Raw genomic sequence first — 72,089 nt, 5'->3', positions numbered from 1 at the left:
AAATTCCTGTAATCTTTAGAGATAACACAGAGTAATATTCAAAACCCACTTGTTGTCTTCTAGCCTAGGGACAATAAGAATCTTTTGTGAAATAGGCTCATGTTTAAACATTATTATTTTCAATAAAAATGCATTTTCATATATCGGTTCGAGCAATTATTCTTTCTTCCTTTTCATTTCATACATAATCATACCATACAGAGGAATTATTCACTTCGTTTTCTTTTGGTATTCTCTTATACTCATAATAGGCCCCCGGATGTCAATGTCATGAGTAATGCTTATACGAGCCCGGAATCTCCTTTTGAGCAAGACATGCGCTTTGAGGGATTTCAAGATTTTAAAGAGGACGAAGATCGTGGTTTATCTCCCGATTTGTTAAGGATGGTGGAGCGAGAAGATGAACAGATCCTGCCACACAAAGAGACTACTGAGATTGTGGCCCTGGAAGAGGGGAAGGAAGTTAAAATTGGCACTTGCATTAACGAGAAAACAAGACAGAACCTCATTGAGCTGTTGCAAGAATTCAAGGACGTCTTTGCATGGTCATACCAGGATATGCCTGGTTTAAGTACAGATATCGCAGTGCACCGTGTCCCTACAAAAAAAGAGTATAAGCCAGTTCAGCAGAAGCTCCGAAGGATGAGACCCGATGTAGCAATGAAAATAAAGGAAGAAGTCAAGAATCAGTTTAACGCCAGATTCCTACAGGTGGTCAATTATTCAGAATAGGTAGCCAACGTCGTCCCTGTCCCTAAGAAAGATGGGAAAGTACGGATGTGTGTAGATTACAGAGATTTAAACAAGGTCAGCCCAAAGGATAACTTTCCATTGCCTCACATAGACACTCTAGTGGATAATACGGCAGGTTATTCACTGTTCTCCTTCATGGATGGGTTCTCCGGGTACAATCAGATCAAGATGCATCCTGAGGACATGGAAAAAACCACATTTATAACTTTATGGGGAACGTTTTGCTACAAGGTGATGCCCTTCGGGCTGAAAAATGCAGGAGCCACATACCAAAGAGCCATGGTAAACTTGTTCCATGACATGATGCACAAGGAAATTGAGGTCTACGTTGACGACATGATTGCAAAATCCCGAACTGAAGAGGAGCATGTGCGAGTGTTGAGGAAATTGTTCCTGAGGTTGAGAAAATTCCAATTAAAGCTCAATCCGTCAAAATGCACCTTCGGAGCTAGGTCTGGAAAGTTACTTGGCTTCGTAGTCAGTGAGAAGGGAATAGAAGTCGACCCTGATAAAGTCAAGGCTATACAGGGGCTGCCTCCGCCACGAACTCAGAAAGAAGTCCGAGGTCTTCTAGGGAGACTAAACTACATCGTACGGTTTATTTAGCAACTGACAGAGAAGTGCGACCCAATATTCCGTCTTCTTAAAAAGCACAATCCTGGGGTATGGGATGATGAATGCCAAAAAACCTTTGAAAAGGTTAAACAATATTTGTCTAGTCCCCCAGTGCTAACACCACCAAGCCCTGGTAGACCATTGATACTATACTTAACAGTATTTGATAATTCGATGGGGTGTGTGCTCGGCCAACACGATGAGACTGGGAGAAAAGAAAGAGCGATATATTACCTCAGTAAAAAATTTACTGAGTGTGAAATGAGGTATCCGCCAATTGAGAAGCTATGTTATGCTTTGGTGTGGACAACACGAAGGTTGAGGCAATACATGTTGTACCATACAACTTGGCTAATCTCAAAGCTAGACCCTCTCAAATACATGATGGAATCAACCGCTTTAAATGGAAGGATGGCCCGGTGGCAGATTCTGCTCTCCGAATTTGACATAGTCTATGTAAACCAAAAAGCTGTGAAGGGGAGTGCAATACCAGATTTTCTAGCCAGTAGAGCTTTGGAGGATTATGAACCTTTGAATTTCAATTTCCCAATGAAGATCTAATGTATGTAGCAATCGCTGAAGGGGACATGCCTGAAAATCATTCCTGGAAATTAAATTTTGACGGAGCATCTAATGTCGTTGGAAATGGAGTTGGGGCAGTACTAATATCCCCAAATGGAGATCATTATCTGTTCACTTGCAAGCTGGATTTTGACTGCACAAATAACATGACAGAATACAAGGCATGTATCATGGGAATTCGGGCAGCTATAGACCGCGAAATCAAAGTATTAGAAGTGTGCGGAGACTCTGCATTGGTAATTTATCAACTTAAAGGCGAGTGGGAAACGAGAGATCCCAAATTGATCAGTTACCGAAAGTTAATCCTGGAGTTAATTGAAAAGTTTGATGATATTACCTTTCATTACCTCCCGCGAAGCGAGAATCAGATGGCTGACGCCTTGGCTACACTGGCTTCCATGGTCAAAGTAAATGAACAGGAGGATATGAAGCAAATTCAGATGAGTATTTGTGAGGCCCCAGCTCACTGCTGTAATGTTGATGAAGAGGAAGAGAGAGATGATCATCCTTGGTATCATGATATCTTACAATATGTGAAGAGCCGTGCGTACCCAGATAAAGCAACCGAAAATGATAAAAGAACATTGAGGAGGTTAGCCAGTGACTATGTCCTAGACGGTGAGGTCCTATATAAGAAGAGAAAGGATCAGGTGTTGTTAAGATGTGTTGACGCAAAGAAAATTCTAGAGGAAGTCCATGATGGTGTCTGTGGGACACATGCCAATGGTTTCACAATGGCTCGACAAATCATGAGATTCGGATATTACTGGTCTACAATGGAAGGAGATTGCATCAATTACGCTAAGAAATGCCATAAGTGACAAATTTATGGAGACAAGATCCATGTGCCTCCTTCACCCCTCCATGTTATGACTTCCCCATTTCCATTCTCAATGTGGGGCATGGACGTCATTGGGCTAATTTCGCCAAAAGCTTCCAACGGACATCGATTTATTTTTGTGGTTATTGATTACTTTACCAAATGGGTAGATGCTGCTTCGTACGCCAATGTCACAAAGTCAGCGGTCAGCAAGTTCCTGAAGAAGGAGATCATATGTCGTTATGGTATGCCAGAAAGAATCGTATCCGATAACGCGTTGAATCTGAACAACAGCGCAATAGCAGAAGTCTGCAGTTGGTTCAACATTAAACATCACAACTCATCACCATACCGCCCGAAAATGAATGGGGCGGTTGAGGCAGCTAATAAGAATATCAAGAAGATTGTGGGGAAGATGGCGGAGACTTACAAAGATTGGCATGAAAAGCTCCCATTTGCCCTTTATGCTTATCAGACATCTGCCAGAGCTTCTACCGGGGCAACACCTTTCTCATTGGTTTATGGGATGGAGGTAGTTTTACCTATTGAGGTCGAAATCCCTTCTCTCCGAGTTTTATCAAAGTTGAAGTTAGACGAAGAAGAATGGATCCAATCTCGTTACGATCAACTAAACTTGATTGAAGAGAAGAGGCTAAAGGCTATTCGTCATGGCCAAATGTACCAGAGGAGAATGATGCGAGCCTACAACAAAAAAGTTCGCCCTAGGGTGTTCCATGAAGGAGACTTAGTGTTGAAAAAGATTCTCCCTATGCAAAAAGATTTCAGGGGGAAATGGATGCTAAATTGGGAAGGACCCTATGTGGTAAAAAAAAGCTTTCTCGAGAGGGGCATTGATACTAGCAGAGATGGATGGCAAGAGCTTGCCTAACCTGATAAATTCGGATTCTGTCAAAAGATATTTTGCTTGAAGCACTCAGGTGAAAACCCGTAAAGGGCGCCAAAAAAAAAAAGGAGAGGCCAAGGTGAAAACCCGTAAAAGGCGTCTTGAGACCAAAGGGGTTTTGAGTTGAAAACCCGCAAGGGCAATTCAAATTTCGATCCAAATTGGGGCAAGCGGCAATCTCACTACACTTGAATCGACAAAGAGGGGATAAGCTACATCTTGGGGCATCAACAAAATGCTATAGATCCTCTGAGCGCATGCCAAGTTTAAAAAGGTCCTCGAGGAGTTCGTACAGAGAAGCTCAAACTGCAAAATCTGGGGGACCTATTCTGTTCCTTTTCATCTGTTTTTGTATCTCAAGCAATGACTGCTTTCTTTGTTGATACATCTTTCGCAAATTCTGACTCGAATAAATTTCAGTTCTACCTATCATTATAATCTTTTTCGAGTATTTTTATTGAAATAATAATTAATGAACTAATGATGCTCTCAAAAGAAGGTTTTGCATATTACCCTGAAAGGTTTCAAAATAGTACGAGAACCTGAAACAGGACGATTATTTAGAACTCACCAAGCTTAAAAGGGCTAGAAATGTGTGAGAAATAAGGAATTAATTGCATCTCCAAGTCCTCTTCTACTGAGCTGAACAAAAAGGCATATGTCAGGGATGTTACCTTAATAAACGACGAGCGATGACAACCCAAAAATTAAAAATGGATCATTCTCATGACATTTTGCATTTTGTGCATTTAACATCCATAATACATGTAGTTAGGAACATTTGGTTCACATTAATCATGGCATAAGCATGTCACTCTGCTACAGATGGATTCCCCAGTGGACAATGTAGCAAGATTACAGATATCATCAGCCTTATCTTCACTAAGCAGGAGTGAAGCAGGTTAAATATAGCAGATCTTATCTTCGCTGAGCAGGAGCGGAGCAGATCAAATTTTGGTGAATCTTATCTCCACGTACCGGCGATGGAGCAGATTCCAATCATCAGCCTTATCTTCACTGAGCAGGAGTGAAGCAGGCTATAAACCAGATCTTATCTTCACTGAGCAGGAATGAAGCAGATCGAATTTTGATGAATCTTATCTCCACGTACCGACGATGGAACAGATTCCAATCATCAGCCTTGTCTTCACTGAGCAGGAGTGGAGCAGGCTAAATACCAGATCTTATCTTCACTGAGCAGAAGTGAAGCAGATCAAATTTTGATGAATCTTATCTCCACGTACCGGCGATTGAGCAGATTCCAATCACCAGCCTTATCTTCACTGAGCAGGAGTGGAGCAGGCTATATACTAGATCTTATCTTCACTGAGCAAGAGTGAAGCAGATCAAATTTTGGCGAGTCTTATCTCTATATATCGGCAATGGAGTAGATTTCAGCCACCAGCCTTATCTTCATTGAGCAGGAGTGAAGTAGGCTAAACATACAGATCTTATCTTTACTGAGCATGAGTAAAGCAGATCAAATTACAGCAGATCACATATCCGTGAAGCAGCAACGGAGCGTTTTGAAACAATAAGGAGCAGTGGGTTGCGGCAAGGAAGACAAGACTCAGCTGGCCCAGGCAAACTTGGCCCTTCTAAAATCTTTGCTCTGTTCTCGTTACACGACAATGAGCAAAGAGGGGCAGCTGTAGGACCAAATTCATGCCATGATCCAATACAAGAAAAATAGGCACAAAAATAGACCCAAACAAGGCCCAAACGAACAGAGACTCAAAGTTGTTGCATGAGTCCTCGCGCCGCACGCCTCTCACCAGCGTCCCACTCCGCCACGCCTCTCGATTCCGAGATTTTCGCAGCTATATCTTCAACAGAAAACAACAAGAAGCATAGTAACAGGAGGAGACTTGTTTTTCCCTTGTTTTATTTCTAGGCTATAAAAAGCCATTGAAAATACGGTATAAATGGGGTTTTTTTTTCGGGGGAATCAAGAGAAATACAGAGAAATACACCAGATTTCTGAGTAAACTTTTAATACTATCCAATAGAATCAAAGGTGATTATAGTTTTTTTTTTCAAGGTTTTTAGCCTTTGTTGTGCATCCACATTTTTTTTCCTTTCTTTTTTTTCCTTATTTTTGAAAATAATCAAACAAAGTTTTAAAAGAGAAAGGAGGGCTTACCTGGTCCTGATCCGTGAACCGGCGGTGGGGTGGAGGTGCGTGGCACCGATGATCCTCCAGGGTGGCGCAAGCTAGGTTGAATTCCTAGCAAAGAAAAATGGAAAGGGAGCAAGGAAGAAGAAGCATTCTGCTTCTTTTTGTTTGAAAAACAATGGGAATAAGAAATAAAATGGGTCCTGCAGAACCATTCAATAGCTTTTAAAGTGGCGGGGCCCACGTGTTTTGCCCTTAAGGGGTCAATTTGTGCATCAGGTCCCTGTACATTTTCTTGCTGCCCAAATCTGCTTCACTTTTGTTTTTGAATTTCACCCAGCAATTTTGTGCAACTTTTAATTTGGTCCATATTAAATGCTAGGTTCAGAAATTTGGGTAAATTACATTTTTAAACCCCCTTGTTCCACGCGCCCTTCAATGAGGTCCTCCTTTCCCCTTTTATTTGTGCTTTATCCTAGAACTTCCGTTTTGATCTCAATTAAGCCTTATTTTGCTTATTTTAAACACTTTTATCACAAAATTAAATTCTTTTGGTACTATTATTATTAATCTATTGCTATTTTATTTAACTATTTTAGGTTATTTTCCTATTATTTATTGTATTATTTTTTACACTATTATTTATTATACTTATTATATCATTTTCGTTATTTTTTTCTTCCATTTAATTTAGTCAATTTGAGTTATGTTTCACATTATTATATTATTTATTTATTTTTATATTTGTTATATGCTTTGTATACATTTTTCTTAAGTAAAACTAATTATTTTATGTATAACTTGTCATTATATGTATTACATTATTTGGCGTATCATTTTTTTCTTTTGCTAATAATCATTTTTTTCCTGTGTTATTTCTTTTTATATATATATTTTATAATAATTTTAAATATAGTTTATTATACTTATTATATTTTATTCATCATATTTTATTTTTTTTTCCTACCGTTTACTACTATTATTTTACTATCATTATTTATAATTTTTATATGTATATATTCTTCGTTAAAGTTTTTTTTATAATTTTTAATAAACCTACTTTATTATTTTATTATTTTTATATACCATAGTTTTTTTCATTGATTTTTTTTATATACTAAATTTTTTTTTCGCCTTCTTTGTTTGTTTTGAATATCAAAATATCCCTTTATCGGTTCACTCTCAAAATTTTTCAAAACATAGGCAATGTTCGATATTTAAAGAATTCAAAGGATCGTGCCCTAACATACTGGGTTTCGCTTTCTTGGTCTGCTTTGAATGTTCGAATACCCTCTTAAAGCTAAAAACGCACGTTTTAAAGGCAAGATCACATCTGAGGGTCAAAAATATTGTGTCCTAACGTACTGGATGTAATGTTTTACCTCAAGGTGAGATGGTCTTTAATACACATTTGACTTACCTAAATGTTTTAAAAGCCAATAAAAGGAGGACCGCGTTTTTAACTCTGTCCAAATCTTTAATTTTCGACATTGAGACACTAAATAATCAATCAAGTACCAATTTTGGGCGTGTCGAGGGTGCTAATCCTTCCTCGTACGTAACTGACTCCCGAACCAATTTTTTATTTTCGCAGACCAAAATCGTCGTTTTGAAAAATTTATTTATTTATTAAAAACGACCGTGTTTTGAGGTGAACCAATCACACCCTATTAAAAACGATTGGTGGCGACTCCCAACTTTTCATTTTCAAAGTCAATTTCCCGTTTTCAAAAAATGGTTTCAACATAATTCATTCAACTGTTTTGTCCAATAACCTCCTCAGGGGTGTGTTACATTCATATGATATCCTTAATTCCTTTGAGTTAAATTCGTTCACTCAATGCAGTCCTCTTTTATCTTATTGTCACCATTGTGTCTTCTTAATGATTAATATGATCATTGTCAACTAATGACTGTGATAAATTGCTCGATCAAGAACGAGCAACCCGTGGTCATGTTTCATACTTATCAATCCACACAATGCCAGTGAAAGGATATCGTTAAATCCTTAATCGAGCTATGAATCTCATTATTTCTAGTAAAACCATGTCATACACAAGTCATGTACCCAACATACCAGTTATCGGCTCGACCATCATTGGAGCATAAGCCTCCATTTATATCAAAGCACATGAGTTACATACGCATGGTCAGTGACTAACTCAGGATTTAGGCAAGTCACACCATAAACGTCACAAGTGAATTAATTCACAAACGAGGTCAGAATTAATTCAACTTGGGTTCGGTCCAATGTATCATCCTTCCAATGAATACATCTATGTATCTACCCATAGATTCAATTGATCCGATATCCAAGACTAGCCATCTCCCTAATTGGAATTGTAGACGACATAATAATCCTTTTAAGTATTCTTCTAAGTATTTAAATCAAATGCTCACTTTGATTTTTACGGGATTACGGACTCGTTTAGATCATCTACTGAAGTAAGTTATCTTTCTCGCAATGTAAATGTTCTTACAATGCCACTTATCATCAATTTTAACTTAGACAATCAATGAGGTAATATTTGTTTGTCACAATTTCGCTATACATACAAAATATGAAAGATAGAAATACAAATGACATAATAGTGAACTATGAAATTTATTTATTCATTGTTCAAATACATAGAAAACAATTACATGTTTACTACAATATGGGCACCTTTCCCGATATTAAGATATTATTATTCTACTTGAAAATAGTGAGAATTTATTTTCCAAGTATAAATTCTATTTTCCGGAAAAAATAATTCTAACGATTTCTATTGGAAAGAGATTTTTTTCACTGAAAGTAAAGTAAATAATTTATGGTTCTGTGTTTGATTCAACTTCGTTTGAGGCCACACTCAAAGTAGTTCGTGGTACAAGAATAACAGATAAGGTCATTCAGTTGAAAGCCAGAAATGACAAGGATCCATCTAGCTGAAAACATAGGTGCGATTTTGGTAAAAAGTTTATTACTATAAATATCACAAACTGACTCGATTTTTAAAATTTTAATTTTCTGTTGTGCAAGAAAATCGTTTTTGAATCTGATTTTTTCCAACATGAAAACCATGGGGTTAGTAAAAGCCCCAATTGTAACAGCCTAATTTCAGTAGTGTCGAAAATAGTGGTTTTGGGACCACAATTCTGACGAGTGAGTAAATGTTTTAATATTTATTTAATGTCTATAGGGTTAGTTTAAGGTAGTTTTAAATTTTTATTTAGAAATTTTGAAGTTTAAATGGTTAATTAGGTAAAAAGGATTAAATTGAAAAAGATTCAAAAGTTGAATTCTATTAGTTTAAAAGGACTAAATGGCTATGGAAAAGAAAGCTAATGGACTTAGATGGTATTTATACCATATGAAAAGTTAATGGACAATTATGATTTATTTTTGTCATTTTGTAAACTAATAAACTAAGGGTAAATTAGTAATTTAATAAATAGATCTTAAATTAAAATAAAACAAACTAGTATCATCTTCATTAGTCGTCTTCTCCACCAAAAATTGAATAGATAAAACACAATTTTTATATCTTTAAGGTTCGGCCAATTCAAGAGCTTGCATGGTAAGATTTTGTAACCTGTTTTTTGTGATTTTTATGTTTTTGAGCTTATTTTAGCTTAAACTACTTAGCCTAGGGGTTAATTTTTGAAAAATTGTTAAAGGTTGAGGGACTTTCCATGATTGTTTTTTAATGTGTTTTAATGTTCATTGATAGATTATTAAACTTGATTGCTAAACAAACTTGTTTTGTTAAGTGATTTTTGAATTTAAGGTTTAAGGATTAAATTGTTTAAATGGTAAATTCCTTGAATTTTGAGTGAAATGAGCAAAAATGTGGATTGATATAAGTATAGGAAAGAATAAAATAACATGTATAGGACCTTTTTATAATGAATGTCTTTGAGTATGATAATGATCATTTTGGGATGAATAAGACTTTGGAGTACATATTTTGGCAAGTTAGACCTATAATGCTTAGGCAAGTTTAAGTGTTTTGGTCATTTTTAAGTGCTTGTAATATATGGACCTTATGGTGTGTTATGGTAATATGTGAATGGTTGAAATTAGTGTCATTAGGTAGTTAAATGAAATAGGTTTTGTGTTTAAAAAATGGCAATATAGCCTTTTATGATTGAAGTGGTTTTAGTATAAATGTGGTGCCTTTGAATGGCATATTGGTTATATGAAATAAGTTATTTGAATTGGTATGTTAAATGTGTTTTGAAAGATGTTTAGGTCTATTAAATGTATGCACAAATGGTATGGATGATTGGATTTGTTTTGGTCTTGAAATGGCTTATTTTTAGGGTCAAATTATGGAGCATACAACTTGGGAAACGAGCTGTCACACGGTCGTGTGTCACAAGTCAGAGAATTACACTGTCTGGCACAAGGCCTGAGACATGGCCGTGTGACCTAACTCAGTGAGTTACACGGACTGGGACACGGTCGTGTATCCCTTTGTTCGATGTTACACGATCTGGGCTAGGTCATGTACCTAGCCACACAACCGTGTAACCCCTGTTTTCAAAATTTTCAACTTTTTTCCAAATTTTTGATTTGTTTCGATTTAGTCTCAGATTGATCTCGAACTATTTTTAGGGCCTCAAAGGCCTGATTTAAGGCTCAAATGTATAAATGTTTGCTAGGTTTGCGATAAATTTTTAAGTAATTATGTTTTGAAGTTAATTGTTCGAATTTGCATAGTAATGCTCTGTAACCCTAATCTGAAGACTAAGACGGGTTTGGGGTGTTACACCAAAAAAATATAAACCATACTGATCAATAGGTGGTGTATCCATCGGTATAAAATTTGAGGTTGGAGATTATGATGAACTTAATGCATGTACTCTCGATCGCAACCTCAAATGGGGTCTTGTTAGCCTTCTATGACAAATTTTTCTACTCCTTTCCTCTTCCGAAAATAGATATGACTTACCGTGAAGTTTAAACTGTGTCATGTAATCGAAGGTCGTCAAATTCGATTTTCATTGGTGTTTCCCCGCAAGTCAATCTTGTGAAGTTCATCGAGCTCTTGGGGTGAGGACAGTATATTTTTCACAAACCCAAATTGGTGCATCACTCTGTAAGATTCGTTCATCTCAACCATTGCAAAAACTATCAATGGCTATTCAACATGCCAAATATTGTGATTCGTCAAAAATTCGGTCAGGATGCATTCTAGAATTCTCAAATTAGAGCATGACATCCATTCAAACTACATTACAAAATTATAAATTTTATTACATACCTAATATTGAATTTCAAATCCTTATGTAATTATTATATAATTGAATATTTCAAAAACTAACCTTGACTTCTAGCCATTGATCTAACGATAACTGGATATCTTCAAACTCATTTGGTATACCCACATAACTTACTTCATTATTCCACCTATTCAAATAATATGTTATTCCAAAAATATAATAATGAAAATAAACAATATGATAATTATATTATTAAATGAATATTATCTTATTATGAGTGAGAATTAATAAAGGAAGTTTATTAGTAGATGTAAAAATGGTAAGCTTACCATCTCATGACTAAAAAATGAGTATACAACCACCGATTTTTATTTTCTATACTTCAGTTCCCTAACACATCACTTGATATAATGTAGCCAAGACAACTGATCCCCAACTAATTTGTTCGGCTTCTTTTAAGTCGATTAGTTATAAGAACCACCTTAAATGTATTAGATTTCGAGATTTATCTGGTATTAGAAGACCGCCGATCAACCTCAGTATGAATGCTCAAGCGAATTGTTGTATTTCAACTATACTAAAAGAGTTATCGAGATGTTAAAATTTATCTTCTAGCCATTGCATATCTATTCAGCTATCACTAAACTTGTTCGGCACCTTGCCTAATAGTTGGTGGAAAATTGCACTCCAATCACCAACATGCACTACCCTTATAACAATTGGCCCATCAATTGACAAACTGAGTTGTAATTCCACATCCTCGATTGTAATCGTACACTCACCACATGGAAGATGGAATGTGTATGTCTTAGGTCTCCATCTTTCCAGCAAAGTACTGATAAGTGCAGACTCCAAGTGTTTCCTGCCAAGCATACGAAACACATGTAAGAATCCAGCCTCTTCCAAGTGTTGTTCAATAACACGCGCTACTCTCGCACTTAAATTGTGTATATAAGCTTCAATAATCTGATCTTCGTCCTAGTTATATAAATATAAAAAATATAAAAAATAATATTATTAGCAACTTAATAATTATATTAATTAAAATAATATAATATAAAATAATATTTTCTTACCATTTGTAATTGGACGTCGAAAATGGGTTTGTGATCCAAATGAATTAGAGGTGTGAAAATAAAATAAAATAAAATAAAAAAAACACACAGATTTTACCTGGAAACCCTGTTCAGGAAAAAACCACGGGCAGAGGAGAAGAAAATTCACTATATCGAATTCGAATAATTACAAGAGGAATAGACTATGTCTATTTATAGGCTTGTAAAGCCATATTCTAATAGGAGTGTAGTAAGATTGGAACACCTTATTCTAATTAAAATAGATGGAGTTTAATAAGGTTTAAAAAACCTTATTCTAAAATAAAATAAAAGAAGTGTAGTTCTATATGGATTTACTTTTATTTTATTTTACCACTGTATTTTATTTAAATAAGGATTTGAGTCACTTAATTCTAACAATCTCCACCTTGACACGAATTCTCAATGAACAAGTTCTTCATTGCGAACTCTCAATGAACAAGTTCTCCACCTCTTCCATAAAACCCCTTAAGGGTTTAACTTCAACCAAGTCTAAGTAATGCTCAAACTTGGTTATAGGAAGTGACTTAGTCATCATATCTGCAGGATTTTCATGAGTACTAATTTTGCTCACAACAATATCACCACGAGCAATAATATCACGAACAAAATGATACCAAACATCAATGTGTTTTGTTCTCTCATGAAACATTTGATCTTTTGCAAGGAAGATTACACTCTGACTGTCACAAAATATTGTACTGATTTGAAAGTCTTCATTGAGTTCACTAAAGAGTCCCTTCAACCAAATAGCTTCTTTACAAGCCTGAGTAATCGCCATGTACCCAGCTTCAGTGGTAGACAAAGCGACTGTAGTTTGCAAAGTAACTTTCCAATTGATTGCACAACCTCCGATTGTAAAGACATAACCTTTGAGAGATCTTCTTTGATCAAGGTCTCCAGCAAAATCAGCATCAACATACCTAATGGCTCCATCTCTAATTCTTTCAAACTGTAAGCAAACATCAGTAGTACCTCGTAAGTATCTTAAAATCTACTGAACTGCTTTCCAATGTTCTTTATCGGGATTCACCATGTATCTGCTAACTACACTAACTACATATGATAAATCTAGATGTGAACAAACTATAGCATACATGAGAGATCCCAGTGCACTAGAGTATGGAACATGTGATATGTACTTAATCTCATCATCTGATTTTGGAGACAAAGCCGATGAAAGTCTGAAATGGGCTACTAAAGGAGTACTAACAGGCTTAGCACTTTGCATATTGAACCTGCAAAGAACTTTCTCAATGTACCCCTTCTGACTTAGGTACAATTTACTTGCTTTTCTATCTCTGAGAATCTCCATACCAAGTATCTTCCTTGTTGGTCTCAAATCTTTCATCTCAAATTCTTCACTTAGTTGGGCTTTGACCTTTCTTATCTCTTTTTTATCTTTTGTTTCTATCAACATATCATCAACATAAAAAAGTAGATACACAAAAGAACCATCACTATTTTTCTTAAAGTAAATACAACTGTCAAAACTATTTTTTTTTGAAATCATGAGAAGTCATAAAGGAATCAAACCTCTTGTATCACTGTCTTGGTGACTGTTTCAAATCGTAAAGGGACTTTTTCAGTAAGAAAACATAGTCCTCTTTATCTGAGACTGTAAAACCCTCTGGTTGTTGCATGTAAATATCCTCCTCAAGTTCTCCATGCAAAAATACAGTTTTTATATCTAACTGCTCAAGCTCCAAATCATGCATGGCCACAATACCAAGCAAAGCTCGAATTGAACTATGATTCACAACTGGGGAGAACACATCTGTGAAGTCCACTCCTAGAATTTGACTGTAACCCTTTGCAACAAGCCTTGCTTTATATCTAGGTTCTTCAACTCCTGAAGTCTCTTCTTTCTTTTTAAACACCCTTTTACAATGAATAACCTTTTTACCTTTAGGAAGCTTCACAAGATCCCATGTTCTATTTTTGTAGAGTGGTTCAATCTCCTCTTGCATAGCAAACATCCACTTTTCTATGTCTTCATAGCTAACCGCCTCAGAATAATTAGATGGCTCTTAGTTTGCATCTATATCTTTAGCCATATTTAAAGCATAAGCAACTAGATTAGCCTAGGCATACTTCTTCGAAGGTTTGATTTCTCTTCTAGTTCTATTTTTAGCGATAGAGTATTGTGGTGAGGAAGCAACTCTATTCTCAATTTTTGTACTGGTTTGAGGAGTCGACTTTATATTAATCTGATGCTCCACCTGCTTTTGATTTTCTTTATTGGAAGAGTCTTTAAGAGATAAGTTAGGTAGTGTAGCAGTTTCATCAAAAACAACATCTCTGCTAATATTAACTTTTTTATTTTCAGGACACCATAACTTATACCCTTTTACACTAGCTTTATAACCAAGAAAAACACATTTAATGGATCTCAGTTCCAATTTTCTATTATCAATATAAGCATACCCAGGACACCCAAAGATCTTTAAATTAGAATAATTAGCAGGATTACCAGACCATACCTCTTGTAGAGTCTTTTTCTCAATGTCAACGGATGGAGGTCGGTTGATCAAAAAATGCAGTAGAGGTTGCTTCTGCCCAAAACAACTTTAATAAGTTGGCATTTGACAACATAATCGAACTTTTTCTATAATCGTTCTATTCATTCGTCCTGCAACTCCGTTTTGCTGTGGAGTATGGTTAACTGTCAAGTGTCTCATGATCCCTTCTGACTTGCACAATCTATTAAACTTATCAGAACAAAACTCTATGCCATTGTCTGTACGAAGGTATTTTATTTGTTTTTCCGTTTAATTTTCAATCATAATTTTTCAAGACTTAAATACGAAAAACACATCGCTTTTCTGCTTTAGGAAGAACGCCCAGACTTTTCTGAAAAAATCATCAATAAAAGTTAGCATATAATTAGCTCCACCTCTCAAAGGCACTCTGGATGGCCCCCACAGATCAGAATGAATATACTCCAACGTTCCCTTCGTGTTATGGATTCCTCTGGTGAATCGAACTCTCTTTTGCTTCCCAAAAACACAGTGCTCACAAAACTTCAGTTTGCAAATTCCTTACCCATCAAGAAGTCCTCTTTTGCTCAATTCTACCATGTCATTCTCACTCATATGCCCTAGACGCATATGCCAAATTTTAGTAATATCATCATCTGACAAGGAAAAGGAAGCGACAGCTGCATCACCAGTAACAGTAGAACCCTGCAAAACATATAACTTGTCAGTCTTTCTCTGCCATTTTATCACAACAAGGGAACCTTTGGAAATCTTTAAAACCCCACTTTCAGCTGTGTATCTGTACCCTTTTGAATCAAGAGTACTCAACGAAATTAAATTTCTCTTCAATTCTGGAACATGTCGTACGTCACTAAGTGTTCTGACAATTCTATCAAATATCTTAACTTTAATTGTTCCAACACCTGTGATTTTACACGAAGCATTATTTCTCATCAAAACAACACCTTCAGACACTATTTCGTAAGTTGTAAACCAATCCCAATTGGGACTCATGTGGAAGGTGTAGCCTGAATCAAGTATCCACTACTCGCTCACTTTAGAATTGTTAACAGAAGCGACTAGAATTTCACCATCGCTATAGTCTTCTACAATATCATCTTTATCAGAATTTTTTGGTTGTTTTCCCTTTTGATTCACAGCCTCCCTTTTAATCTTGTTCTGTAGCTTATAGCACTCAGATTTAATTTGCCCTTTCTTCTTGCAAAAGTTACAAGTTTTACCTCTATTTGAAGACTTCGATCTACCCTTAGATTTACTGCAAGGATTTCGTTCCTATGTCCTTCCACGATCATCATCAGCATTCCCATCTTGTCTCCCACGAACAATGAGACCCTCTCCTTGAGAGTTGGGTTTAACCATAAAATGCTTTATCTTATCATACGAGGTCAAAATATCATAAACCTCATCAACTGTGAGAGACTCGCAGCTATATAAAATCGTGTCTCTAAAGGTTGAATAAGACGGGGGCAACGAACAAAGTAGAATCAACCCTAGATCTTCCTTATCATGCTGAACCTCCATGGCCTCCAAGTTTGAGAGAGTTTCTTTAAACACTATTAGGTGTTCGTGTACAGACGCACATTCCTCCAAACGATGAGCATAAAGACGTCGCTGCATATGCAACTTGTTTGTTAGAGTTTTCGACATACATATTTGTTCTAGCCTCTTCCATAATACAGCAGCGGCCTTCTCCTTCATCACATCCTGCAAAATTTCATTGGACAAATGCAGATGTAATTGTCTTAACGCCTTTCAATCCTTACATTTCTTCTCTTAATCTGTTAATGTCGAAGGAATCTTATCTATCCCTAGCAGGGCATCCTCCAGATCCATCTGCACAAGAACTGCTAGCATCTTAATATGCCACAACGCAAATCTAGTGTTGCAATCCAACAGCAGAATTTCATACTTCAAAGACGCCATTACTGTGACCGAGATGAACAACCCGGAAGCTCGGATACCAATTTGCAAAAATAAAATAAAATAAAAAATACACAGATTTTATGCGAAAACCCTTTCGGGAAAAAACCACGGGCAGAGGAGAAGAAAATGCACTATGTCGAATTCGAATAATTATAAGAGGAATAGACTATGTCTATTTATAGGATTGTAAAGTCATATTCTAATAGGAGTGTAGTAAGATTTAAACACTTTATTCTAATCAATATAAAATAGATGGAGTTTATTAAGATTTAAAAAACCTTATTCTAAAATAAAATAAAAGAAGTGTAGTTCTATATGGATTTTACTTTTATTTTATTTTACCACTGTATTTTATTTAAATAAGGATTCGAGTCACTTAATTCTAACAAGAGGCATTGACATTTTTAAAATGATTAAAATCGAATAAATGAGAAGAAAATTTTGAGAGATTAGGATAAAAATTAAGAACAAAAAAGTTGAGAGAATAGATCAATAGGATTGAATGAAAAAATTTGAAAATGAACGGGGTATATATAGGGAAAAAAGGCATCATTAGGTTGAAAAAATGTGGTCATTGGTCTCAACGGTTTATATATATTATTTTTATTTTAAAAACAATTTTGGCACGCAGTAGGGCCACGTGGTGAAAATGCGCCCTACTAGTGGCGCTATCCCGTCCCAAAATCAACCTATTTCCCTAATTTTCAACGAAAATGGTTTAAATTCCTAATTTTGTTTTTAAATTGGCATATTTGCCTAATTTTACCATTAAAATGAGTATTATTATCTTTTTTAAGGTTGTTAGGAAAAGGTTAAACATATATTTTGGTATTTAAATTTGGTTTCAAGGTTCAAATTGGCATTTGAGGTTTTTTTTTTTTGTCCTTAGGTACTTGAGCTTGGCTATAAAGTTCAACTTGGTACTTAAAGTTTATTTTGGTTCAATTAGGTACGTAAACTTAGTTTTTTAGTTCAAATTGGTATCTGAACTTGACTTTTTTTGTGTAAATTAGTACTTATGGTAAATGAATCATTTGAACCAATTTGAATTATGAAGCCAAGTTCAGATATTAATTTAAACAGTTTAGACACCTTGCTGGACCAAAAAAAGTTTAGGTACCAAATTGAACATCGAGGCCAAGTTTAGGAACCTAATTGGACAAAAAAAAGCTTTAAATACCAATTTGAACCTTGAAGCCAAATTCATGTACCAAAATATATATTTACCCTTAGGAAAATAAAGTTCGAAAAGCAACATACATACCACGTTTAAGGAAATGATGAGTTACAGGAAGCTAACATGATTGACATATTAGGCGGATACCATAATCATGAAGACAGCATAGGCGTGTCTTCAAGGGGTAGTTGCTTGAGGATTCTTAGTTGCATTTGCAGCCATAAACAAGAGCAACTTCTTAAATAATTATAATTATTTATCCAATGAATTGAATAAATATTATGGTATTAATAGGCGTATAATCAATTAAAGAAAACGTTAAATCAGTTAAATGAAGAAAAAGATTATCTAACTACCTCTCTATATTACATTCATGCATGGTCACATCGCAAGTTTTGCAAGTCCACACATATTTTTCTTCAACATGTATTCTTAAATTATAATTATAAAACATATAAAAGGAAGTTAAATATTTCAATAAGCAAACAGAATTCCTAGGCCAATTTCACTGAAAAAGCTGTTCACTTCTTAACAGGGTAACTAGTATCCATTGCAATACCACAGAGACCCCTTTTATCAGAGACTCCACGTTCCAACCTTACATAGCCAGCTTCACCCCATTCAGTACCCCATGAATTCTTCACTATCCAGTACTTTTTATTAAGAACTTCTCCATAGCCAACTATTGCAACTCCATGGTTGAGTTCATTTCCACAATCTCCATTGAACACACCTCCGAAATAGAATTGAAATTCGAGCCCTGCTGCATCGATGGCGACCGATACAGGTTGCTGAGAAACTGCTATTTGCAGAGCTGTCTCATTGTTGGTAGGTAATCTCTTATACCCACTAATTGTTACTGCATGGTTTTTAGCTTGTGTCCTCTTGCAGGTGTCATCTCTTCCCGTGTATGGGTAGTCTTTCTCAGTGGTGATTCCACCGTTGTTTATAACAAATTCGTACGCTTGGACCATGTGTCCACCGTTGCAGCCTTGGTCGAGAGAGTCGGTGTCGCAATCGATGAGCTCTTGTTCCGAAAGAGATGTCAAGTTCCCCGTTTTAATTTGATTGATCCCTTCTATGGCTGCCACTGCTGAGAATGCCCAACAACTCCCTGTATATCATTAAAAGGTAAGTGATGTTAAATTCATGCTTGATTAAAGAGAACAATTCATTAACTAAGCAAGTGAGGCATACCACATTGGCCTTGATTCTTGATTGGAGCAACGGCACCTTTCTTTCTCCAATCTATACTTTTTGGCAAATTGTGATATTTGTCATATGCGAAGCCTTTGCTGTTGCTCTCACATGGAGATCTTATGCTTTGGTAACCCAAGTACATAGCCCTGAACTCATCATTTGTCATGTCTGCGAATTCGTTATCGGTCAACTTGAATGATAGGTTCTGTGAATTGACACAATCAATGAACTGAGAATTGGATTTGTATATCCCGAACCGCAATGTCCATTCGTTCTTGCTCTTGTACTTTCGGCCGTGTCGGGCCACCCATCGTTGGTATCGTTCTTGCATAACATGGGGATCGTACTTTTCGGGGCAGTTGTATTTGCATTGTACCACTGAGGACATGCATAAGACACAGACAAGTAAAAGAGTGAAACTAGGATTCTCCATCATCACTGCAATTTGCCAACTTTGATCCCAAAGCTGGGTATTCAAGATAGAGAAGAGGAATTTCTTTTGTGCTTATAAATAAACAAAATTTATAATTGTTTTCGATACGCATTTGGGTTCATTTATTATGTGCTTATAATAATATATATGCTTTTGTTTCACGAATTTCAGTTATGTTTTTTTGCTGTTTATTCATGTTTTTTGCGCTTGTGGATTTCAATGGGGCAAGCAATTCCGGATGGATTGCATAGTAGTCCACTTAGTTATACAGATTTTTATGTTTGTTTCCATTATTGGGTTAACGTTTCTGTTAAGTTGCAACTTCTTTGGAAAGAATACAAATTTAAATTTTGGAGATAATATTACTACATCAACTAAAATACGAATATGAAAATACCAACATGAAAGATAAAAATTGATTTTAGATGTAATACAAATTCAACCGTACGGGAGAACCTTTTGCATCAGACACTATTCCATCATGTTTAGGATTAGTGATTACTCCTTTTTTATTTTTATTTATGAATTTCATGGCTTCCTTCCAACTCATTACACTACAAATAATTTGACAACCGTAATCACCATTTTCAAGATGTGCCAAAAAAAATTTTATTTTCTCACTTTAGTATAATTTTTTTTTGAATTTTTTTTAACACAAATCATTATGTGTGAGAAATAGATCTAATCATAAGTCAGATTATCCGTTCAGGTTCAAAAGTTCATCAAAAAAGTGAGAGAGTTCAGACAAAAATATAGACTCGAAACATGAACTTGAATAAAAAATAAGTCACGTTTTCTAAAGCGTTGGGCCTCAGGTAAGAATTTTTTAGCCTGAGCTCAGCCCGGCTCGAATTTGGCTAAAAAGTTTTTCCCTACTATTGTTTTGTTATTGTTTGTTGCTATTTTGTTATTATATTACTATTATTTTGTTGTTATTGTTTGGATATTATATAACTCTTATTTTATTGTTATTGTTTGTTGCTATTTTGTTATTATATTACTATTATTTTGTTGTTATTGTTTGGATATTATATAACTCTTATTTTATTGTTAATTTTACCACTATTTTAGAGAGATTTACTTGCTAAGTTGTAACTATCTTGATGTTATTTAGATATAAAGTTTTTTCAATGTATTTCAATTTGTTGGAAAACATTTATTTTAATATTTTTAGTGTATTTAATGTATTATATTTTTAAAATTTATTTTTATATAATAATAATATAAAAAATTAATACGAGCGGATTAGGCTAGACTCGAGTTTAGTATTTTTTTATCTGAGTTAGACTTGGACAAAATTTTGAATCATTTTTTAGATTAGACTAAACACAAACTTAAAAAACGGGTCTAAAATTTTGTATCAATCCGGCCCAAACTCAAACTCATCTGATAATGTCTAATGTGAAATATGTTGGATACGCTGTGGCGGCGGAAGCTGGTTGGATGCTCACTTGGTATATGTTGATCAAGTTTTGGGATATCTTGTAGCCCGCGACAGAATGTGTTTGAATGCTTACTTGGTATGGACTTTTTTTAAGTTAATGTAACGAGTCTTAAAATGTAAGATTAAAAATGATTAATTTATCTGAATTAAGTTAACATAACCATGTAATTTTTATTTTCATTTAATTAAATTTATTTTTTCTAAAATTAAGGCTATTGGTCTCAACATCAATTATCAAAGTTGAAGCACTCAATTTGCAGGTATGAACCACGATATAGAATGTTCTTATAATAAGAGTGAAAAATATAAGTAACAAGGAGTACTGCACTTTTATTTCTTTCAATAAGTAAAATAAAAATTTCATAATTTATGTCAAATTTTACGTAATCAAATTGTTGGAATCTTGTGAAAGCACAAATATATTAAATAATGCTAATAATAATAATAATAATAATAATAGCCATTGTTGTTTCTTTGGCAATTACACAGACAAAACATGAACTCCTCTTTGCCCCTTATTATTGTCATAAAAAAGATAATATCGTTGATATTCTATAAATAAATTGTGGGGACAAAAATTGAACCCAACCCCAACTATAGTTACAAAATTATAGTATGTTAGGAGAAGACTCAATTTTTGGCCTTTTTACTCATGGCTTTGCGCTTGTTTACATCCAGATATCTCTTCCTTAATCGGATGGCCTTTGGTGTAACCTGCATCTCAATTAACCATTATTATATCAGATATCAAAAGCTTTCATGACCAGCATGCTTTAGCTATGGAAACCACTAGCAATGGCAATGCATGCATTTAGCCACACATAAACACTTTCTCTCTCTATGTATACATCTAATATAAATCTTTTCTGTTTCGAAATCCAGAAAAAATTTGAAATCTGTAATAACTCGAAGAATTCCAGAAAGAAGCACATTATTTGAAGTAGGGATCGATAACTCAAGAATTAGAATAATACAAGACTAGAGAAATATTCTATGATGAATCCAAAAATGGAAAGCACAACATCAACAGTAACTTACCTCTATAAGCTCATCAGAAGCAACATAACCAATAGCTTCTTCGAGAGTCATCTGCACACAAGCACAATTAATTCTCACAAGTCAAATGCAAAGTTGAAATGATGTTTGATTTATCTAATTCCAAATGCTTTTAAATTGCTCATTTTCAATATCTGGTCCTTCAAATCTTCCTTGCAAGTATAATGTAGTGTGATCTCAACAATCAACACATAAAAAGCTGAAACAAACTTAAAAGAGGAAATAAAACAAAGTATTTTTTATGGTATAGAAAGACATACAAGTTTTGGCGGAGATAGTTTCACATTTTCATCTTTGCCAGCTGCACGCATATTTGACAGTTCTTTACTCCTTACTGGATTCACCTGCGATAAGAGAGACATTGCACAAAGGTCAGCCATACTTGAAAAAAATAAGGCCTGCTTGCAGGGGCACTAGATTTTATTCTTACATCAAGATCTGTATCACGTGAATGCTCACCAACTATCATGCCATCGTATGTCTGAGAGCCAACAAATAAACAATAATTAAACTTTTAAAGAGGTAGACCTCGTCTTAACCTGAAAAAGACCAGCAAAACTCACACAACCAGAACTTGATTCAACCCATTTTTAATTTAAAAGTTAACCACCCAAATCCAGAACTTAAGCCAAGAGTATATTATTCTATTATTGTACACGTCAATGTAAATAAAAAATAGACAATACAATAGTATAACTTATTATTTTTAAAATGAGATAAAGCTGATTTGAACTAATTCGAAAAGTAGATGGCCTGAACTAACCAGATTTTATACTTGAAGAAACTAGAACCTAAAATGACTCAATACCTGAAGTGACTCTAAACTGAAATGAAATTCATAATCTGACCCAATACACCTAATTGCTACCCCTATACAGACGCAACCAGATTTATTTAATAATTTGGCCAATAAAGCGTGACTCATTCAATTAATCAAAAAATAGTGCATTGGTTGTAGATGTCCTAGTATCATGAAATGCTATAGCTAACAGTAAGACAAAAACTATCGTGGCATCCTTAAATATAAAAGGCAAGTCCTATATTTACCAAGTGCATCACCACCAAGGTATCTCATACCTCAGACAACTAATTTTAAGTGTGTGTTATGGACTTGCCAACTTGAAGATTATTAAACCCCCAAGAGTTCATTAAGAATAACATAGCCCGCACCCAAATAGTTACCAGATTCTCAAAATAAATAGTCCTGGCTTCAACCATTGTTATAGAGGGTGAGGGGACTGAATGTTAATATCATTGGTTGCATAATCCCACCTAATCATTTTTCAGAACATAATATTAAGATTAAGATTAAATAACCCATTTGAAAGCCAAGAACTTATGAATTAGAGGCATGCATAAGCAAATAAACAAGTAATGAAATTATTAATCTTAACATGGAAACTACCTCCATCCCAGGGGTCACAAAAAGAGTTCCACGAGCTTCCAAACTCATCAATGCATAAGCTGTGATTGTACCATAACCCATTGATACCTGTTCAGAGTAAACGATATGTACATTGTGACAAGGATTAAGCAGCAATTATATACATTTAGGTGTATAAAATATTCAAAGAAGTAAAAGTTTATGGATCATTATGGAAATTCTACTCATGCCAGGTGTTCCTTATGAGCAGTGTCATCTATAGCTAGTGCAAAGCAAGGAGTAAGCAAGGTTTGCTGCAACAGCACCCAAGTGTAGTACAAGAGTATACTGCATACCTCTAGTATGTTGAATCTAACTAGACATTGACCAAGTTCTAGTTTTTTTAATCTAAACGTGTTCAAATTGTATCTCAGAACAAGCAAGACTAACATCTATCTTCAATGCTAAAAAAATTCGAAATCTTGAACATGTGAAAGAATGTCTTCATCTTGAACTTTTTGCTTTCATCAATCGTTTATATTGATAGAGAGAATGTCATTTAAAGAAGCTCTCATATATGTGTCTAAACAAAAAGCACAGGATAATAATTATATTACATGCACAGAAATAACATAGTAATTAAGTCACAAGAAAGCATTAGGCAAGCATACCAACACTCCTTTCCTGACATTTCCAAGAGGGCCTCGATGCTTCTCATACGCTGCAAAAGGAACCAGATTCCGGAGAGGGTTAACAAGACTAGGAACATTATCTTGTAAACTGGCTATATAGAGTTTTTAAACTTCACAATCAGTTGATCTCAGAGGAAATTATCTTATACACTGATAAAGAAGTTAAAAGCTCCATAAGTGGTATTAAAAAGTTGACAATTGACACTATCTCACAAAGTATATTTATAAGAACTAATAAATAAATAAATTATTGAATGGATGCAAAAAACCCATCTAATCCATATCATGGTGCTTGAGAATTCCATCATCAATATATAGAAGGAAAATTCTAAAAAGAGCTCCTTTATATGAATTTTTCACCAGCTCCAAAGTTCCACAAATCATTGCAAAAGAAGTAATGATTTGTGTAATTCGTGCTACCCAAAACATTTCGATATTTGTAATAATTTGTAATGTTTTGTGTAATTCGTTGTAATAATTTGTGTAATTGGATAATATTTTGTGTAATTACACACAACATTACGAAAGTTGTAAAATTTTGCATAATTGAGTAACATTGTGTGTCTTAGGTAATGTTTTATGTAGTTAGAGCCGATGAGAAGCTTATTTTAGAAAGCTCACCCTGGAACTTCTCTATATGGAATAAGCAGACTACAACAATCATTTTATACACAACCAATGGAGTTTTTAAACTTGACAAGTGAGAGGGTTGACATATGCCTCATTAGAATACATTTATCAAAATTAATAATTAATTAATCATTAAATGGATATATGAAAACCATCTAACTACCAGTTGCAAGCAAGGTTTTCAGAACCAAACCGGTGGTCAAACTGGTCAGACCACCGCTTTCCAGTCCAACCAATTCGACCGGTTTGTCTGGTTCAATTGAATAAATTACTAAAAAATCATAAAAATTTGAAAAATAGAGAAATTGGTTCAACTGATTTTTAACCCGGTTCAACCAGTTTGCGAGTCAACCGGTCCAACCCTTTATTTTGGCTCGGTACCCCAGCCGGTAACCGGTCTGACCAGCCAGTCTGGTCCAGTTTTGAAAACAATGCTTGCAAGTTTAAAATTCCACAGTCAATGTATAGTAGTATAAAAAACCCATTAATTGTCTCAAAAAAGAATTTTTAACATTGTGTGAACCACGGCATGCAGGTTGAAACCTTTTCTTGATTTTTTTTTTCAACACAAACCTATAAATAGAGAAAGCACAAGTTCATTCAATATGTTATCATCAATGGACAAAAACTAAGGAACGGATAATCTCTATTTCCAAGAAACCAAAATATTCAGCTTCCAGAGGATAATGACCTGACAACAAGATGCAATGCACATGGAAAACAAGACCAAAAATTAAGTATAACAGGTAGAAAAACATACATTGAAAAGCACGATGCATAAATCCAGTTCCACGAGTATCACTGCTGAACACACTTCTGTAACCAACCAGGCCCCTGATATACAAAATAGAAGTATAACTTTCCTCTGATTCTTATAATAAGATCGGCCCAACAAACGAAACAGCATTCTCATAAAATTTTCATGCAAGAAACAACCACATCATTGTTGCACACGCACACGCGCGCACACACACGTGTATATATATATATGCTTCCATTGAGTGGTTCTTACAAGTTTCTCAACTACTTCATACCATCATCTATTAGATAAATTAAGCTAGAAATTGATTGCCATCCCCACCTAGTCAATACTAATTCAACAAACATGCGTTAATGAGCCTTCTCCACGAAATGATATCCAGAAACAAGATCCATTTAGCACCGTAACTATTACAAGTTATTTGTCATTCTGTTATCTTCTGCTGCACATTACAAGGATTAGACCACAAGTTATCACACTGCACCTCTCACAGTGGAGAGTGTTCAATCAAGGGAAAAGCCCAATGGCTAACCTTCTATATCGCATGATGTACTATGAAAGATCATGTAAGTCTCTTAACTGCCACAAATGTATTGTTTCGAAACTTCATTATTTAACTTTTGGCTGTAAGAGAAACTGTTACTTTATCATCAGTACAGAAAATCTATAACCATTTTAATTCATTCCACAAGCACAATGGAGAAGCTCAGGTTACATGGTAACAATTTTATTCTGGTTTTCCAATTATTTATTAATGTCAACTCTTCCTTTGTAGTATTTTCATTTTTTTATTATTTTACACTCATGTTGATATGGGACAGATTTGGCAAATTCTGCCACTTGGTGTTAAAGCAGCACTAATGTTGAAACATCAGAGCTTTTGGTTCGGGGCTACAGTAGATATTAGGACGGTGGTCCTGGAATCACTAAGGGTTTGTTGAAAAGGAGATTATATCTCAAAAGAACATTGAAACTGAAGAAAAGGTCGACAAAAGTTTTAGGGCAGAAAAAGTATCATGGCATCTTTAGTTAGGAGGAATAGAATAGCCATTCCCCCATTCAGTGATGAACAGTGGTTCATTGGTTAGGTTGGTAGAATCACCCATTCAATGGAAAGGCCATTTCTTCCCTATCTAGAGCCCTCCTGTAATAGCTATTCTTTAGTGATACCAAGGACAATATATCCCATGCAACACTGAACAACCAAAAAAATAATGCAATTTTCAAATATGCCCTTTAAGGACTGAATTTGGAAGAGACAAGGGGAAGAAGGAAGTCACATAGTTGCTGGCATGAAAGCCTGTCAGCCAGCCAGCCACCGCAAGACCAGTCGGAAAGAGAATATAAGAAAATAAATAAATACCAGAAGAAATCACAAAAAACAAAACTAAACATAATATCTCTTTTGTATTTAAATATTATTTATTTTTATATCTCAATAAAATTCTAATTAAATATAATTCAATCAAATAATCTATCTAAACCTGATATGATTGGATTTCAAAATCAATAAATTCAAAATGAACCAGATTCGAATTGAGTTTCAAACTTAAATAACCCAAACCAGAGGTGCCTACAATCCAAATAACTCAAACCTGAAAAAACCATTAACTCAATACAAAACAACTAGAACACGAAATTGAACCAAAATTTTAAGATCCAAGTTGATCCAACCCGAATAGACCTAACCGAAACTCAAGTTAGGCTGTTACAGTTGCCTTTATAGGCAAGACAAATCATAGGTGTGAAAAATGGAAGGACAAATAAGTTTATTTTAGTAATATTTTTAATTAGAATAACTTATTTTAGGAAGTTTCCCATTAGATTAAAAGTCTTAAATTTTCGTATAATTTTAGTTTACTGTTCTAAAGAATAAGCCTATGTAACCTCTATTTAAGGGGGATGATCCTGAGAAGAATTTTCTATAAAAAAAAAAGCCTAAAAGATTTGGGTCTCTATTTAACGAGTCTTAAGGTTTCAGACTCTGTTTGATCTGAAAGGTTCTGGTTTCCTTTTGATGAGCTAAACAAATAATCTCAAACATACAATAGTAACATAGGCCTAGAAACTTAGTCAACAAATTAACCACTATAGAAATGGCCTACTCAAATGTCACCTTTAGTTAGACCCAAAGTTCATCTAAGCCTTTCGTTCCCAAAGAGGAAAAACTTCACCTAACCAGCCTATTGATGTACCATCATGAATGTGCCAGTTTTCAACATTTTTTTAAGGGGAACTAAGTACTAGTACTTTATTCCTCCAACGACTTAATATTCTTTTGATCAATGATTCTCACTTGTATTTAAATCAACAGCCAATTCTTTGCTTATTTATGGTACATATTGATAGAAGTTGCTAAAAGAAATAATTGAGGCCCTGCCATTCCAACTTCGAGCCCAAAAGGAGAAGGCACAAGCACAAATTCTAGGCTCATGAAGAAATCAGCAATCAAAAGATATTCTGGGTTGAAGAAGAATCTCACTTTCCAAAAGAAAATTCTCCCTTTAGCACTATTTCCTCACCCCCTTCTCAAAGAAAAAAAATCATTTTTGCAGCCAAACGAGAATGTTCACAAGACACAATAAACAAAAAAATAAATAATAAAACAAAACTAACCTACCTTGATGGACAGGTCAATGACAATCTAGTTCTACCAACATTTCCAGGAACAGGACCCATATCAGCAACCTCAGCTCGCCTATGAGATAAAGCTTCCATAACTAATCCTACATGCTCATCATTCACCTGTAGTAACAGATTAATTTGCCAAGTCCAAAAGTATTTAATGGAAGGTAACAAATCACTATTTCTGAATCTGCAATACTTACCTCAATGGTCACTTCCTCAATAGGCTCCAGCTTTTGACCTTTCTCAACTTTATACCTGATGTTACACAAGAATTTCCAGGAAAAGAATATATTATTTGCAAATAAGAAGTGCATGGAAATAAGTGGATCTAGATAGAACACAGAACTTGGAAAGGCATCTACAGAACATGGACTTAAGGTAAAAAGATTCATTCAAATGAATTTCTTATCATTTTGGCTGTCAGCTGGCCCTGAAGGTTCAATCAGTGGCCATGTCTTAAAATCAATAGAGGCATCGTTTCAATTTTGTATGAAACCAACAAATTAATATCATAAATATCAATAATTAGTATCATGCCAAACCTTATTTAGCTTTCCAAAATCACAACCTATGAGTAGACCAATCACAGTTTTTAGAAATTGTCACAGAAAACATTGGCTCAAATTTGTATCAAACCCTTCAAATTTCAGTACCATACATCCCAACAGCTAACACAATGCCAAAGCTGTACTAGGCACTGTATCTTAAGCACCAAACACCAAAAGCACCTCATGACCTTTTGAACAAGGCACATTTGATCAGAAGCACACTATACGCAACTAGACACGCTTTTCTGAAAGCTCTAGGCATTCTTTTTTTTTTTTTAAATCTCGCATAATTGAAGTTCTCTTTAATTTTTTCAGTACCTCAGTTACTGAAAAAGCATGGGACAACAATAAACTCCCTACTTCTTAGTGTTCAAGTATTCATTAACAAGGGGGCCATTAGAATATCATGCATGTTGGCCAACAAGAGAAATAGAATATTTTGTATATTCTTTTATGATAAACTAGACCACTTTTTAGAGTTTATTATCACAATTATATATCTTACGCATATTATATTTACACATACATGCATATACATGTATATCTGTTGTGCCTTAGGCAAGTGCTTTTTTTGCCTTACGCCTCAAGCACTAAAAGGGCTCTAGCCAAAACAGCACAGTGCACCTTCGACAGCACTAAGTCTAACAGCACAGTGCACCTTCGACAACACTAAGTCTAAGGCTTAGTTCTTTGTTACTTTAGCTTTTGAAAAATGTGGCAGGAAAGTGCTGTGAAAAAGTATGATTTGTTAATTTCAAGTGTTCAGTATTGCTGTCAAAGATTACGGTGGAAAGTTAAAATGTCATTTTCAGACATGATGTTGAAAAGTAAAAATTTAGTTAATTTAAATGATATTTAAATAATTTAATATAATCATATATGAAACATAGCTTTTAAGTGCTTTTAAGTAATTAATATAAATTATTTGTAAAATTAATGATACAAGATATTTTAAAATTTAAATACAATGATAAATGATATTTAAATAATTCAATATAATGATATTTGTGAATAATATTTAAATAATTTTTAAATACTTTTAAATAGTTAAAATAAATATAAGCATTTTGATAATTTCACTTCAAAATGCAAAAATCAAAAGCCAAAATCATCTAAATCCCAGCTTTCGTGATTCAGTGGAAAAGAACTTTTTAACATCACTTTTGTGATTCGGTTGAAAAGTGCTTTTGGAACCCCAAAAGCAACGGAGAACGGGGCCTAAGACTAATAAAACAAAGGCCTCATAAAAGATTTGTAGAAAACTCACATCACTTTCGGTGGTGAAACGGACAGCTCAAATCCTTCACGTCTCATATTCTCAATCAAGATACCTGTTACACATGTCAACAAATAAATCCCACAGGAAAATTAGAAGATGCAGAGCACTCTATGCTAATAGTAATTAAACCATAGGAAAAAAAAGCACAGTGCAAAGTTTGGTAAACAAACCCAGCTGCAGTTCTCCCCTCCCCTGAACCTCGAAAGTATCTGCTATGCCTGGAAGCACATTTATGGCGAGATTTGTTTCAGATTCAGCCATTAGTCGATCACCAATTTTTCCTCCGGTCAACTGCAGAATTTATCAGCACACATATCACCTCATGTTGATTGGATATGAGTTGCAGCATAATTCTAAATTTAAGTATATGTTTCAGTCTAAGCAGAGCATATAGGCATATTGTACTGATGCAAATGAATTTCAAGGTTCAACAAGAAGGTTGGAAACAATAAGTCTTAAAATTGGAAATGCTGCAAAATAACAATATAAATATGATTTCAAACATTAATAGTATCACAGTCACCTTTACATTTCTACTATGTTCTACAGATATTTTTTCATCTAAAATAATTGAAGTTACAAATATAAGAAAGAACAAAAGTTCTTGATTAATATTATTGTTGTAAGCAAACAAAGATTTGATACCTAAATATGAATTTTCTTTGTAGAATAATTACAGAATAAAGCTGTAAATTAATAAGATTTCAATACTAATAGGTCATTTCATTCTTTTAATGCAAAAATTGAATGATAATAAGCATTTACAAAAGTTTAACCATAAATTTGGATATCAAACACAAAAGTGATGTTTATTTTCCGGAAAAAAATAGCTTAGCTAACAGAAAATGACTTACTGGTCAACAGAAAATAAGTCTATTTTTTCTGAAAACTTTCCCTTTTGAAAAGTGCAAGTCATTTTCCGAAACACAGTTCCCTATGAGTAACTTGATCTTTATATAAAATTTAACTTCAATATAACCAAATTACATTAATATTTTAATAATAAATATATATTACAATTTATAATTATTAATATCATTTATTATTTTAATAAAATTATTTAGTATTAAAATTTTATTTTAATAATAATTTCAAATTTTAAGTAATATACTTAATATTTTATGGAAAAATTTTATATTAATATTATAATATAATATATTACTATTTATAAATATTTAGTAATAAATGTTTTATAATATAAAAAACGAATATGTTAATAATAAAAATAAGAGTATTTGTTTAAATCCTACTTAATTTCATTTATCTCTTCCAACTACAATGTGCGATCATCTGCTCTCATATATATAATATATGCAACTTCAATTTGAGTTTTAGTTAGATATCAGCTATTATTAAGTTTATATAAAATATTATTTATTATAAAATAAATTTCAATTGTCAAAGGAAAATGCTTCTATTATATTTTGCAACAAATATAATTTATGTTGTGTTTGATGAACTGAAAACAAGTTTCACAAAAAAATTTCAAGAAAATTTGTCAAACACTAGAAAATATCAATTTTTCCACAAAATCAATCTATTTTCTAGAAATCATTTTTCGACAGGCTATTTTCAATGAAACAAACACAGCAAAATGGTGTTTATTTTCCAGAAAAACTGAGAAAGGGAGTATTGCAAATTTTACCAGAACAAAAAATCCATTAAATTAGAAGAACACCAAAAAGCCAATAGCAAAATATATTGACAATGAAGGCAGGCAGGTATAGAACTTACATGGGTACCATCACGACCTGCTAATGGAGAATCATTGACACCAAAAGTCATGGAAATGGTTGGGGGGTCCAACTCAACGGTTGGCAATGCAGCCATAACCTAACAAATGTAGGAACAATCCAAGTTATGTATAGATCCAACCTGCCAATTCTATTTATGCATAGATACAATCCGATTAATGCCTAAGAAAAAAAACAGTTTCTTTCTTGGGTGTTAATAGAAAACACAACAAAAGAACCCTGGATCAATGCCTTCGTCCATTCGTGATTAGTTTTAGTTTCCACCATATTCAAATCCATTCACAAACAAAACAATTCACGTCCTTGGGCAAAAGACAAAACCCAAATAAATCTTAAAGAAGCGTTTGATAACAAATTGGGCAAACTTAAAAATGCACGTCCATGGTTGACTAACAGCAGCTATTTGAGTTAAAGATGACGGTGCTGATCATCATCATCTATTGCTCAGAACCAATAACACTATAATAGTTGGAATAAAATCAAACGAAAACCCATCAGTATGCTGCTTATATAAGCTTGAAAATCAAGAATGTCACCTCCATGCTAGCTACCAACAAAGTAGATGATGCTACAGGTGTAGACGAATCAAGAAGACTTAAAAGCAGTACGCAAGGAATTTGTATGAGGACCTGTAAGGGGGGGTTGAAGCGAGAAAGCAACAGGAGGAGAGGAGGGATGAAGAGAAGTAAGAAGTGGGGCCAGAGAATTTTGGGGAAGGAAAAGAGAAGAAAAAGGGATAATGTAACCATGGGGAGAAGATTGCAGTGGAGACCAAAATAAGGTAGGGCAAGTTGACAGAGGGAGGATGCAGTGATAGCAGTAGAATTGCGTTCGTCATATTCATTAGAAGAAAACAAAGAGACAGGGTTTCAGGGAAGTGTCTTTGGATCAAGGCAATTTCTAAAACTTTGAACTTAATCTTAAAACAATAATATAAATATTCATGTATTAATATTGTATTTAATTTTTCATCACGAGTGGGGTTTCAAATTAGCAAGTTGACAGAGGGAGGATGCAGTGATAGCAGTAGAATTGTGTTCGTCATAGTCATTAGAAGAAAACAAAGAGACAGGGTTTCAGGGAAGTGTCTTTGGATCAAGGCAATTTCTAAAACTTTGAACTTCTCATTAACTGAAAATTTTTATAAATAAAAAAAGGGTTAATTGACCTAACACCTTTTTAACTAACAAAACATCAAAAAATGAGGGAAACAACTTTTCAAGGTACAATTAGTATGCCCCAAATCCCAGAGAGGTGACACCAAATTGCAGGTAAGTACACTACATAGAAGGTTGTACACCACGAGCAATCAACATGGATGAACACGGAAGTGAGTCCCATCATGTAGCATCTCATGCACTTGAAAACTGTACATAATGGCACATAAGAACCTAAATAGATCACATTGGCAGATTATATCTTGCAGAACATAACTAACAAGATTAACACCAAAATTGCTAGTTTACACTAAAACTACTGAAGTCAACACAAGCACTCAGCTTTATAACAAGAAAAAAGCATACCTCTGTATTTGCCACTGTATGGCCAATGGATGGAATACCCAGCCCAGCCATTGATATAATATCACCAGCTCCTGCACTATCAATAAGAACCATGCTTGTACCCTTCTTTTTCATTAGCTTCACAACCTACAAGACAAACATTGCATTAATTATTGGCATCACTCAAGTATCACTCAGAAGATCAGTTTATAAAGACTTAACAGAACTTATGCGGAGAAAGATAAATGACACTGTTGAAGTTCACCTACACTAATTTCAGATGGGTATTCAAAGATCTCGTTGAACTTTAAATTGCACGATTAAAAAAAAAGAAACCAAATTTGCTTTGGTAATTTAGAAAGGAGTGATTCAGGTAATATTTTGAATTTGAAATAACATTTCCAACCTCAACATTGTACCACAACCTTTTGAAAATCTGAAATTTCAATGAAACCATAACATCCATTACTCTCAAGCTAAATGCCTAAAACCTTCTATTGACACCATTCAACAATTTCCATGACCACTAAAGCCACATCCTGAGGTTTTGGAAGCTAGAGATCAAAAAGTGAGTTGCGTATTGGGGAAAATAAAGAGTATTGGAGAGATGGAAGAAGGGATGAGCAAACATCAGCAGCACAGACCTCGGCAATAAAGGAGAAGACTGAGGGTGGTCTTGATGCTAGGCTACTTGATTAGAAAACAGAGGGAGAGAGAACAAGGAACACTGAGGGCATAGACAAAATAAAATTGTGGATGATGCTAGCCCTATTCAGGTCACAGGTAATTTGGCCTTTAAATACTCTTCACAAATACCAGGACAGGTTTAAATTTTCTTTAATTTGCCTACTTCACACAGACTCTTCATTCTCCCTAAAGTACCGGTTCCCAAACTTGACCAACACATTCGACCATGGGTATGGGGGTATGATCCTCCAAATATATGGAAAAATCTGAGCCAAACACATACCCATATCCAACATTTGCCTCCTGCCCTCCCAGTCCAGGTAATGCAAAAGTTCTCAACAGTTAGCAATTGAAGTTCCCTTTCACAATCCCTCATTCATATGCACAGGAAATACTATCTGGGAAAAAAATTTCTAATATGCATTTTAGTAATTCCATGCATCTAATGCAAAACACTCTAAGAAAGCATGTTTTTAAAGATCCCTATTGGATTTGCATATTCAGTTAATATTGATTTGCCCTTTGCAAAATGTTACAGATTTAAATGGAAACTTCGGTACCAGATCCATTCACCATCACCTTCAAGAAAGTAGAGGTAGAAGAAAACGCCAAATAAACCACAATTATACAATAGAAAGTAGAAGAAAAGTATTAAACCAGAGTTTTAGTATGTAAAACAATGCTTTCTGGTAAATTGTAATGTACCGCAGAAACCAAATTTTTCAGCATATTTTAATTCCAACCTGCAAACCAGGATTCAGGTAGACAATGAGCACTGGATTGCATTATTAACCACAAAACATCAATGACAAGCAAAATTTTTATGTCGGTGATGATATTAAGTCAAAGTTTTCCTCTACTTCCAATCAAAATCAGGCTATGTCGAGCTACAAACCTTTCCTTCTTCAATTTTCTCAATGCCAGATTCACTTCCTCGCAAGCCATGTATTTTATCACCAACACGAACGATTCCAGATGAAACACGCCCAGTTAAAATTCGCCCAAGATAAAAGTCTTTTTCCATCATGGAAACCTGACATGCTTATTATGTAAATAAGAAATTTATAACATGAAAGAAATGTGAAAAGGACAAAAATAACTAGGTACAAAAGTAGAACACCCGGACGGGGGCACACTCCCCCCTTCCCCTCCTTTTCTCCAGTTGCAGACATAAAGACATGTTTTAATTGATTAATCAGCACTGAGTACCAACCAGCATTTGGAAAGGTCCATCAAGGTTTGCTTTTGGTGGAGGAACATGCCTTACAATGGCATCAAGCAATTGTGACATATTCTTTGCACCAGCGGGAGGATCTTTAGTAAAGGTTGAAGATGCCCATCCTTCTTTAGCAGAAGCATAGAGAACTGGAAAGTCAAGCTGTTCCTCTAAAATGAAAACATGAGAAAATTTATTAAAAGTATACCGGTATACAGGTTAGGAATGAGGAAAGTCAAAAAATCTGAAATGGGTTAATCATAGAACTTTCTAATTATTCTATATTGCTTCACCTGTAGCACCGAGATTTGCAAAAAGATCAAAAACTAGGCTCTCAACTTCATTACATCTCTCCTCTGATACTGCATCATTAACAGCTAGACATAAGGTCTAAAAATTCTTTCGGTGCATAAGAAATAATTAAGGGACAAAAAAATCAAGAATAAATAATTTCTCATCAACAGGTAAACATTCTTGCAATAAAAAAAATCATGAAATAACATTTAGGTTTCAGTAAATCAAAACATGAACCAAAAATAACTATTAATTTTATACCAGAAGGTCGGTCTACTTTGTTCAATAGAAGAAGAGGGCGCAGCCCGTACTTCAAGGCTTTGGCAAGAACAAATTTTGTTTGTGCAAGCGGCCCCTCACCAGCATCAACAACTAATACTGCTCCTTCAACCATGCCAACAACCCGTTCAACCTAAAAATTCAGCAATACGGGCAAGCACAAACCAGTAAGTTGCATGTTTTAGTTTTCAAAAGAGAGCAAATTATGCCCACTATTTGCATTGTCAGCCAACACCTTGTTGCTTTTCACTAAATCACTTTTGAATGATAATCTAAAGAACAGAAAGAATGTTTGCATTGATGATTAGGGTGATATCGAATCAAGCTACAAACTTTTTTCTAGCTAAATATGTAACTTGCAGCTTACCTCACCACCAAAATCAGCATGACCAGGCGTATCGACCATGTTTAACTCGTTTTCTTTCCATGAAACACTAGTGACCTGCAATTGTTAGATTGTATCATTGAATGAACCAATCAATATGCTACTTAACATAACTTCTTTTGGAATTATGTAGAGAGTAAAGAAGAAGAAGACCTTAGACGCAATGGTAATGCCACGCTCCCGCTCAAGGCTGATGGAATCCATGGCTCTCTCGTGGGGGATGTCGGCTCCACACTGCCTCAGTAGCCGGTCCATAAGCGTGGTTTTCCCGTGGTCCACGTGCGCAATCACCGCCACGTTCCGCAGTCTACCAGGATCCAAATACGCACTCGGATATGTTGTGGCAGCGGCGGCAGCACTAGCAGGGCCGGAGGAGAAGCAGCGGGAGAAGCGGGGGAGTGGAGCCAAGTGAGAGGAACAGGATTTTCGAGTGGAGGCGGACAAAAGAGAGCGAAGAAGCAAAGGACCCGCCATTTTTGGGACTCAGCTTGAGCGTTGGAAATGGGTCCGCCAACCAAGTACCAAGGGTTTAAGCTCCGCAGCCGGGAGCTGTTTGGGGTTTTAACTTAATAAGACGAAGCCAAGGGTAGGCTGGTTTTTGCCTTTTAGGCCCTCTGTGTTTTTTGTTTTTTATTTTTTGATATATTCTGTTTTAAGTTTTTTTAAGACTGCACTAGCAAGCAAGTCACATCAGTTTTATTTAAGGATTACTAAATAATTAATATTTTAAAAATTATTCTATTCCTGGTATTAAAATTTTATGAAGTTCTAATTGGAATTTTTCTTTTATTTAAACCTAAAACAATATTATAAGATATTTTTATTCTTGAATGATTTCACCAACCAAATTTTAAAATAACTAATAGCTATTATAATAGATATTTTTGTTTTTATATTTATATTTATATTTATATAAAAACATAGTTTAAATTCAAAATAAAAACATCAAACTTTACAACCCTCAATTTTAACATTTTTATCAAAAATCACATTCTTATTTTATATATACTTTTTACCTACAATTTTTTTCACTCAGAGTTGCCAATTTATCATAATTTAATATTTATTTATACTTAATGCCCCATAAGTTTATACCACTAACTCATTTAAAAATATATATAAACTCAATTATAAAATTATATTAATAATTTATTTTTATTTAAAAATTACATCCAAATACAATCCAGATTAACTTTCAAAACCTTATAATAAGTTATCAAATCAATAAAATATGATTAAATTCTACTATTAATCTCTATACTTTGCAAAATTTTTAAATTTAATCTTCGTATTTTAGTTTGATCATTTATAGTTTTTGTACTTCTCAAATTTTAAAATTTCAATTATCATCAAACAATAGTTAATAAATTCATCAAATTATATTATTTCCGAAATTTGATATGCCAAACATGATATTATCATGTGTAGCCTTATATCAAACTGTTATTTTTACATATAACTCACTAAAAGTTCAATTAGTAGATTAACTATTCTCATTTGCATTGACATTAAAATTTCAAATTTCAAAAAGTAGACATAAAGTGATTCCATTGAATAATATGAATCAAATCTATAACTATACACTATGTACAAGACTAATAATTGAATTTAACCAAATAGATTTAATTGTTAATGGGTTACGATTAAAATTTCAAATTTTAAAATGTATATGAACTAAAATTAACCAATTCAAAAAAAATAAAAAATAAAAATACTTCCATGAAAATTCAAGGCTAATGTGTATGCCCTCCTCTTGTAATTAAAAAAAAAGTTACTAATACCAAAATTTAACCATAAAATATCTATTACTTATCCGTTATTATTTTCATTTTTTTAAAAGAACGTACGTACAATTAATTTACTTTTACCTTTTCTAGGGTAATTTACTTTTTACTTTTTGAGGGTATTTTCTTCTTTGACCGTACAGGTATGGTGATGTAATACAATACAAACAAATAAAAGTAGAAAATGTCAGGATAAAACTTAAGTCATGCAAGGATTTAGCTTTGATTTCTCCTAATTCTACATAAAATCTATCAAGAAGATAGCAGAGACCTTGGAAATTGGTCTTCGTCTCACTATATAAATTATCAAGTAAACAACTTCTTGGTTTCAATTATAGATTTGCTTCATCGCCCTTCCTTCACACAGCCTTTAGTTTGACTTCAAAACAACAGGGAACCATTTAATTTAGTACATAAAACTAAGAAATATGTCATGCAAAATGCACATATATTACCAAAACCAGCATATTGTTCTATTTCATGACACAAATTGCATGTTTGTCTGACGCCAACTGCTTTCTTAGATGATGAATGTGAAAAGAGAAAGAACCGCCATAGTGTTTATATCACAAAAAAAGACCAACCATTCCTGTAAATAAAAAATGACCTCAAAGGGGTCGGAAAGTGAATACAAACAATATCCCTGTTACCGTCTAGTGATAAAGCCAAATAAGACAGCAACGAGGACAGATATTATCGATACAAAATGTAATTACAACTCAACATTGCTGCCTGTAAAGAATATTAGACCACTAAAGCTAGCTACTCTCAACAAGTTAACTAGTTAACAAAGAGAGGCAGTCCTCAAATATACATTCTACACAAATCTCTCAATAACAAGGTTTCTAACTCAGCTGCACAGTGAATGTACCATGTACCTTACTTGTTAAAGAATAAACCTCTCTTCTTTCCTTTTCTTCTCTCACCAGCCTGCAAAAGCTAATAAGAGATGTCTCTTGTGAACACAAGGGTTTTTAAATAACGCAAGGATCACAAAATTTTACCTCACAAACTTTAGTCTTACAGCACTGCAAATAAATGCTTCAAATATGCACTGATCGATTTCTTACATTATATTATCTACTTATTTAACTGAAAGCTAAAAATATTCAAGTGAGCCCACAGCTCACAGTTCTCTATCTTTAACCACAACCAAACTTATGACTCAATGCAAAAAAAGGAAACACTACCAAACTCATAGACACAGTTCTCTATCTTTAGTCTTACAGCACTTAAAATATTCCTCTTCATTTTGTGTAACAGATTGGTCAAAAATCAATAGCATGGAGTGAAACTCACACTTGAGTATACATGCCAAAATCTCAAATTATAATTATGCAGAGAATGTAAAGATATTCACAAAGTAAACTTGGTTAGATGCATGACAAAACCATACCAAGTTTACAAAATTGATTCCCATCATTCAAAAAAAAAAATTTCAACGAACCAAAAAATAAGATAAAAAATTTTCCGGTCCAAGCTCCATATGTCTACCTTGTGAGCTAAAATCAAGGATAAAAGCTATCACTTGTCAAATTTGAGTCAAAAAGAAAAGGAGAAAAAAGCGAAAGCATCATTCCTTGGGCATCGAAAAGAAACAATAACACATGACTGAAACCAGTGCAATTTTTTCAGGCATGGACTTAGAAGCTTTCAATCTTCAATTTAGGAGTAGAATAACAGCCAACCAGTCCAGAATGATGGAGTATGTAACCAAGAAAAAATTTTAGATGAAGTAAATGACAAGGCACTTTTCAAGAACATATCTATGCAACTGAAGCTGAAAATAAGAAATTCTATGTTAGGAATTTTGAAAACTCTAGCAAAATCATCCTTGGATCGCCAAATAGCACTACCAATATGATTCTTTCTAAAAATATGAGATAGATATCAGAAGCTTTTATTTAAAATTGAAGAATCAAAATAGAAGCCAGTACAACAAAACTTGGGTTTTCACACTTGAAGGTCAAAAAGTAGATCTACAGATCCAGTATTTCAAAAGACAGATGGTATGAACCTCTTCATCAGTTTTACGTTTCTATGTAGATGTGTGCATGTGAGCATAACAAAGTCGCACACTTATCAGAGTACAAAGAGATTAAAAAGTATAGAAAGAGGAGAGTAATACCCGTAAGATGAATAATCTCAAGGTGAGCACAATTGTATCTCTTGAGCTGCACAAATGAAATGCAAGTATAAATAAACTTAAACCCAAATAAACCCAATAAAACTTGTCTAAAATATAGATGAAAACAATCTTGAAAATTAAAATAGGATAGATGTAATTTTTGTACTGTCCTATAAAAAGACATGAAACAAAAGTATGGAAGCATTGCACCTTTGGTTGTTATGAAGTCAAGATTAAGAAAGTCACAAGTTTTTACCATAAATGACACCAAGTTGGCATGCACCAATTTCAACAATTGGCATTAATATATTAGAAAAGAAGCATTCTCACAGCCGAAACAATGTCCAGAAATGCAAAAAACACCATTGTAGATTTTTCATTTTTGACCGTGACAACAGATATACACGCCACTTTTGGGCATCTACTGCTCCTTACTCTGTAAATAAAATCTGGAGTGGCATGCAAAAGCAGGTTTTGAAGGGCTTTTCAAAGGTTTGCCAGAACTTGTTCTTAGCACCAGGATTTAATTAAGTACATTTCTAAAATAAAAGGTGGTTAAAGAGCTTCAATAGTTGATAGTACGCAAATGAGTCCTATCTATACATAATCTAACTTTACAATAAAATTTAGCAGTGTTAGTTGTATTGCTTTTGTCTTTGAAAAGTCAATGATCCATTGGCAGTTTGCTGAGAAAGATCAGTGCACCTTTCTTTCATTTATATATCAAGCCTACCTATACTTTTAGGCCCTCCATTCAAGGCATGTTTAGTGTTAGGTGTTAATAAGATAGATCTTTGTGTTCTAGGAGTGCTAAGATTCCATTCAGATAAAACATTTTAGAGCTCCACATCTTCAAAGGCTTTTTCAGTGGGTTGTGATTGCCATTATAATTTCATAATGAAATAACCATAGGAATCACGTCCATGAAAACTACATGGGATTCAATTCTTATTTTCTTTCTCTTGCTTTGCAATTCAGATCAGTAACCAGTTCTTGTTGATTCCACACTTGGCAAAAGGCTCTCAATTATTTCTTTAAATCTTAGATCAAGCCTTTTTCAATCCATCACCAAGCCAGCATTACCGAACAATAGTATTTTAACCACAAAAATCCAATGGCATTAAATAAGATACTTTTCACAACCCTAATGACAGTTTTCGTAAGTAATTTTTCTTGACCAGCTAAGCAACCAAATTTTCTGTTACAATATTCACACCAAAACTGTTGCATACTTTTAACCTCACAAAACAATATTAACCATCCACAAAGCCTCCAACAAAACATACCCCACTGCTGTTCTACCTCAATATTATTTCCAAATTTCTCAACCAAGATCTCTGTTTCAGTATCACTTTCTTCCACTATGATCCCCCCCCCTTTCAATTCTCTCATCATCTATTCATCTCAGTTAACTACATAATAGCAGCAGACTGCCAAAGTTTGGTCTACTATAGCTACCCCATAAATCCATCCCATAGACTATTTTATTACAAATCAAAGTTTCTTCACTTTTGTGATAACTATATAAATAGATAGATTCATACCTGTCAAACAATTACCAATATAATTATTACACATAGAGATAGATTCAATAAGTAATCAGTTGCAGTGATTATTTGATATCATTCAGTTCAGGAGGAGTACGTTGAGGGTTTTACCCAGTGAACTCAGATTGCAGAATACCAGTGAGAGAGAAACAGTAAACACGAGTAGCTTAAATAGGGGATTTGATATTGCATGATGTATGCAAACAGACACAAGTAGAGAAAAGAGGTCGAAGAAGAGACACACAGAACCTTGTAGAATTTGGGAATAACATCCATTTTCAATTCTTCATAATTCAAAGCATCAGAGGAGCAAAGACTCAGACATGGGATTAATTTTCATAAAGTTAAGCCTATCGGTGCCGCCGAAGCCTCTATTGATAGCGTATATCAAAGTTCACTCTTGGGGAGTACAAGTCATATACGAAGATCTTCCAGATTTATTAAAGTTATTGGTCTTTGATGCAACTCTCAATATAGAAAGCAAAAATATCAACAGTATTAAGCATTGGGCTGCAAAAAGGGATGTAACCCCCTCCACCCAATCCAGTGCATAAACTATCAGGGTAAAACATCAAGTCCTAAATATTGAGGTGTCCCCTTGGGACTATATGAAAATACTTGCCAGCTCTTAGTAGAATAGTATTAATTTTGTCAACTTTTCAGATGTTATTCTCAAATGTACTACGGTTACAGTTGTGTAGTCAACAATTGCCTATTTATCCACAAGCGAAACTTTGAACTTACCAGCTAATATCTTGAGAGTTGTTATCTGCTCGTAACACACGCTGCACACCATTTGATCCAAAAATTGTAAACTCTGTAGGCTCTTCGAATGTTATTTTAATCTAGAGAGAACAATGAATAATGAATACATAAAAAGATGCCAATATAAATATATAGAGAATACAAATCTAGGAGAAAACAATACATCAAAAGCAGCCAAAATTAGGTAACTATTTAATTATTTCCACCAGAAATCTATACATGGGTATATTGAGGCAATTTTTTACTGCATGAAAGGATTACTGTACTTAAAGGACAAGAAATAAAGCAAATGATGTGATACTTCACAGGGCAAATATTCATTATAACTAGGATCAGAAAATTTATCTCTATGTCCATATGTTTAAGCTTTAGAATTATCCTGGATCCCCATGATTATAACAATAAGATCTGTGGTGCATTTGACTTCCTGCAATAACTCTATATAGTGCTAGATTCATTTATTGTGAACATCTTAAAAACATGTTTAAGTCAGGTAAGTTTTACTTTGAAAAATTAATTAAGAAATGAAACCAGGGAAAGCCAACACTTATGAAACCAGGGAAAGCCAACACTTACTTTGGTACATAAAGTGAAAAAAGGAAAACTCATACGACGAAACAGTCTAAAATGATGTATTTAGGTCTACGCTGATGTGCATTGCAATCTTAACGGAATGTTACTACACATGATGCCTAGAGCAACTCTTTTTCTCTGGCAGTTCTACCATGAGCTTCAGCTTAGAAAAAGCTTTTACCAAAATATTTTGGTAAAGTCCTAGAAATATTGTTAAATCCTTAGAAATATTGGTAAATCATTGGATATTTTGGTAAAAGCTTTTCCTAAGCTTTTTTTTAGTGGAGCTCGCCCTAGAATTTCCCCCTTTTCTCTCCAAGGAGGAAAGTCTCTCAAAGTTCCCTGACCGTGAACCTTGCTTGTCCAAAACGATTGGAGTGGGATTATAGGAATAAAAGGCCTATAGAGCATAAATCTTGTCCAGAAAAAGAGCATTAGAGGTAAAGCTTAATGTTATGAAGCTAACCATCAAATCCAAAAAGAGGTGTGAAGTTTTAGAGTTCTTTTTTTTGTCTTCTCCTTTCATCATTCAATGTCTCTATTTATCTCAAGAACTATAATCAATTCAGATCAGAAAATTGCTATAAAATCTTAACCTTCTAGCTGTCTTATATCACTCTTACAGGATCTCAAAAGAATAAGCAAGTTATAGCTGTACCTGAGTGGTTGGGTAAAACTTTTCAGTGACCACTGGACCATTGGGTCCACTACACTTGATACTGTAACCATCCCTCTTAATGGCCAAAGTAGCCGGTTCCCATATATCAAGAAATCCTGCCTGTAATATAGAAGAGTTAGAAGTAAGGACATTGTAATTAAATAAAATTAATAAGCACTAGAAAACTAAATGGAAGTGCCATCACCCAATGGGGTAGTATATACAACCATACAAATGCAGAAGTCATACCGTGAATAGAACTTTATATGAAGCATGACCACTATGAAGAGTCTTCTCTATGTGGCCTTGCATCTCAGGGTCTGTTAAAAGTAAAGGGAAAAACAAGAAGAGAATAAGTAGAATATAAGTATTAATATGTGGTGCTAGAAAATTAGTAAACAAGTTAACAAGGGACTGGATGGAGATTATAACTATCTCAAATGATAAAAGGTGCAGAAATTGTTCAAGGAAAAACCAACATAGGCTTATTCTGGTAAGTAGAAAAGACAATCTAACCAAAGCATATAGTATAAATCTTTCTCCCTTATGAGAAGAAAAGGAAAAAGCAAAAGATAATGGGGATACAGGCAGAGATCCCTCTGTCATTAATTTCCAACACACACGGTATCGCCGTTTTATCTGTGGGACTCAGTTATCAGCTATGGATCCCCCATATGCAATGATCATGACAAGTGTATTGCAAAATTTGGACAAAAGTGTAATGGAGGGGCACCGAACCATGGATATTTTTATCAACAAACCATCAATCTGACAAAAGGGTTAATGAATCTGCCTTTGTCTATTCAGCATTCTTTAAGTACAGTATGCAAGAACTATAGTTGCTGTTACAACCAGCTAGATATTACTAAGTCTCTCTGATTTCAGAAAATCTCATTTCCATTCATTACAAATAGAAGGTATGCTGCAGAAACATAAAGTATTAGTACCACCTACCACATGTGATCTTCTTGTGGTCATTAGCAAAGACCTTCACCAGCTCTCCCTGAATTGAGATGCAAAACAAGTTATTTAAACCAGCAACAATAACAAGCAGATAGTTTCCCTAGTGCAAAGCAAGTGGTGCCTAGAGCATATTTGACAACTGCAGAGAACATTATTCCCGAAAAAATGACTGCAGAATTTACAACAATCATCATATTCATCTTTATAGACACTAATCACCCTTCAATTAGTTGGCAACTCCTAATGCCGTATGAGCATGGGGAAATTTAAGCATTTATACCAAGATTAATGGCAGGGTAAGGAGCCCTATGAGGCAAGAAACATAAAAAAAAAGGCACATACAATAATGGAAAGACTTCATGAAAGATAGAAATGAAGTGAAGACACAACCAAGTCTGAAATACATGGTCTTCAATTGACAATGAAATATGCTCAATTTGTCTCCATTTGAAGGTTCATACTTGAAATGCAAAAATTTAAGAAATGTTGACTTTTGATTCTTTGTTCCTAGAAAATATTATCTCAGGCTACAAAACAGGAAGTAGCCCTCTCCCATTCCATAATTCTACCCCTCCCTTCCAAAGACTCAAACCAAAAGCCCCAAGCTGAAATCTCAGCCTCTCAGGTTCTAGAACACTAGCATGTCCTTGAGGACAGAAGTTTTAACTTCGATGATTGCACACATTCAGTTCCCCATCAGCTAAAGTTTTTTACTGCTGGTATTATTAGTAAATAAAAAGATATAAGGAATTTTCATCATAAAAATGAATCTACTTTTGGAAAATGGAGATTAAGAATGAGGATTATTGTTAGAGAGTGGTTAATCCTTTCGGTCAAGAAATAGCATTGTGAGAGGTCCATAGACACATGTCAAACACTACTTAAACCCAAAAGCCTAAGCTAATGGGTTCTCAGAGCCTTCAAGCGCATACGTCACTTTTACATCTCACTTTCATCAATGATGGGAAAACTGCAATTCCAGCGCTAACCTCAGCAAATTTCCTCTGCAGATGTGAGCCATGATTAAGCTACCTTGGATGAGTGAACAATACAATTCTCAATGCTGAAACTCTTTGTGCCCCATAATTTCTACACCAACCCCATAACCCTATTACAGGCCTTGCCATAGATGAAAATGATCCACAGGCAAATAACAATAACTTGAGTGCAGAAGACATAAGCACCAAGTCATCATTAGCTTCAGCAATTTCTTTTAGCTTATATGAGGTTACAACCGATACACATTTAAACCATGGATAAAACATTATAACTTCAGAATGCAAAACTAGAAAATACATGAATCAACATGTTTTTCTACTGTTAAATGGATCTTCCCTGGTTAAAACTTCAGACTTGCCTTGTACCAAATTCCTAGGCAAAGAAAGAAAAGCGAAGGACAACAAACCACACATGAAAATACAAGGTTCCAAGTAAGGGAAATTGCATTGTAAGTCAATACCTTGCGCTTCCTGTTATCTAGAGGTTGAACTTCAATAGCAAGGTATGTATCAACATCATCAGCAGTAACAAGATAGTTTGGTTGCTTTGCTCCTGTTTTTCAGAACTCTTTTAGAAACATATTTGATGAATAACAGGGATTACATTTAAAAAGGGAAATCAGAAACCCTCAAGAAGATAAAAGATGAAACTACCTTCTATGTAATTAACAGATCCATCTTCCATGTGGCGCACCCACTGTCATTGCAAGCATATTACAGCATTACAAATCCACATCTTGGAATCATAAAAAATGCTAACTATTGCAAGGCATCTTCAAATACATCCAAGAGATAACAGTACCCAAAATCCCAAATTTTCAAAATAGAGGGTAGAAAGATATCCTGAAAAAGCACCTCGAAATTACAGCTGGTTGTTCCATTAATAGAATATCCACAAGCCTGTAGCTCCCTTCCTGGATAAGCTTCCCCTGAAATTTGGAGACCTTCTATAGCTGGAAGCGGATCATCTTCTGCAGCTGCAGAAAGCAATACATAACATAAGATGGTCAATCTTGATTCTTACAACCAATAAAGCACAGTTAACACCTTACCCTCAGAAAAAGAAGACGAAGGCTCTTCAAGTACTGGTGGTAGATAAGGAGGATAGGAGGAACTGGGATCATCCTGTGCAGGTGTATAAGGCAAGTTTCCTGAACGCCAATTGGAGGGAGGTTCTCTTTCAATCTGCTGTCCCTCAGCATCAGGATAGTCCATCTCGCTATTGCTGACAGGGTCAAGAAATTTAACTTGTTTATTTATAGTCTCTTCACCATATCGCACAGTGTTCGTGTCACCTTGAGTTCCTGCCAGCTGTGTGGGTATCTCAATGGCAGTAGAAGTCCTGGCAACCATTTAAGATAAACTTTTTTTTCAGTTTCACACACATGAATGCTGAAATGCCCTTGTAAAAAAAACCTCAGCATCTGTCATTAGAAAATTCACGTGTCATTCTTCAAACACATCTACAAGAGATTGTATATAAAATTTTTGCCCCCCCCCCCAAAAAAACTGTTTATATAGACTATAAACTATAGTATCCTAATTTGACTATTTCTCCAAAATGTGGAAGCAGTATAGTGTCACAAAGGAAGGCTCATATTGGCTCATCCTGAAAATCTAGCTTTTGAAATGACTTATGCATACAACGCACCAAAAGGAATTCGATGAAAACAGAACCCACCAACAAATGCAGATGGTTGTAATTTGTACATTCAGTTTCACAATAGGAGTCTCCATTTGACCAGGCTCACCTGCTTGCTATGGGTGAATATCTCCCCAAATCATCAGGTTCCAAATTTTTTGAGACAATACCACCACCTGAGCCACCCTGGTATTGACCGGGTAGATCCCAATTTGAATCTGTTTGAGCATCAGAGACTATCTGTGTCTTTCCATGGGAAAAAACCGGCTGTGGCACCAATTCAAGACCATTTTTGCTCTGAGAGAAAGCATAGGAATAAGAATGCTATAGGGTACAGAAGTACAGATCAGAAGAATATATTATAATCATACCGAAGCTGTCAATGTTGGACCAAGGGAATGAGATGGAGATTGGGGAGCGAAATTGGAATGATTGACATCCGACCGCCAAGGTGCCAACTGATACTGTGAGTCTTTTAGCTTTGACTGAGGCCAGGAAAAGAAAATATAAACATAATTAAGTTTTACAAGATCAGCATGAAGCTCAAAATCTCAAACCATAATCAGCAAAGGTGAACTCAATCAGAACTGAAAGAGAAAGATGCCTCCAGTTATTACAAAAAAATTCAGTCCATGCAGCATACCTCGGTGATAATAAGCTTCTCCTGCAGATGTTTAAATAGAACCTGCACGAGTCCAGAAGTAACTTCAATCCTCTGATTTAAAGAGAAGAAACAGATACATTCTGAATAATTCAAAATAATTGTTCATTCTTATGTTTCGTGTCCTTATCTAATATATGTGTTATTTTTCTACACCAACTCTCTTCAGAAATATCAAGGACAAAACTGGATAGAAACTAGGTACATTATATACCGTGCTACAAGTACACAAACCTAGAAAAGGCGGTTCTGAAAAGGAGAAAATGAAAAGAATGTACAAAAACGTAAAAGCATATCTTGTTTGTCTAATGATTACAGTGGCAATAAAACTCATAAGACATGCATTTTTGTATTAAACTTTTTAAGAATCTCACATTTGTCTTTCTATATTATCATATTCATCAGAAGTTAGCCTAACTACTGTCAAGATGACCCAGTCAAATTACATGCATCATCATATTTAGAGATTTGACAGAACAGAGATACCAAAGCAAAGACTACTCGATTAGTTATTCGGAGATATAAGAAGCTCATACCAATTATGGCCATTTTTATAAATAGCAATGAAGTATGTGCCTCGCACTATGATATCATTTTTGATAGGATTGAGAAGAACACTTTCATTTGAGTTAAAGAAAAAATTCATATCCATAGAGATACATAATAATACAGACAAATTCCTGATTTTCTTGCACATTGATAAAGGTTTTGCATAAAAAAAATATTCTATGACTATAATTATATCAACAAATCGGACAGCACTCCGAGACTGACCTTGACATAGCTTACAATGGATTGAGCATCGGGTACTGGTGGCTGCAGGGAATACTCCGCCAAAAGAGGAAGCAAAGATGATACAAAAGTTGTTCTTTCTTGCTGTGCAGCCTGAAAAAGAGGACCATGCATAGAACATTGAAATGTACATCTTTAATAAATAAATAAATAAACCTAATCATGATCATCATAACAATATACAATATTACAATATATTGACAAAAATGCATAAGTTCATTGTCATGAAAATATTTTTTAAACGTCAATTGAAGTAAATAAAGAAAAAATGATTTCACAGCTGAAATAATTTGAGCATTAATGGCCAGAAGTTTAAACACAAGAAAAAAACATGGTTAATTACCCAAACAAAATACAGAAACATCGCATCCTACAGAAATTGAGAGGACAAGTATCAATGTGAAAAGGAAAAGAAAAATATTAACCCTCAAGGTGAAAACTAATAACACTAAGAAATGAAAATACCTGTAATTGATATGTTAAGCGAATATTTTCCTCAATTATATCTTGCCTATAAGAGAGAGCTTTCGAGGCAGCATCAACAAGGTCCTGTTGTTGCTGATCAAAGGCCTGATGACAATAACTCAAAGGATTTTATTAATTATATTTCCATTCATGACCAAGAAGCTGAACGAAGAAGAATGAAATGAGGCATTCTGCAAACGGAAGGAAATACTAAGCTAGTGCCTACCAGACGCATGTAAGCAATGCGCTTTTCAAGAACATATTTTTCATTACGAATTTGTGCTTCCTGCGAGTGTAACCATGAATAATTATAAATCCAGAACTAACAAGAATGAAAACAGAGGGAGAAAAGAAGCAAGACAAAAACCTTGATAGAAAATTCAGCAAGCTGTTTGCGCAACTGCAAAATCTCTTCTTCATGTTCCCGAATCTTGATGGGAACATCCTGGAGAAAAATAGAAGCTCGCAGTCTATAAAAGAATCTAAAAGAAGAGAATCCAACAGCATAGTTAAAAGGGCATGAAGGAACCTGTTTCCAAATGGAATTGGAATTATTTACTTGAGGCACTGGCATAAGACCCTGTGGCAATCGAGAACTGTATTCTCCTTCTAACTGATACCTACCATATTAAAACAATAGAATAAGAAAAATCTCATGTTTGATGTTCATACAGTGTGAGGAGTAACGCAATGTAATAAGAAGAACCTGGTGGGCGAAAAAGAGGTAGCCGTGGAGGGTGAAGAGAAATGAGAAAGAGCAGGGCGTGTGTTATTATCAGAAGCAGCAGCAGCAGCAGAAAATGCATTCAGAGTACCATTTGAAATGGTATTGGTAGCTTCCTTTGCAGAAGCATATGGATTGCTAATACTTTCTACTTTCTGCTTTCCATAAAAATATAATAAATTCGAGCATGAATAAAGCATAACGAAAATATAGAACTTCACTGATAACTAGAATGCAAAAGGTTAATTGTCCTACATATTTTTCGAGTAGCTCAAGTTTCTTCTGGAGTTCGGACCTCAATCGACTATTCTCTTCTTCCTGAGAATAGATGCAAAAAAATTACTCTTTCGTTATCATCACAACTAGAGAAGGAGGAGAAGGAGGAAAAGAAGAAAACCTGTTGTTGGATGACGGCTTCGGCGGCCTCAATGGCTTTCACGGCCCGAGACAAGCTATCGTCGTTGTTGTTGCTGTGGTTGTCGTTGAGGGCCAATCCAGATAACTTTTCAGCCAATTTCCCATCGTGACCATTCTCCATGCCCCCTACCTTCAACCCTCCCCTGATTTATGGATTCTTAAGAATCAAAATCTCAAACCCAATCTCGATGATGGAGATGGCGATGGATGCAAAATATTCTGGGCCAAAAAACCCCTAGCCTAATGATCTATAATTTAAAATATAAGATGGGGGGCATATGAAATGAGTAGGAGTTAGAGTGGGGAAGGGGAAGAAAGGGAAGGGACAAAGTGTGCGTGTTTACTAAGACAGATTCACCGGCCAATTATTTCCCCTTATTGTTGCAAAATTACAACTTTATCGCTCAATTTTCTAATCAAAGATACTTTCACCATTTCAAATCATAAACATAGTAAAAATATTATCTTCTAAAGTATTTTAAATTTCACTTGGAATATCTATAGAAATTATAATTATAATTATAATTATTTTTAAAAATAGTTTAAAAATATAAATCAATAATACACCTATCACCGTCTCAACCCACTTACAAAATTTTTGTTTTACAAACTATCCCACAAATATCATTTCAATAGAATAAAGACAAATAAGTAACAACCACAAAAGTTTCAAAAACTAATAAAATTTGCATCACCTTAATTAGCCATCAAGTAATTTCAAAAATAAACTCTGATCTATTCTCAAAGTCTCAAAAATACCTATTACACGAAAATGATTTATGATTATCATTATTTCAAAATTTGGGGCGAAACTAAGAGGTTTAGTAGATGCCTCAATTTTTATTTAAAAACTTTAAAATTTTAAATTAATAAACCTTCTTTAAAAATAATAAAATTTTAATTTAATTATTTAAAAATTATAAATATATAAATTATTAAAATAATAAAATTACATCTTTATCATCATAAAAATTATAATTTAACTTAAAACCCCTTAAAGAATTTTACTTCGCCCCTGCTCACGTAAGATGAATAAATTTCATATAGTCAAAATCTAGATTAGATTTACGAGAGAGTCTAACTTGAAAGAAAACTGAAAGTAAACCACTCCAGCTTTCCTATTGGATTTTCTTCACTATAAAAACGAAAGCGAAAGATACAAAGTGAGAAAGGAGTTAATATCACAATTTTTAAATACAACAAATTACTATATACATAAAAAAAAAGTAGTAATCTAATACCATCATGTTGTAATAATAATTACAAAGGACGCCTACATTACATAGCTAATCTAATAATGCTTTAAAAGAAAAAATGCATGTGGGGCTGACTTTTTCCTCTTCTTGTCGCTTCCAGCCTCACCTACTTCTTTTTCTAAATTTAATAATAACTAGTGCCATATATAACGTATCATCTCAGTTAAATTATTAAATATTTAGTTACAATAATAAAATATGCCTTTCGCAAAATTAGACCAAATAATATGTATATTATCCATTAAATATGAGATTAGTAATGCATTTAGATGTGTTATATTTTTATAAATATAATTTTCTTTTCTTTTCTTTTCTCTTTTTAAATTCGAGTTCTATTAGGTACAATTATCATAATATTATTTTCTTTTATATATAAACTCTCGTTATGTTTAGTTTTTGTTTAATTTTTTATTTATGTTTAAATATATTTTAATTCTTAGTATATTTTATTTTAATTAATGAAACATGTGTTATATGTGAATTGTACATATAATTATATTTGTAAAACTCCTTAAAAAATAAAATCAAATTTAATCTTGAGATTAATTTAATTATCACTAAACTATTATCAGTTTACTAAACATTCTACAAAAACTTGCATATAAAAATCTTAACATAGTTCAGACTAGTCGGCAAGAACTATTTATCTCTCGATCTCATAGCTCAGACCAGGTAGGGTAAGGTTTTCACGATAGATTGTACTGATTTCGGGTTCATATTTACCTAAATGACTTCTTAGTGTCGTCAATCCTAGGGTTTAAATTATTCCCTTTCCAACCAACTAACCTACTAAGTGATATCAGGTAGACTATACTGATTTTAGGTTCATATCTACCTAAATGAGTTCATAGGGTGGTCAATCATAGGGTTTAATTGCACTCGACCAAACCCTACCAATCCAAATTAAACTTCACCTTTCAATCAATTAATTAGGTTAATACAGTTGAAACTTACAAAATATATATCAAGCATAAATTGATTCTAATCTTTATACAATCATTCAATTAACAATGTTAAAGAAAGAGATATAAAGAATAAAATAAAATAAAAAAATATGCTTATGGATTTATCGATGAAAGTGTGGCTCCGAAATAATCTTCGCTCACGAAAGTCTCACTTCAGAATAGAATATTCCGGTTACAAGAACATAATGTAAACTAAATAAAAACTAATAACAAAATAAAAACCTAATAAATTTTCCCCTCCATTTGTTTTTAATGTTGTATTCACAAGACTAAAGTGCCCATTTGTTTATAATGTAACTTAAGGTTTTAGGTTGTAAAAAAACCCCTAACTACACCCAATAATCTCAATCGATATGTGCAGGGATTTTGGGCTGTGCAGAAGTCGTGTTGCAACACAGCAGGCAGATGTTTCAACATAGGTCGATGTTGTGACACAGCAGGCAGTTTCGTTAAGGACTTGTTTTTGTTTTTGTCTTTGGTGTTGCGACATTGGTATATTGGTTTCGCGACATGGGTAATAGTTTTGACCCGAATGTGTATTTTTAGCTCTCGATTTGACCTACATAACCCCATAACCTTATTTAGCTATCTAAGATGCAATAAAAACTACTAAAAAGCATAAATTACTACTTCAAGCATGAAAACATAAATATATACTAAGATGCTTTGATTTAACTATTAAACAAGCTAAAGTTATGTGTAAAAAAGGATGAAAATAATAGTGTAATTCGTGGCAAATCACAATTTAAGATGGTTCAACAAGAGTAATAATATATTAGTGAGGGCATATCTATATTGAGATCTAATGCCCTTAATGTAGTATTTTCATCTATATGTACTTGTATTTTTTGAACAACTTGGTTTAGTAAAATATCCATTAATTTCACTAATATTTTTTTATATTGTCCTTAACGGTTTTTGCACACAAAGCAAAACAAAAGTAAATATCAGATCACTGATTATGTAATGTTTAACTAATATTAAGTGACATTGTGTGGTCAGATTGTAATATAGAAAGACGACTTATATTAGTAGATAATCTAAACACATCCTTAGTCTAATCAACATTGAGCAAATCAATTGAAAGATTAATATATTGTCTATCAAGTCCAATTAAAAGATACCTTGTATTGGGTATCAGAGTGGATAACCCCCAAATTATAAAAATATATATGCGAGTGACTAGACTGACAAGACATCGAATAAAAACCAAGAAGAATATATCATAGGTTCGTTTATGATTTATTCATTTGTGATTATCATAATGTGGCATACTGTTACTCAACAAACACTAATAGGGGGTGATGTTGAATTTGGTGCCCTAAGTTTAGTATTTTTATCTATGTACACTTGTAATTTTTTTAACAGATTGATTAATAAAATTATTCATAAATTATATTAATACCCTTTGTATATTGTCCTTACGTGGTTTTTGCATTTAAAGCAAAATAGAAACAAATATTAGCTCGATGATTGTTTGATGTTTAAACTAATATTAAGCAATATTACATGGTTGAATCGTAATACAAAAAGACAATTTATATTAGTTGATGAATCTAAACATGTTTTTAGTCTAATCGAAAATGAGCAAACAGATTGAAACACTAATATGCCATCTATCAAGTCCAATTAGGGAGATAACTTGTCTTGGATATCGGAGAGGATAACTCCCAGAAGATAGAGACATAGATGTGATTGATTGGACTGACAATATGTCAAACTAGACCCAAGGAGAATGGTTCTAGAATTTATTTATGGATTTATTCACTTGTGACGTTCATAGTGTGACATACCTTAATAATGAGTGGACGACTAACTATATTTGTTTGACTCGTATAGTTTGATGTAAGTAAAAGCCTAAGTTAAAATAAATAAGGAATCTAAAGCTGGTGCGTTGTGTATATGACTTCTGCAGTATGTAGCATCATTTACAATAGTGGAATTCATAGCCCGAGATATGCATAAATGATATCCTCTCATTAGTATTACATTGTAGATGAAAAGTAAACGTGGCCACGGGTCGTTCATCTTTGTGATGAATGACTTGATTACTATTTGATAGTAATTGACTTTTCATGAAGAAAGATGTAATGGTTACTGTAAGATAAAATGAGATCATATTTGGAGAACAGATTTATCCCAAAGAGATTAAGGATACCTTATGAGGGTGTAGCACACTTAGAATAAGGTCATTGGACAGTCACTTATTAAATAACTTTCGTAATGATATGTATATTAGGGGTAGCTTAGTCATGATACTATATTAGAATGACTTAATTGTAAATTATTTGAGTTGTAATTATATATGTCTAATCGATCCTCCTGTTAGCTTGTTGAAATTAGAAATAAACTATATGTGTAATCAAATGAACAAAAATGAATGAAAATGATTAAATTAGAGAAATATGCCACATTCACAAATAAATATGTTTTCTGTCTATATATAAAAATGAACTAAAAATTAATTTAAAATTTTCAAATTATTATTTACGTATAACCCTTCCTACTACGACTTTGCAAGACTCCTTGTCGACAACAACATCAACAACAACCTAATAATACGGTAGCATCTGCCAACCAATATGTCCTCCGCAATCAGCTATGCTTCAATACATGCTTATTGCCCGTTGCTTGCCTCCACCCAACATCACCTAACAACTTAGAACTACCTCAAAGTTTAAATTACTGCAATAATTTAAAACTCAACTTTTGTCTAAAACCACTTGAATTTATAAATGAATTGTTTTTTTTTAAACATTAATCTCATTGTAGGTTCTTATCATATATTCTCTTTTTGATATAATGCTTAGAACTACCCATAACCTTTCTTCAACCCTTAAATAGGAGGATAATGTACTTCAGCGCACTTGAACCCACATTCTTCTGCACTAGCAACAATGTCAATGCCAATCAAACTAAGACTCAATCGGCTTTATAAACGAATCTTTAAGTATTAAATTTTTTAAAAACTTTAAGATGCTAGACAATAAATAATATAATTTGCATGTACAAATATAGAATAATAATAAGCTGCATCTGGAGCTTGACAGATCCCATTATATAAACAAACATTATTTTTATTCTTAAACATTTTTCAAATATAATTCTATCTAAAAGTTGTTCCAAATAATCAAATATCTAACGAATCATCATATTTATGAGAAGTAGTGGATCACAAACAAGTGTCCAATCTCTACCATCCATGTTTTTAGGTCAAATAATGAAGACTCGTTACTTTTCAAGTAAAATTCGTGTATTGATTTACTTATTTTGTTGACCTTGTAATTATTTTTTTGTCTTTTCATCTCAATTAATCATTTTGCCATAAAAGTTTGATTTTTTTATATATTTATTTACCTTAGAAATGTTTTTCTCTTTTAATTAGTAGATCTTATTTGATTATTGGATTGAGCAGCGCAATTAGTCATTTACCATAAAAGTTTCATTTACTTGTTTTTTTTACCTTAAAATTGTATTTGTCTTTTGATTTGTGGATCTTACTAATAATATTTTTTTGGATAACGATTTTACTAATTATCGGTTAGACCTTATTATGTAGGTAGTTTACTTATTCATTTATCTTATAATATTTTATCTTATTTTCAATCAAACCTAAATTAAAATGTTACGGGCTAAAACTTGAATTAGAAAAATAAAGATAGGTTAAGTAAACGGTGTATTTAGAAAGTAATTCAGGAATGAAAAATGAGGCGTTTTGTTTTAGTTAAACGGCGCATACAAGAGTTTAATGAAAACGATGTGCATAAAGGGAAGATAATGACTTGAGCTATTAATCGGCCAACTATATTTCCAAATAGTTAATTACTTTCTTTTTAAGCACACCTTTGCACCAGAAGCAGTTATCCAAATTGTTGAGCAATTTCAGTATTTCCTTTTTCTCGATTTTCTCTTTTCCTCTATTTTCTCTTTACCCTGTCAAATTTCTCTTTTGAATTTTCTAGTTGCATCAAAGGTGTCGAACCTTTTATGATCCTCCATGACTAGCGATGGCGTTTCCACTCGATTGTAGAAAGAGGTTAGTGTGTTGTAGCGGGAGCTTTCTAAGATCTGGGGTGAACTTGCCGATACCAAACTAAAAACCAAATTCAAGGAGTTTTAGGACGAATTCAAGGGCGATTTACGTTCTAAGCTTTACTCTTTGTTTGGACAATACGTTGGGCACCCCAATCCTACTCTCAACAATGTAGAAGCCAAAAGTAAATGAATTTTAGGGGGCACCCCCTAGATTCGCTCCTCAAAATCCTCTAGAGGTTTACATAAGAGGTCAAGTCCATGCTATAGTAAGCACTCATTATTTTTCAGAGTTGAGTAGTGTTCATCTGTAGTCTCATCCTAGTTCAGTGGATGGTTCTAGTATATTCCATAGCTCAATTGTCCTAGATTTGATGAAAATAACTTTTGAGATTAGTGGTCTAAGCTCGAGCAGTTCTTTGAGGTAAAGGGCATCTTAGATGATGCTAAAGTTCACACGGTGAAGCTTCACTTGGAGGGAGAGCGCTGGACTAGTATCATTTCTACACCCAAAGAAAATGGAGGCCTTCACATATTGAATTGACCTTGTTATGCTAGAAGTTTGCAGGAGAGATTTGAAGCTAGCTTATTCTGTGATCCAATGGTTGATTTGGTTACTCTAACACAACAAAGGACATTTAAATAGTATCATGATGTATTTGTGAATCTCTTGAATTAGTTGCACCTACCGGAGCTATATGCCTTTAGTATTTTCATTAGCAACCTGAATGTGGAGATTGGTCAATATCTCCAATTGCTCAAACCTACATCCTTTGTTGAAGGTTTTCAAATTGTTGGATAAGTGGTGACTATTCACATGCACTCTTAAAATAGGACTTTATTTCCTATTGTTGGGAGTTATACTCAATCTTTCACTGTACCATCTGTTATGTCTAGCCATTTTAGTGTGTCTTTCAATTCTACTACTACTGGTAGGACTATCATCTCACCTTATTCCAGCTCAACACCTATTGGTCCTGGTTCTAAGGCATTTTCCAATGGCATAACACCAACTGTAATGGTTGAGAGGAAGTAGAAAATGTTGTGTTTCTAGTGTGCTATTCAGTACCATGTGGGCTACAAGTGAGTAAATCACAATTGTATCAGTTTTTGTTAAAGCCACAGTTTGATGGGGAAGAGGAATATTTCCAAGAATATGTCGAACAACTAGAAGACACTCCCCTGAAATAGATTTTACCTTTATCACCTATCCTATCCTCACATACCATTCAAGGTTCACAAGACTATAGCACAATGCGCATTACAACAGGGATTGGCTCTGTGTGGGCCATTATATTGGTGAACTTGGGTAGCACACACAATTTCAGTAATGCTAACTTGGTAGGCAAGTTCTCTTTACCCGTGCAACAATAATATCAATTGAAAGTGACAATGGCTAACGGAGGGTGTTTATTCACTAGAAGAACATGCAAATTAGTCCACTGGGAAGATCAAGGCTTTAAATTCATCAATGACTTCATGATTCTACCTTTGAAAAGATGTGATATGGTTTTGGGAATTCAATGGCTACTCTCTCTAAGGTAGGTCCATCATCTAGAATTTTGGGTCCCTAACCACACAGTTTCTGATTAAAGGAGAACATTGCATCTCATAAGGGATTGCTCCTAAATTCATAATCTTTTTGAATGTTGGTTAGCCTTCTAAGTGCTTTGTTGTAGTAGGATAAGAACTACTACCTCCATCACCAGACCACCGCTGTCGCCACCATAGTACCACCGTCAACGATTGTGTTTCCTCTCTTTTTGTTCATCATTTTTCAACCTACATAATTTCTTTTATTAAATAAAATTATTCACTATTTATTTCTCTTAGTTTCTTAAATTTTAAGTCTTTGTTTTATAAATTTACTTTTAATCAACCCCTTTTTTAGATAATTCAATTTTCCCAGATCAAAATCAAGACGATCCACTGATCTCTCCTTTTTGATCGAGATAGAGTAAGTACAAGGGTTGAATGAGAACCACTCATTCCTCATTGTTTCCCTCTTGATCAACTATTCATAAGAGTTATGGTGAATTTTTCCCTCGTTTATTAACTTTTAGTTATGATGTCTTTTTGAAGGGTCGATCAACATCGACACAAAAAATCATCAAACTCGTGAAAGGAATCATGATTCTTAATTCACAAGTTTAATAAAAAGTGTCAAATGGGAGATTCGTTTAATAAACTTATCTCTTATGATGATCATGGTAAACCTTAACGAAGGATTATCATTTGTGTAACTATGTGATCCATTGGATAGATCCAAGTGTAGGTATTTTAGAGAGTTGTAATACGTAGGATCTAGAATCAGGTGTGGTTTCCACATTAATTAAAAAAATGAAAATATGTTTCATGTTGTTAAAATTTTATTAGTGTTATTAAATGATGCTTATCAATAAAACTATATATTTTTTAAAAGAGGAATAAAAACCCATTGAATTGGAATATCCAAGTAAGTGAAACTAAATCGTTGTTTTTGTGATTTGTATGATGGGTATTCTCATGTTATGTGATATTATGGCATGTGTAAGTTTTGCATGATTTATAAAATGTGAAATATTGATATCTATATTGTGTAAATATGTGATTAGCATGTTAGGCATGCCTATGTGATTTTAAGTGATAAGTGATATAATGAGCATGTCTCACATGCTAATGTGAAAAATTGATTAAAATGAAAAAGTGATTTTTGTGGCCATATCACATACATGAGGTGGGATATGTAAAAGGAGGAAGATATGGTAATTTATCTGCAAAAGTGGTGGCTTGTCCACAATATTATTAAGTGGTAGTTTATCTGCATTACTGTGACACTATTCACAAATTGGAGTGTTTGGATGGACGAGTTCTGAGGAACTCGGTTGTGGTGTGTAGCGGCGATAGGTAGGATGTTTTAAATAAATTTGCATAAATGTTTTACAAAACAACATCGCGATGATCATGTGTATAAAGTGAAATATTTACTTGGTTGATGATTATGTGTTTATTTACATTTATTTGTTAAAAGACCCACAGTATGCTTTAAAAGTTGACCCCTTTAATGTTATAACCTTTCAGGTAATACTCGAACATAAGGCTTGGATTTAGCATTCGGTGGAGCCTCTCGGATGGTTTATTTAATGGATTTTTAATAATGGAATTTTAAACTATGTGGTTTCTGTTTGCAGACTTTGGACTTTAGACACTTCTTTCATTTTGGGTTGTTGGTTATTTTATAACTTAGAATTGTTATGCATGCATAAAAATTTTATGTGATTTCAAGTATTTTAAAGTATAGGGTTTATTTAAAGGTGATCATGGGTTGGGCTACCTGGCCCTGCTCGAAGGCTCACCCGAAAAATGGGAGGGTTCAGGTAAAAATACAGGCCCGAAATATGGGTTTGGGCAAAAAAATGAGGCCCGTTTAGAAAACGGGTCGGGCCTCGAGTAAAACTTTTTTTGCCCGGCCTGACTCAAATTATATACTAAATAATTTGTTTTTATTTTTAATCATATTTACTTTGTTATTTTCAATTTTAATATAACCACTTTTTATTATATTTTCAATTTGTGTATTATTTTAAGAATTATTTTAGTCTCATTTTTTATTTGTTTCTTGTTCTAATATTTGTTTTTTTATGTTTTTAAATGTATTTGATTTTTTATATTTTTAATTTTTTTATTTAATGAAATAAGCTAAAAAAATTTAATATGGGCCGGGCAGGGCTCGGACTTAGCAATTTTATTTTGAGCCGGGTTTGGACAAATTTTCAGGCCCATATTTTGGGCCGGGCCAGGGCCTAAAAAACGAGCCTAAAATTTTGTCTGGGCCCGGCCTGGCCGACGATCACCTCTAGGTTTATTTAAACTGTTTACGATTTTGCGTGGTTTAAAACAAAATTATAATTTTTAATTTTCTAAGTAGATTTATGAAAGTCCGATGCGAATTTTTTTTACCCAAAACCTTTTTAATAAATAATTATAATACAAAATCTTTATTTTCAAACAACTTGAAATGGCATTGTAATATAATGTTACACTTTACTTTCAAAAAACTATATTTTTAATAAGTATTTTTCTTAAGAAAACAAAATCATTAAATATTCAAAAATTTAAGTTTTTACACAACAGCTTAATCAATTTCAAAAAGTAAATAATTTCAAGCGCTGTTAGTATAACTTCCGAGATTCGGCCATAACGTTTAAGTCGGGTTTGCGGCGTTTTAGATTAAGCGTTGTATAGAGCCAAACATAGAGCTAAGTGATAGTGCTAAGTAGTATCGCGAGGTGGTACTGCAACGTGAGATCGCAATGCAGTGTTGCGAGGTGAGATCGCAAGGTGGTGTTGCAAGGTGAGATTGCGTTATAGAGATCCAAAGTCACAATACCCTTGATAGTGTTGGAATGAAAAGAATTAAGACCACCAACAGTGATTTCGCGATGCCGACCATAGGGCATTGCGATACCCAAGCTCCCAAATGACTCTTATTTCAAGACTGACGAGGATATCACAACATGGGTATCGTGATATCATTGTTGAGGAAGACAAAAAATTACCGTAGGGGTAGTCATTGTCTAACATGTCCCCCAACAAAAATTAGACGTGCAGGGGCAATTTGGTCTAAATTTTTAGGTTGTATTTACATTAAAAAGTCACTTTTGGCTAAGGAGAAGGGAAAGCTTTTTAGTTTAGGGTTTCTTCTATCTTTTAGTTTAGGTTTAGGGTAATTTTCTTCTCCATAGTTGTAGGATTTAGTTTTTCTACAACTTATTTGTTTTCCTTGCATTTTCTTAGTTAGTTAGGTTAGTTTGTAATGTAGCTTAGGTTCATTTATATGTTCAGCACCTTAAACTTTTTTGTAATTACATTTTAGTTCTCATTTAATATCGGTAATTTTTTTTCGTTCTTTTCACTTATTAAAAATCATAGCTTTAGTATTTTTATTCATATATCTTGCTTTGATTATTGTACTCTCTAAGCTTTGCAAGAAAGCTTGGGTTTTTATTCACTTCTCTTTAAGTTAATGCTTTCATTGCTTGAATTTTTGCTGATTGTTGGCTTAGAAATGAGGAGGAGTAGCTAAACCTTAGGTGGTTGGTTAATGAATGTGTTGCTTGGTTAATTTTTGGTACAAAGACTAAATCGTAAAAATTGGACTAAACTGAATAGACTTAAAAACTTAGGAGTGATGCCCCTAAAGGAAAATCAAGATAAGTGAGACTGAGAAGAGATGTTATTGGGCACCAATTTGTTAGTCCCGGGTTAGTTGATGAGGTCTAGAGATAAATTGGAATAATTTGTCTAAGTTGGTAAAGTTGAGGTTGAGAGGTAATGTAACCCCCTAAACACGGCCTAGACGCTATGGTTGAATCTCAAATATCACATTGGCTATGACAGTAGCGCAGTAAAAACATTAAGAAGTTTTTTTCTTTTAAAAACTACATTCACAAAACATCTTTCAGTATTGTTTTAAGTAAAATCAAAATTTAGTTGATATCGTTTAACTTTAGAAAAACTCAAGTATTGAGAGTGTTTTAGGAAAACATCGTAATTTAATTTAAACATCGCAACGAATAAATTTTTATATCTAAAACTTATTTGTCATTTGAAAACACTAATTAACATACATCTTGAAAATATCAGTTTCGTGAATAAGTGGTGTCGTGTAATGGGAACTTAGCATTGAATTTTTGAAAACATCGTTATTGAGCTTTTTATTATTTTATATAAAATCCATCTTAAGTTGTTAATTTTGCAAATCCTTTATATGATAGTTTTTAAAACATAAACCATGTAGAAAATCCCAGTCCAAAATCCAAAGTCCAAGTCCAAAAAAAAATAACCAAACTCCAAATCTAAAGTAATAAAACAAATCCCAAACTACCAAATACCAATAAATATAAAGTTTATTGAAAAATGATTGAGAGTGCCTCCATAGCCGAGCCCATCCTAACTTTGATTATCTAAAAAATTAGAGTTTAAACGGATGAGTTTAAAAAGCCTAGTATGACTAATAATAACAATAATAGAATTTAACTCATAACAACATCAATTTAAGCAGATCATAACATGCCAAATATTTATTCACAAAAATTAGATATGGCAGAATGCACAATGACGATGTCAATGCAACGCTTTTCAAAAAACAATGCAAATTTTTAGAAAATAGATACTACTCAACTCTGTTACACACCATAAAAAGTTCCCTAGAACTCATCCATCCAATAGCACACCAATAATGTGGACTAGCCACCAGATACTGCAATCGAGCTGCCAAAAATAAAATAATGTGGTTGAACCACCAGATATTGCAGATTTATTGCTAGATAAGGATATGCAAAATTCGGGTAAAACTGAAAAAATTCGGTTAACCGTCCAAATTCGGTTAATCGGTCGGTTAACCAAATTAATTCGGTCGGGGTCGGTTAATAATTTTTTGAGTTTTCGGTTAATGGTTAATTCTGTTCGAAACCGGTCGATTAACCGAATTTTTTTGGTTTAACAGAAAAAATTAATAAATAAAATTATAATATATAAATATCACACTATTCACTCAAACCCAATCCAACATAAACCCAAATACCCAATCTAATATATATTAACCCAAGTACCCAACCCAACTCAATTACCCAACCCAATCATAAAAATTACAAATAATTTAATAAATAAAAATAAAAATCTAAAACTAAAAATAAAAATAAAAAACATATAAATTTATTCGATTAATTCGGTTAATTCGGTTAATTTGGGTAATTTGGGTAATTCGGTTAATTCGATTAATTCGGTTAATTTTATACTTATTTTAACCAAAAATTAAAAATCGAATAATTTTCGGTTAATTCGGTTAACTGACCGAACAAACCGAAAAATATTCGGTTCGGTTAATTTTTTTGAAAAAAATTCGGTTCGGTTAACGGTTAAAAAATTTGAAAGGTCCGTTAATTCGGTTAATGTTATTTTGGGTCGTTTAACCGATTGAACACCCCTACTGCTAGATACAGAATATTGTGGATAAGCCACCAGATAGTGTAGATTTACTGCCAAATACTTCCTCCGTACATATTTTCCCAACCTCATGCATGTGATATGACATGCAAACAGATTTTCAGTAGATATGCTTTACTTGCGAGTTAGAATACCGGAATATGACATGCTTAACATGTAGATCGGATATCATATATATTTTATCACAATGGCATGCTTAACATGCAAATCAGAACCAGAAATATGGCATGGTTAACATGCTAATCAGAAATATTAGAATAGTAACATATTTTTCATGCAAATTAGAACGCCGATAATCATATTTTTCACATCATTTGCACATAGATAATCCAATAGTCATAAATCACATGTCATGAGTAACATAAATGATTACATAATTTATAGAAATCATCAAATTATAATCATTATCATAGATCTGAAGTTTCGGGAACTTACTTGGTATCCTCTTTTATCGAATCTTAAATTAATCCTTAAAAACACTTTTTTGTTCACCCAATATTTCATTATTCAAAGAATAATATTAACAATAATATTTTATTGCTTATTAAATTAATTTTATCAATATTATCACCAACCATCATTATTAAAGTAAATCCCCACACATTGTAAATCTCGATTCCACTTCGAAAGGGGAGAATTCGATTCTTGAGTCACAACGATTTTGACCAAATACTCATGTTAGTACGGATTTAATAAATAAATAACAACCCTTGATTAAAAACAATTGTGATTAAGTGATACTTATACAATTGATCGTCAAATTGCACACTTTTACAAATGAAATATGATTCTCGGGTTTTTGAATGGCACTTCATGAAGGTATGGCAAATAAAGTGTTAGTAACATCTTAATCGAAATAATAGTATGAAAGAAAGTCATAAACCGGAGGATCTTCCATACTTGCGAAATAATGGAGGAAAAGGCTCAACAATATTTCCCTAAAAGCCGACTGAAGAGGATGATTCGGCACTAAAATGCACAAAATAACGAGTTAGAAAGATAAGATAAAAAAGTGATGTTTTAATAAATAAAAATTAGAATTGAGAGATTACAGAGATGAGTTTCGAAAAGAGAATAAGAAAAGAAGAAAAATGGAGAATTTTGGTAGTGGCCAATGGTGGCGACACGACAGTAACGAAGGAAAGGTGGTGGTGTGGTGGAGGTGCGACAGCCTTGCGCGGTGGTAGAGTGGAAGAGAAATGAGGAAAAAAGGGACTTCTAATGTGGTAAAAATGAAGAAAATGAGTGGATAGTTGATGAGCAAAGTGGTGGTGCGACTAAAGGAGAGGAGGATAGAAAAATTGAGAAAATAAAAATGAAATGGGGAGTGTCTAGGTTCAATGGTCAACCAAGTTAAGGTAAGGGAGAGGTTTTGGCAAGTTGAGGGGACAATGACACCAAAAGAGGATCATAGGAGTGAAAATGGAAGAACTTTGGGAAGGTTGACCTTGCAATTAAGGAAATAATCTTCCCTTGTATGGCAATATGTGTTGGACGGCAATAGTGTTCATATTAGCTCAAAATTGTCAAAAATATTTAATTAAAAGATGTGCTTATGAGAGCTTGAACTTGAGACATTATGGAAATAACTAACACACTTAACCACTAGACCATTAATTTCCTTATGACATAAATTAGCGCCAATAAAAAAATAAAATCTAGGGCGTGACAGGTAAAATGGAACAAATTTAAGAGCTTAAGTGGTTTAAATCCCTAATCCAAAGATTAATTAGCAACATGAAAGTCAACCGAATGTTGTCCATTATTAGTTTGTTAATTTCATATTTTTTGTTAAACTAAGATTTATTTGATAATATGTTTTAATATAATAAATTAAAGTGTTTTTGAATAAAATTTAAAGTTGAACAAATTTGACAAAATGATTTCTCAAATGAAATCTAAGAGATAAAATTTTGAATCATTGTTTTGAACTCTTAGAAATTTTTTAATCGACTTAAAATGATTTTAATTAAGAATTCTTTCAACTAGGCAAACTGTTTTTAAAACAAGTCAGTATAGCTTCAGGCAAAAAAATATTGATACTTTTTTGGCAAAGTATCGATAGTTTTCAAGATATTAATATAACTTTTAAAAAAAGTACCAATTTGACATTATGTTTTTCACAAATTCAGCTAAATATTGATCTAGTATTGATACTTTTCATACGGTATTGTTAAAATTTGTCTGGTATCAGTATCTTCAACTCCAACGGTCACTGAATTCTATATTTAATGAAAATATTATTGATACCTTTTTAGTCGATATCGATACTCGCTATTGCAGGTGAATTAAATGCACTGATTTTCATATTCCCAACGACTTTATTCATATCTCCAACAACCACAATGGTTGGAAATTAATTAGCAGGTATGAATACCAGCTTCCAAAGATCCTATAATAACAAGAGAGATAATTCAAGCCTAAAAGATCAATCAATCAACCTTTGTGCTTAACTTTCATACTTTTATTGTAAACATGTGTGAGCTTTTATTGCTATTCTTTTAGCTTAAGTATTTTCTTGTTTATTGGTGCTTAATTGGCAAATAATTCAAGTTTGTAAGGATTTCTTTGTAGTTTGCTATTGTGTTTACTCTTTGAGAGGGTTTGTATCTTATTGTTTGGGTAGAAACCTTAAGGGAGTTTGTAAGGTTAAACATTGTCCTCGAAGGTTATCAAATTAGTGAATTTGGTAAAATTCTTAATTGTGGAAAGCTAAGGTAGTGGAGTAGGCAATTAGAACCGAACCACTATAAATCGAAGTGTTCTTTGTCTTTATCTTTTTCTTAGCAATTACAAATTTTTAAGAGGTTAATTCGCCTCCTCTCGATGATTTTGAGTTGAATTATCGAGCTAAGAATTTTGATTGTTTTGCAATTCAGTCCTTTTTAGCATTAAATATCTAATTAGCCTAATTAACTTCAAATTATGCATTTTTGTAATATAGGAAGTAGCGAGTAGCTAGCTAGACTCCTTCATTGCATGCTTGTCGAGTAGGAACAATTAAATCACTGAATCCCTTGGAATACTCTGATGTTCCATAGGACACTATAAATATTTCAACTAACCTTTAACACTTGCAGTAAAGTTGCGGTAGTTATATTTGTTGTAGTATTGATTCTCAACCTTGGTGCACACATGTCGGGGTGTGGCTAGATGTTAAATTGAGGATCAATGATGCCCCACTTGTCAAAGGTGCAAAAATGAGAATGTGGCTTCGCTTGGTCTACTATAGCCATTACCAATTCCAGACAGAGTTTGGGTTGTCATTAGTCTTGGCTTCATAGAGGGCCTCCTCAACCCAAACGAGAAAAATGTGGTTTTGGCAGTGGTAGATCACTTAAGGACACTTTTTGGCTCTATCTCACTCGTTTATAGCCAAAACAGTAGCACAAGAATATTTGGCTCATATGTATTAACTCCACGGGATGGCTGATACTATCATTTTATATAGAGATTGGATTTTTGTGAGTGTTTTTTGGCAAGAGCTCTTTAGGAGGGCAGGAACCAAACTCCTACTGTCCATAGCCTATCATCCCCAAAATGATGGCCAAACTAAAGTTTTAAACTATTGCCTTGAAGGTTACCTTAGGTGTATAATAGGGGAAAGGCTTCTTGATTGGGTGAGTTGACTACCTTTGGTTGAATGGTGGTACAATTTGACCTTCCATTCAGCCATTCAACTTACCTCCTATAAGGCATTCTATGGGCAGACACCATTACAACATCTGTCGTACTTTGCTATGATTTCACCTGTGGCCAGCGTGGATAGAAGCTTGCAGGCTCAAGAAGCTACAAGGAAAATGTTGTAGTTTCATCTAGAACAAACACAATCAAGGATGAAGTAGCTAGCTGACAAGTACAAGATTGATAGACAGTTCCAAGGAGAATTGCTTTACCTGAGGTTGCAGCCATATAGACAATAATCAATTAGAATGGCTCTTAACCATAAATTGTCTCCCAAATATTTTGGCCATTTTCCTATCGCGGCCAAGGTTGGACAAGTGGCTTATAGGCTATAGTTACCTTCAAGATCACACATCCATTCTACATTACATGTTTCTCAACTGAAGAAGCATGTTGGATCAGCACCAGTCTAAGCTTAATTGCCATTATTGGATGCACATAGGGCCTTGCTTAAGGAGCCAATCAGAATTTGTGAGCGCAAAAATGGTCAAGAAAAAGTAATCAAGTTGTTACTGAGGTACTTGTGGAATGGGCAGACACTTTCCCTAAATATGCCATCTAAGAACCACTGCACAAGCTGTGTGCCACCTTTCCTCATTTTAATCATCGAGGACAAGCATCTGTTTTGGCAGTACTTGTTATGAGGTAAAACTTGAATTAGAAAAATAAAGATAGGTTAAGTAAACGGTGTGTTTAGAAGGTAATTCAAGGATGTAAAACAGGGCGGTTTGTTTTAGTTAAAAGGTGCGAATAAGAATTTAATGAAAACGGTACACATAAAGGGAAGACAACGGCCTGAGCTATTAATAGGCCAACTAACTTTTCAAACGGCTAATTCTTTTCCTTTTAAGCATACCCTTGTCGTTGAGCAGTTTTAGTATTTTTTCCTCCTCGATTTTCTTCTCTTCCTTTTTACTCTGTGAATTTTCTCTCTTGAATTTTCTAATTGTATCATAAAAATATATAATTTTTTAAAGTTAAAAACTGAATACTTTTTAAGTAAAGTTAGAGTTTAAGCCTTGTGAAAAATAAAATAATACTAAGAATTTATATTAGCTCGAATTTAAATTTTATTAAGATCAAATGTAATTAAGGGGACGAAAAATATCCAATCTCACTTATAAACGAAATAGTAACGGGTAGGGTATTTGACTTGGTCCTTATAGTTGATGTGGCTTTATACAATACAAGTGGACAGCATTGTCATAGTTTAGGGCGGAAAACGGGAAAGAACTTTACGATTTTTTTTGTGTGTTTTTGGCGTTTGGGGAAAAAACTTGTAAAAAAGTTAAAAATGGTAGAAAATTTTCATTTTTGGAGGAATGGCGCCAACATTTTTTTCCAAAACCAGTGTTCCCGCCTTTCTTTGCTTTTCCCCTTCATTTATTTATAATGTTCAATGTTTCTTCCCTTTCTATTCATCTTCACTAAACACTGTTCTCACTGAACGAAGCCAAACATCAAAGAAACAGTGAGTTTAGAGCTAAGGTTTCCTTCTCTTCTCCAAGTCATGGGATCTGTCGCTCTTTTGGATTCTAATTCCCCTTCAGGTTTTCCTTTTTTTTTTTAATCTCTTAAACTGAATTATTGATTCCATATACTCATTCCCGATTGTTGATTTTTGATTTGCGGCTCGCCGAAGAAAAGAAAAAAAAAGGGAGGGGGGCTGGGCCCATGACTATATTAATGTATATTTATCATTTTTTACGCATTTAATTTTATGTATAAGAGAGACGAAACTGTAGACTTACTGCTTAAGACAGGTCATCTAGTCTGAGCTAAGCCAATCAGGTGATGGCAGTTTGTTTTAATTACATGTTCAACAAAAATCCCTTTTTTGTTTTGGTTCTGTGATTTTCATTGCAATTATCGAAGGGTGCAGCTCGAATATGAAAATCCAAATTTAGTTGTTATTCAGTATGGGGTCTTTTGATTATTTTCACGGATTTTCTTGTTTCTGCATGTTGATCCCTTGTGCTTTAACCTTCATGCACTTTGTTTTATTTTAATGGGGCTAGTCCCGTTTGAGTTTCTTCTGTGTCCTTTTTTTGGTGGATTTGATCTTTGGGACCTGTTCTTTTTTCTATAAAACCTTTGGTTTGATAAGCTTGTTTCATTAGATTTGCATTTGTATTTCCCTGTGAGTTTGTGCTAAACATTTCAAGGTTCTACTTACATTTGGCTTAGCAAAATGGTTTAGCAAAACAAGATTGTGTGTGTGTGTGTGTGTATGTCTGGACTCTGGACTTGATCTTTGGGACCTTTTTTTTTCTATAAAACGTCTGGTTTGATCAACTTGTTTCATTAGATTTGCATTTGTATTTCCCTGTGAGTTTGTGCTAAACATTTCAAGGTTCTGCTTACATTTGGCTTATCAAAATGTTTTAGCAAAACAAGATTGCGTGTGTGCGTGTGTGCGTGAAGAATCTTGTTAATTCATTTCTTTACAGAGTATAAATTACCTAGTCTTATGCTTTACTTCGCTTAGCCATTTCAGTAATCTGTGTGATCGTGCTAGCATATTATTTTCTTATATTTTTTTTTATTTATTTTTCACCATGCAGTGATATAGAAGAGGCATGTTGTGTTTATGCTATACCATTTATTTATATTTTTGTTTCTAATGGTTTTTTAAAGTGCCTAAACTCAAGTTCACAAGATCTTTTTTTTTTTTGGCATTTAGGAATGAAGAAGAATAAGAAAGGCAAGAATAAATCTGCTAAATCCTCCACCAAGAAAGAGATGGAAACTGATAAAAAAGTACAGAAGCGTAATAGTGCTCAGGAAAATGGGGAGCCAGTCCCTTCAAAAAGGCCAAAGAGAGCTGCTGCCTGCACTGATTTTAAGGAGAAAGCAGTTTGCATATCCGAAAAGGATTCAGTTGTTGAGTCAAAGAAGGATATGGTAGTAGAAGATGAAATTCTAGCTGTAGGGCTGACTTGTGAAAAAGATGATGGTCGGCCTAATAGGAGGCTAACTGATTTTGTATTGCATAATTCAGAAGGTCTTCCACAACCCCTTGAGATGTTGGAAGTCAATGACATGTTCATAACTGGTTTGATATTGCCGCTTGAAGAAAATTCTGACAAGGAAAAAGTAAAGGAGAAGAGTGTTAGATGTGAAGGATTTGGACGTGTTGAGTCTTGGGGCATCTCTGGTTATGAAGATGGTTGTCCAGTGATATGGCTTTCAACTGATGTAGCTGATTACTCCTGCTGTAAGCCAAGTGGCAGCTATAAAAAATATTATGAACATTTCTTTGAAAAAGCTCGAGCTTGTGTAGAGGTTTATAAAAAACTTTCAAAGCCATCTGGTGGAAATCCTGACTTAAGTCTTGATGAATTGCTTGCTGGTGTTGTTCGGTCCATGAGTGGAAGCAAGAGCTTCTCTCGTGGGGCATCGATTAGGGATTTTGTTATTTCCCAGGGAGAATTTATTTATAATCAACTGATTGGTTTGGATGCAACTTCGAGGGTAAATGACCAGGTATTTGCTGGATTGCCTGTTCTTACTGCCCTCAAAGATGAGAGCAGGAAGCGTGAAAATATAGGGCTAGACATGGCACTGTTTTCTGGTGGTGCTCTGACTATTGGTAAAAAAGGAGAGGGGGAAAGCAAATTGGATGAGACATATTCATCTACTCTTACAGCTGAGGAAGATGAGGATGCAAAGTTGGCAAAACTGTTGCAAGAGGAAGAATACTGGAAATCTATGAAACAGAAGAGGAACCAAGGCTCAGCCTCTATGTCAAACAAATTCTATATCAAAATCAATGAAGATGAGATTGCAAATGATTATCCTCTTCCAGCATACTACAAGAATTCTAATGAAGAAACTGATGAACTTGTAGTTTTTGAAAGTGACTTTGATGTGTGTGATCCTGAGGATCTCCCTCGAAGCATGCTCCACAACTGGTCATTTTACAATTCAGACTCAAGGCTGATTTCCTTGGAGCTGCTTCCTATGAAACCATGTGCTGACATTGATGTTACCATTTTTGGTTCTGGGGTTATGACTGCTGATGATGGAATTGGATTCTGTCTTGACAATGACCTTAGTCAGTCTACTTCAGGTTCTTCGAGTGTGCTGAATGCTGATGGAATTCCAATTTTTTTGAGTGCTATTAAGGAATGGATGATTGAATTTGGATCATCAATGATATTCATCTCAATCAGGACAGATATGGCCTGGTATTGTCTCATGTTTCTTGATTAGGATTCTGTTGCTATAATATTTTTGCTAATTCATGTTTGATCTACAATGCCTGCAGAAAAGTTTCTAGAAAGTGAAAAAAAAAACCATAGTTCTTTGCAATTATCTACTAATATGCAAAACAACCAGATTTCCTATTCATTAGTTAATTAGTTTTAATTGTGACAAGTTTTTATTTTCTCTCCATTTTTCAGGTATAGACTTGGCAAACCATCAAAGCAATATCTTCCTTGGTATGAACCAGTACTCAAAACAGCAAGGGTTGCGATAAGCATTATTACATTGTTGAAGGAGCAAACACGAGTATCACGCCTCTCTTTCAATGATGTAATTAAGAGGGTGTCTGAGTTCAAGAAGGATAATCGCGCTTTTATATCTTCTGATCCAGCAGCTGTTGAGAGATATATTGTTGTGCATGGACAGATAATACTACAACTCTTTGCAGAGTTTCCTGATGAAAAGATTAAAAAGTGTGCATTTGTGGTTGGCCTTGCGAATAAAATGGAAGAGAGACACCATACAAAATGGTTAGTCAAGAAGAAGAAAGTTGTACACAAGAATGAACCAAATTTAAATCCTCGAGCAGCAATGATGCCTATAGCTTCTATAAGAAAGGCTATGCAGGCGACCACAACGAGGCTAATCAATAGGATTTGGGGGGATTACTATTCAAACTACTCTCCAGAAGATTCAAAGGAGGAAACCAATTGCGAGGTGAAAGATGAAGATGAAAATGAGGAACAAGAAGAAAATGAAGATGATGATGGTGATGCTAATGCTGAAGCTGAAGCTGAAGCTGAAGCTAATTCTGAAGCTGAAGCTGATGCTGAAGCTGAAGCTGATGCTGAAGCTGAAGCTGATGCTAATGCTAATGCTGAAGATAAACCAATTCCAATGGAGACTCAGAAGTCTCCTTCAGTATCAAAGCAACCAAGACAGTGTTCTACTGAGGAAGTAAGCTGGGATGAAGAGCCTGTAAGCAAAACAAGCACTGAT

General features: G+C 34.1%; 4 protein-coding genes and 2 long non-coding RNA genes across 9 annotated transcripts in view; 2 read left to right on the top strand and 4 right to left on the bottom strand.

Annotated features, from left to right (window-relative positions):
* Positions 1-4,381: 4,381 nt before the first annotated feature.
* LOC121229626 (uncharacterized) lies at positions 4,382-6,336 on the bottom strand. The gene is made up of 2 exons (XR_005927438.1): positions 5,818-6,336; positions 4,382-5,500 (listed from the first exon to the last, which is right to left on the bottom strand). It is a non-coding gene; the product is annotated as an uncharacterized lncRNA (long non-coding RNA).
* Positions 6,337-18,034: 11,698 nt separating this feature from the next.
* Positions 18,035-19,387, bottom strand: LOC107959778 (ervatamin-B). Its single transcript, XM_016895918.2, has 2 exons — positions 18,888-19,387; positions 18,035-18,804 (listed from the first exon to the last, which is right to left on the bottom strand). The coding sequence occupies exons 1-2, from the start codon at positions 19,324-19,326 to the stop codon at positions 18,212-18,214; spliced, it is 1,032 nt and encodes a 343-aa protein (XP_016751407.1). The 5' UTR covers positions 19,327-19,387; the 3' UTR covers positions 18,035-18,211.
* Positions 19,388-21,206: 1,819 nt separating this feature from the next.
* On the bottom strand, positions 21,207-36,448 carry LOC107959777 (50S ribosomal subunit assembly factor BipA). Of its 2 annotated transcripts, XM_016895916.2 has the most exons (19): positions 35,994-36,448; positions 35,823-35,897; positions 35,438-35,588; positions 35,176-35,244; positions 34,880-35,052; positions 34,562-34,699; positions 33,001-33,126; positions 31,458-31,556; positions 29,894-30,014; positions 29,712-29,775; positions 28,097-28,151; positions 27,889-28,013; positions 25,269-25,342; positions 23,858-23,907; positions 23,229-23,315; positions 22,254-22,304; positions 22,084-22,167; positions 21,806-21,856; positions 21,207-21,481 (listed from the first exon to the last, which is right to left on the bottom strand). In XM_016895916.2, the coding sequence occupies exons 1-19, from the start codon at positions 36,312-36,314 to the stop codon at positions 21,398-21,400; spliced, it is 1,998 nt and encodes a 665-aa protein (XP_016751405.1). In that variant the 5' UTR covers positions 36,315-36,448; the 3' UTR covers positions 21,207-21,397. The 2 variants fall into 2 exon arrangements, with proteins under 2 accessions (XP_016751405.1, XP_016751406.1); XM_016895917.2 differs by lacking the exons at positions 21,207-21,481; positions 21,806-21,856; positions 22,084-22,167; positions 22,254-22,304 and adding an exon at positions 22,309-22,362.
* Positions 36,449-38,184: 1,736 nt separating this feature from the next.
* LOC107959776 (uncharacterized) lies at positions 38,185-50,326 on the bottom strand. Of its 2 annotated transcripts, none has more exons than XM_016895914.2 (21): positions 49,938-50,326; positions 49,796-49,858; positions 49,523-49,695; positions 49,346-49,436; positions 49,184-49,261; positions 49,043-49,102; positions 48,817-48,921; positions 48,334-48,444; positions 47,542-47,583; positions 47,270-47,383; positions 47,008-47,195; positions 46,309-46,598; positions 46,112-46,233; positions 45,911-45,953; positions 45,718-45,809; positions 44,250-44,298; positions 43,545-43,615; positions 43,296-43,415; positions 42,044-42,144; positions 39,753-39,798; positions 38,185-38,563 (listed from the first exon to the last, which is right to left on the bottom strand). In XM_016895914.2, exons 1-21 carry the CDS (start codon positions 50,076-50,078, stop codon positions 38,504-38,506), a joined length of 2,160 nt encoding a protein of 719 aa, XP_016751403.1. In that variant the 5' UTR covers positions 50,079-50,326; the 3' UTR covers positions 38,185-38,503. The 2 variants fall into 2 exon arrangements, with proteins under 2 accessions (XP_016751403.1, XP_016751404.1); XM_016895915.2 differs by having other exon boundaries at positions 38,185-38,554.
* A 5,665-nt stretch (positions 50,327-55,991) lies between these two features.
* LOC121229625 (uncharacterized) lies at positions 55,992-59,468 on the top strand. The gene is made up of 2 exons (XR_005927437.1): positions 55,992-57,751; positions 59,271-59,468. It is a non-coding gene; the product is annotated as an uncharacterized lncRNA (long non-coding RNA).
* An 8,605-nt stretch (positions 59,469-68,073) lies between these two features.
* Positions 68,074-72,089, top strand: part of LOC107959775 (DNA (cytosine-5)-methyltransferase 1) — a 7,475-nt gene continuing 3,459 nt past the window's right edge. The window contains exons 1-3 of one of the 2 annotated variants that reach the window (XM_016895911.2): positions 68,074-68,431; positions 69,565-71,071; positions 71,288-72,089. The exon at positions 71,288-72,089 is cut by the window's right edge and continues 804 nt beyond it. In XM_016895911.2, coding sequence (XP_016751400.1) covers positions 68,392-68,431; positions 69,565-71,071; positions 71,288-72,089 — 2,349 coding nt within the window. In that variant the 5' untranslated portion in view covers positions 68,074-68,391. Of the gene's footprint in view, positions 68,432-68,697; positions 68,799-69,564; positions 71,072-71,287 lie in introns of those variants that run through there. The other variant, XM_016895912.2, reaches the window with a different exon arrangement.

This window comes from Gossypium hirsutum, chromosome A05 (assembly GCF_007990345.1).
Source record: "Gossypium hirsutum isolate 1008001.06 chromosome A05, Gossypium_hirsutum_v2.1, whole genome shotgun sequence".
Classification (NCBI taxonomy): Eukaryota; Viridiplantae; Streptophyta; class Magnoliopsida; order Malvales; family Malvaceae; genus Gossypium; species Gossypium hirsutum.
Note: the sequence above shows the minus strand (reverse complement) of the source record. Positions and strands in the feature narration are given on the sequence as shown.

What these genes read in the sequence shown, in the direction of transcription:
- LOC107959778 (XM_016895918.2), bottom strand. Translation starts at nt 19,326, where the DNA reads ATGATGGAGAATCCTAGTTTCACTCTTTTACTTGTCTGTGTCTTATGC. An exon ending in CAAGAATCAAGGCCAATGTG is followed by an intron (nt 18,805 to 18,887) that starts GTATGCCTCACT and finishes AATGATATACAG; the next exon opens with GGAGTTGTTGGGCATTCTCA.
- LOC107959777 (XM_016895916.2), bottom strand. Translation starts at nt 36,314, where the DNA reads ATGGCGGGTCCTTTGCTTCTTCGCTCTCTTTTGTCCGCCTCCACTCGA. An exon ending in ATGCTGATTTTGGTGGTGAG is followed by an intron (nt 35,589 to 35,822) that starts GTAAGCTGCAAG and finishes CTGAATTTTTAG; the next exon opens with GTTGAACGGGTTGTTGGCAT. An exon ending in TGCAAATCTCGGTGCTACAG is followed by an intron (nt 35,053 to 35,175) that starts GTGAAGCAATAT and finishes TTTTCATTTTAG; the next exon opens with AGGAACAGCTTGACTTTCCA.
- LOC107959776 (XM_016895914.2), bottom strand. Translation starts at nt 50,078, where the DNA reads ATGGAGAATGGTCACGATGGGAAATTGGCTGAAAAGTTATCTGGATTG. An exon ending in AGAAGCTTATTATCACCGAG is followed by an intron (nt 47,384 to 47,541) that starts GTATGCTGCATG and finishes TCCTGGCCTCAG; the next exon opens with TCAAAGCTAAAAGACTCACA. An exon ending in CAACCAGCTGTAATTTCGAG is followed by an intron (nt 45,954 to 46,111) that starts GTGCTTTTTCAG and finishes TTGCAATGACAG; the next exon opens with TGGGTGCGCCACATGGAAGA.